This window comes from Mustela erminea, chromosome 6 (assembly GCF_009829155.1).
Source record: "Mustela erminea isolate mMusErm1 chromosome 6, mMusErm1.Pri, whole genome shotgun sequence".
Classification (NCBI taxonomy): Eukaryota; Metazoa; Chordata; class Mammalia; order Carnivora; family Mustelidae; genus Mustela; species Mustela erminea.
In genome coordinates, this window is record NC_045619.1 from 91,830,510 (window position 1) to 91,902,598 (window position 72,089).

Here is a 72,089-nt window from a genome sequence, read left to right on the forward strand (position 1 = left end):
TCCCTGGTCTCCAGGTGTGCTCCGAGATCACCCAGCCAAAGTATTCTATCACCAGTATTTTGATCACCAAGTATTTCTATCTCTGGCACATGGCTGGGTTTGGAGTCTCCGTTGCCAGCAGATACCTGCAATGTGCTCCCATGCCACTCCTCCCAGAGCAGGAAGGAGGAGGTTTCTCGGATCTCTTTAGTTGCAGTTGCCCTACTGTGCTTTGGATCATGGTTTAAGGTAACCCCAAGTTGAGACCACACTCTTCAGCTCTGTCTCTGCAGTTGGCTTCCCTGCTCCAATACCTGGTAGTTCTGCCACACTCAGACATCTAGTCTTTTTATGTCTCTGTGGGTTCTGAGACTACATTGTCCCCATGAAGGCTCCACCCCCTACTTAGCCTCTGGAGCAACATCCCTCAGTGGAGCAGACTTATAAAAATTCTGATTTTGTGTTCCACTGCTCTCTCACTTGCTGGGTGCTGACCCCTCCTACTTGTTCTATCTTTCTGTCTCTTCAGATTCACTTCTCCACATGTCCTACTTTCCTGAAAGTGGTCAATTTCCTGTTCCTAGAATTGCTGTTCTCCCCCTCTTCAACCTCCTGTTGAATTTGTAGATGTTCAGAATGGTTTGATAACTATCCAGCTGAACTCCCGGGACCTCATGATATTTGAGTCTCCTACTCATGCACCATCTTGTTCCTGCCCCATGTTAAGTAGTTTTTAAATGGAGCCAGGAGGCCATTAAGGAGATGGGTCTTATGCAAGTCTTCACTGGTGGAACCATGAACTTTTGAATGGGGCCAAACCGAAAATATTTCAAGGACTCAGCCTGAACAGCTGCCTTCACTGTAGTAAGAGACAGTTTAGTGATAGATTTAGCAGCCAATTATATTCAGTCAAGATTAGTTTTCTGTTGTCAACACTAATAGAAAATTCTTTGTCAACAACTAATACAAGTATTCCCTATTTGCTTAAAACAAAACAAAACAAAACCCCTGGCTTTTGCTCCCTAGTAAGACACTAGTTTCTCCCATGTCTGTGTACCCTGAATTGCAATTCTTTGATTCCAAATAAGTACTCTTGTTTAATTCTTGCTTCCTGACAATTTTAGGTTGACATGACTGGTGTCAGAAGCTAGACTGGAAGCAACCCCACTGCTGCAGGCCATGGTATTCACTCAAGCCTTTGTGCTCATCACTTCCCTGGACAGCTGTCTCCTTCAACTGTGAGTCCTTTCAGGTTCCAACCTCCCTCCTTCTGGTTGAGATTATAGCCTTTATCTGGGGCCAAGTTGGAGATACCAAGGGGGATGATTATGGTGCTAGCTCACAACTGTGCTGTGGTGGTGGTGTGGTGGTGGTGGGTCTTCCTACTGGTGAATACACTTTTCTTTCACAAGGGGAGGAAATGAGCAATTCCTGGTGTCTTAAAATAGCTGTTGGATAATTTAAAATTGCATTGGCCATTCTGGGGAGGCTTTGTTTTAAATGAGTCCACCCTAACAGATACTCTTTAAAGAGAAGATTCCAAACCACTTGAAGACCATGGAATGCATTCTTTGATTGTTATACAGAAGCTTCTAAAGACAAAATAGCTCCCATACAGCATGCAAGTGGTAATAATAATAATAATTTTTAAAGTCTTTGGTTAAAGACTTTGGGAATTTGAGCTGGTAATTTTAACTTGGTCCATCTACCAGAAACACAACTTGGATTCAGCTATTCTTTTGAGTTTCATATCTGAGGCATATGACAATATGAGGAATATTTAAGGAAGAAACACCAAAATCTGTATGATCTCTTTGTCTGTCTATATACACATTAAGGACATAGTATTTTTCAACCTCTGGATGGCATTACCAAAATAAATTTTTAAGAGCTCTATTTAATTGTCTTAACAAAAATCAAGTGCTTATAAATTAAGTATTCCTAAAGTTCTCAGAAATATAACCAAACCAACACAGATGTTTTTTTCAGGTTCATATGATCTAGGATGATCTTTGATATATAAAAGCTAATTCAAGTTTTTTGGTTTAAAAAAACTCAGGAATGTCATCAGCATTAGATATAATGTGGGTAAACAAATTTTTCTACATTTGTTTACAATCAAATAAGCTCATGTTATCTCAATGTTCTAAAATTTGTCAACAAGACAAATAACAAAATGGTGTTTAGCTGTTTAGTGTTTAATCCAAATATAATTGTTATGTTAAACAAGTGATTTAAATTAATATGAATAAGATCAAAGTTTATATTAAGTTAAACTAAATAATAGGTATTTGTTAAATATTTAAATTACTTACAAATCAGAGAATCATTAACTGTTAAACATAAAATTAATTTTGTATTTTAATATTTACAAAAAAATGTATTATGAGGAAGAATATATTTCTGAAAATTTCAGATGTTTTTAAAAGTTTACTAATATACTACAGGATGCTAATTTATTATGGTCCCCAATTGCTGGTTTCCTAGTTTTCACTGAAAAGGAAAGATTACAAATAGTTAAAAAGGTTGGAAGAAGAGCTAACATTACAAAATGAACCAGAGAAAATGTTAAAACAGAGTAATAAGCATAAATTAACTCTGTGTAAACTGTGTGCTTTGATGCTGAGAGAATGCAGACCAAGGCCACAGGTGCCCCTTTAGAAGATAAGGTGCATTGAACCCCACAGAGTTTTCTAACCCTGGGGAAGGATTTGCTGTAACTTCTCATTTTTCAAACTGAGGTCACAGACCATTGATGAGTTATGATTAACATTTACTTAATTGAAAAATACACAATACCTATCAATGTAGATGGATAGATGATATATGTGTCTTTAATTTTACCTATAATTTACAGATATGATTATAGATTTATTTATTAACTTTATATAAATAAAAAAGCATAATTTAATAGAATGGAAAATATAGTATGCATGGTGTATCCTGAAAATATATACATGTCAGGTAATACTTCCTGAAAATATTTCCATGTCAAGGAAATACATGTCCATTTATTGAACTTTTATTTCTGTTACTTATATGGTTTTAATGTGTATGTATGTCCTGGGACATAAATATACACTATTTCTTGCTGTGAAATGATCCAGCATGTTTGAAAGCTACTGGTTTTATACCACAGTTAACTGAGCAACAAAAGGGTCTGTGCAGCTGGCTGAAAAAGTCAGTATAAGAACAATCACTCTTCTGCCCTGTACACACACAGTCATAACTTCTCGAGGCCAAGCTGTAATCACTCTTTGATTGCCTCATAAATAGATTGTCTTTTCAGACTTACAGCCAGGCAACAATCTTTGTTCCAAAGAACTTCCTTCATTTTTTCCCAGTTACTTGCAAGGCTGGGAATTCTGGTCATGGCATCACAGATATTGATAGTTCTGTCATCAGTTCTGAAGTTGGCATCCCATCTTTCAAGTCTTTACTCTCTGAGAACCTTCCTCAACAGTGATACAGGGATCCTGTTGCCTCTGCTTATTGTATCATTTCTAGTCTAGCTGAACAATATCAGGATAAAAGTTAATATTCTTTCATCTGCTAAAAGGACAAAGTTTTCCTGTACTATTGGTCTGCTTCTGATAAGAGATTATGAAAGAAAAGCAAAGATTTTGTGTTTTATTGAAGTAATTTTCTGTGCTTTATTAGGTCTTTGATAGGTTTTCTCACAAGTCTGTAACCTTCTGGTATTTGTCTGTAAAATCTTTTGTTGTCTCTGGTCAAATACACAGTTAAGTATCTTTCCTAATAATCTGTGAGAGTATTTATTCAAATGTTTAAAACCTTTTGATATTTTTGACAAAATTCTGTCTGCATTGGCCATTATCAAGACTTTTGGACATTCAAAATTAGATTTGTTGCTTTTAGTTTCTTCTAATTTTGAATGTCCAGAAGTCAATTGTGCCATTCTGGCAGCCCTAGAAATATCTCCCACCAGTATTGCTTCATGACATTTACAAGCTGATCAGCTGCCCAGTAAGCCATCTGATGAGTCATTTCCATCAGAGGTCACCCAATTATCCCATTCCCCCACTACCGTCCCCTCCAGCAACTTTCAATTTGTTTCCTATAGTTCAAAGTCACTTGTGAGTGATTTTCTGAGTCTGATTACAATAATCTGAGTCTGTTTTCTGAGTCTGACTGTTTTCTGAGTCTGACTTATAATAATCAAACTCATTACTGCTTCATGTATATAGAAAAATAAGATGCTCTAATATTCAGTCACACAATTCCAGTAAATCAGATTATCATGTACTCTGTAAAGATGATTACATTTTGATCATGAGATTTCTTTCTTTGAAACTGAGAAAAAAGTCCAAAGAGACCCACTTATGCTGTGTCCCTGGAAGGTTCTGGATTTTTGTGTGTCTGTGGCATCACTATTTACCTCGCTCTTCTTATTAAATGGAAAGGGCATTCTGGGGTTATTGATTTAGCCTATGTTGCTATCTTTAGACTTGTTCCTCCACTCCTCCTTTAAGGAAATCTGGGAACCTTCTCATATCAATTAAAAGGAGCTTGGGAAGGTTATAATTTTGAATATGTGCCCATTAATAACCCAAACGAAGATAGAAAGGGGCTTGCTTATACTTTTGCCCAAGCCTTTTTTCCCCCTTGGACTGGAATAATAGACTTAGAAAAGGCAATATACACATTATCCATAGTCATCACCAGCACCTTTAAAACTTTAAAAAATTTTGTTTAGTTAGCCACTATATAGTACAACATTAATTTTTGATGAAGTGTTCAGTGGTTCATTAGTTGCATATAACACCCGGTGATTATCACTAATGTATTGTTTTACTGATGTGGAACAGGGTTGGCTCTAAGGACCAAAACCAGTTAAGGCCACAGGATGATGGTACCAAACAGAAGAAAGAACTGAACTAAGCTCATGGTTGGTCTGACAGAACACTCTAAGGAAATCAAGAGATACATTCAACTACTGTAGTAAATCAAATTGATATGTGGGAGAAGTATTTCTGCTGCCCATCTCCTACCCTCCTCCAACCCAGTTTCTAATTTCTCAGCAATGCATACATCATGGTATTGACTGAACATACTCAGTCCTATCTCCATAGGATATTATTCTATGCTCTAAAAAGTTTTTTTCCATCTAAGGTGTCATAAGTATGATACAAGATTTAAAAAAGACTCAGTGAAATGTGACTAATTGGTTTTTGTTTATTCCACTTTCAAAACATATATTTGACATGGGTTTAAGGATCTTTAATGATGATGAAACTTTAGTTTATGTGTCATTCTTCTGAGAGAGTAAGGGTATGTTTATACAATTATGTAAATATATATCTTATTTTTTGGTGAGATTGATGATACAGGTAATATATTTCTGGATAGCTATCAAATTTTAATCCTTTCAAATGTCAGTATATTCTCATACATAAAAGTCTCTCAGAATATTACATTTATGTATCACTCTCATTTCTAATTTTTAACAGATAGGTAAAACAGATTTTTTAGAGCATAATAAAACTCAAATGACATGAAAGTAAATATAATTAAAATGACAGTTTTTCTCACTTACTATGTGACTGTGAATCATACTTTCTGCTGGTGGTTGAAACACATGAAGCTTTAAAACTCCTAAAGTGAAGATGGTAGTTGAGGTGAAGATTTTTATCTGAACTTCTGGCCACTTTTGTTTATGAATCCACTGTCACATTCACAACTCCAAGATGCACCATAGTATCCTTCTTCAACCAGTCACATGGAATTCCTTGTTTGCTATTAAAACCCCCCTCAGATAAAAATAAAAATAATAATAATAATATAGTACAAGGCTGTGGAAAGTCAGTAACCTTCTCCAGTTTCAGCAAAGTTGCAATTTTGAACTCTCAGGGCTGTGAGCACAATTCCTATATCTAACTTGACATTTGCTTTATTTGATAAGTGAATCAACTAAATGAATAAACAAAGCATCCCTGATGACTGAAGAACAGAGTTGTTAATAAATCTTCTGAGAAATAAAATCAAGGTTAAAAAAAAAAGTACACTAACTATGGCTTCTTTGGAGACAGTGTTCTTGGAGACAGGAAGGTGCAGTAGCAGATAATAGGCATAGGACAATAGAAAAATCTGGTTATAAAACAACTTTAGCTCCTTTTGCTGTTATATCACATAAACTGAGAGACAGTACAGGGAGAGTCATAAAGAAACCATATTCTTCATTTACTGATTGGTTACATAAATTGCTTATTGTATTGAAAAATTATACTTGGACAAGGAAAAGGAAAAATATGTAAAACCATATAACCCAAAGTGCTTAATTATAGCATCAAAACTCCAATCTTTCCCCCCAAAATATATCAATATACTTATAGGTATGATTTTAAAATAAACATTAGTAACATAATTGGTATATTTGGACATATACAGCAGTGTTCTTCTAAACATGTTCTAGAATTATATACATATAATTGTATTTGAATCATGTACTGTTATTAACTTTTGTTCAATACCTTGTTCCTTCAGCTCTTGAAAATGAATTACTATAGATCCATGTCCTTAAAAATTTTCAATGCTGCCATGGCCTATTAATTTATGACAAAAGAACCAAGAACATACACTAGGAAAAGAATAGACTGTTCAATAAATGCTACTGGGAAAACTAGACAGCTACATATAAATGAATGCAACCATACATGAAAATCAACTTCAAATGGGCTACAGACTTGAATATAAGACCTAGAACCATAAAACTCCTAGAAGAACACATAGGAGATATTAGTTTTGATATCATTGATATCAGTGTTGGCAGTGGTTTTGGATTTGACACTAAAAGTGAAGGCAACAAAGAAAAATAAACAAGTGGGGCTACATCAAACTAAAGAACTTTTACCCAGCATAGTAAACCATCAACAAAGTGCAAAGGCAACCTACTGAAAGGGAGAAAATATTTGGAAATCAAATATCTGATAAGAGATTAGTATCCGAAAAAATATAAAGAACTCATACAACTCAATAGAAAAAAAGAAAATAAATAAACCAAAACAAATAAAATTTAAAAATGGACAATGGGTGGAGGATCAGAATAGATATTTTCCCAAAGACATACAAATAGCCAGAGGTACACAAAAAGGTGTTCAACATCACTAATCATCATGGAAATGCAAATAAAAAACACAGTGGTATATTACTTGACACCTGTTACAAGACAGTTATCAAAACAATAAGAGAAGAGAGAAGAACCACATGGTCCTCTCAATAGATGCAGAAAAAGCATTTGACAAAATCCAGCATCCATTCCTGATTAAAATGCCTCAAAGTATAGGGATAGAGGGAACTTTCCTGAACTTCATCAAATCTATCTATGAAAGACCCACAGCAAATATCATCCTCAATCAGAAAAAGCTCATAGCCTTCTCGTTGAGATCAGTAACATGACAAGGATGCCCACTCTCACCACTCTTGTTCAACATAGTATTAGAAGTCCTAGCAACAGCAATCAGAAAACAAAGAGAAATAAAAGGTATCCAAACTGGTAATGAAGAAGTCAAACTCTCTCTCTCTTCACAGATGACATGATTCTTTATATGGAAAACCCAAAAGACTTCACCCCCAAACTACTAGAACTCATACAGCAATTCAGCAATGTTGCAGGATACAAAGTCAATGTGCAGAAATCAGTGGCTTTCTTATACACTAACAATGAAAACACAGAAAGTGAAATTAGAGAATCGATTCCAATTACTATAGCACCAAGAACCATAAGATACCTGGGAATCAACCTAACCAAAGAGGTAAATGATCTGTACTCGAGGAACTACAGAACACTCATGAAAGAAATGGAAGAAGACACAAAAAGATGGAAGACCATTCCATGCTCTTGGACGGGAAGAATAAACATTGTTAAAATGTCTATGATACCTAGAGCAATCTATACTTTTAATGCCATTCCAATCAAAATTCCACCGATATTTTTCAAAGAGCTGGAGCAAATAATCCAAAAATTTGTATGGAATCAGAAGAGACCCCTAATCGCTAAGGAAATGTTGAAAAACAAAAATAAAACGGGGGGCATGAGGGTACCTGATTTCAAGCTTTACTACAAAGCTGTGATCACCAAGACAGAATGGTACTGGCATAAGAACAAATACATAGACCAGTGGAACAGAGTAGAGAGACCAGATATGGACCCTTTACTCTATGGTCAAATAATTTGACAAAGCAGGAAAAAATATACAATGAAAAAGTTCTCTTCAATAAATGGTGCTGGTAAAATTGGACAACTATATGTAGAAGAATGAAACTCAACCATTCTCTTACACCATACACAAAGATAAATTTGAAATGGATAAAAGACCTCAATGTGAGACAGGAATCCATCAGAATCCTAGAGAACATAGGCAGTAACCTCTTTGATATCAGCCACAGCAACTTCCTTCAAGACATGTCTCCAAAGGCAAAGAAAACAAAAGTGAAAATGAACTTTTGGGACTTCATCAAGATCAAAAGCTTCTGCACAGCAAAGGAAACAGCCAACCAAACAAAGAGGCAACCCACGGAATGGGAGAAGAAATTTGCAAATGACAGTACAGACAAAAGGCTGATATCCAGGATCTATAAAGAACTTCTCAAACTCAACACACACAGATAACCATGTCAAAAAACGGGCACAAGACATGAGCAGACACTTCTCCAATGAAGGCATACAAATGGCTATCAGACACATGAAAGTGTCATCACTAGCCATCAAGGAGATTCAAATTAAAACCACATTGAGATACCATATTACACCCGTTAGAATGGCCAAAATTAGCAAGATAGGAAAAAACATGTGTTGGAGAGGATGTGGAGAAAGGGGAACCCTCTTACACTGTTGGTGGGAATGCAAGTTGGTGCAGCCTCTTTGGAGAACAGTGTGGAGATTCCTCAAGAAATTAAAAACAGAACTTCCCTATGACTCTGCCATTGCACTCCTCGGTATTTACCCCAAAGATACAGATGTCGTGAAAAGAAGGGCCATCTGTACCCCAATGTTTATAGCAGCAATGGCCACGGTTGCCAAACTTTGGAAAGAACCAAAATGCCCTTCAGTGGACGAATGGATAAGGAAGATGTGGTCCATATACACTATGGAGTATTATGCCTCCATCAGAAAGGACGAATACCCAACTTTTGTTTCAACATGGCCGGGACTGGAAGAGATGATGCTGAGTGAAATAAGTCAAGCCGAGTGAGTCAATTATCATATGGTTTCACTTATTTGTGGAGCATAGCAAATAACATGGAGGAGAAGGGGAGATGGAGAGGAGAGGGGTGTTGAGGGAAATTGGAAGGGGAAGTGAACCATGAGAAACTATGGACTCTCAAAAACAACCTGAGGGTTTTGAAGGGGCAGGTGGTAGGAGGTTGGGTGAGCCTGGTGGTGGGTATTAAGGAGGGCATGTATTGCATGGAGCACTGGGTGTGGTGCATAAACAATGAATTCTGTTACAGTGACAATAAATTAAATTAAAAAATAGCACATTTAAAAAAAAATACAGGAGGGGGGACAAGATGGTGGGGGAGTAGGAGGAGGTGCCTTTTTCAGCCTGTACCCCAAAGTGAGCTGATTACCTACCAAAGAACTCCATTCACCCATGAAATCAGCCTGAGATCAGAATCATACAAGTCTGGATCTCTACAGGGGCAGAAGACGCCAGTCGGCAGGTAAAGTGGAGTGGGAACAGCGGACTGATATCAGAAGATACACAAAAGGGGGAGGGAGCCACCAGAGGCAACCGGTTGGAAAGTAATACCCCAATACGAGCAAGAGTGTCCTGGGTCTGGGGACCAGCATTAACTTGGAGACTGGTTGAAAGCACTCCAAAAAAGCAAAGGATCGCGGGGGGAAATTGTGGGAATCTGGGCAGCTAGGGACAAGGGCTTAAGTCCCCGGTCCCAGGACAGCCTCCCCGGCGCTGAGGCAGAGACAGTGCAGCGGAGAAACCAGGTCTTGGTCCCTAAGCCGCCAGCCTGCCTGAGAATGGGTAGGTTCTAGCTCCTGTGAGGGGATGGGAGCCACGCCGGTCAGCAGAACTCGCGAGCCCTACTACAAAGCCTGAGATACGCGAGCACATCCCTCATGCTCCCCTGAGAGAGTCACAAAGGCCCAGCCAGCACTCTTTGACCCGCGCCATTGTTTCAGAGCCTAAGCCGCGTGCCCCAAACTCTCTCCCCTGACAGAGGTGCGCAAAAACCCAGCCTGCTGCTTTCAGACCTGTGCCCCATTAGTGCTTGAGATGTGCGCGCGTGACCCATAGCCTCCCCTGAAAGAGGTGCACGTAAAATGGGCACTCTTAGACCCAGCAAGACCAGGCACTCCCAGCCTGGGCCAGCAGCAAAATCTCAGTGTGCGATTGCTGCTTGGAACCTCTCTGACAGTCGGCAGCTCCCAGACAGCCGCCACTGCCTGGGCTTTAGATACAAGCAAAAGATCCTGCATCCCCAGGGACTGTGACTTGGAACCTGCTCTGCCAGCTGCCAAGGGGGAACTTATTTAGGCTCTGCAGCCAGACTGAGGCCTCTCTCTGAGAGGGAGATCAGGGTGCGGTTTGTTTTCCTCTAAAACTACAAAAACCATCAAAAGCGGTCAAGGTGAGAGAAAAAAAAAGTGAACAAACATAAAAACCGCCAGAGAAAAAAAAGCCTGAAAAAAAACAGTTTCCTCAGAGCCCACCCCCTTGAGGGGGGGCGGAAGGACTTAACTAAGGAAACATCATTTACTGACAACCCACAAGGCAGGCCCCTCCCCCAGAAAACAAACCTAGAAAGAAAAAAAAAAAAAAGGACTACAAGAGAACAACCACTACTTCATAGGAAAACTTTTATTGTTCACTCGTTCCCACTATTCTGATTCATTTTTTTTCTTTTACACAAAGGTAGTTTTTTTTTAACCTATTTACCATCACAGAGAGCTGTACAGTACATCAAATTCCATAATACCCTTCTAACCTGAACTTTTTGATACATACACCTATGTTTTTCTTTTGCATTTTTATTTTTTGAATTCCTTTTTTTTAATTTTAGTTTAGTTTAATCTAGTTTATTCCTTTTTTATTTTTATCCTCTAATATTCATATAGAGTTAAACTTCAAAGTAATCCCCCTTCCCCAATCAATACTACCCCTATAGGTAAACCAATTTTTAATCCCCTGTATCTTAGGAAAGTTCAGTCCTTTAACAAAGATATCAAGATACATCCAGGCAGAATCAAAACAACCTTCCTTGCACACACTGAGAATTTATAAGAACTCTCCCATCTTCTTCTTTTACCAGTGTTTCTGTGTTTTTGTGTTTGTCCTGATAGCATATAAATCTTACACTTGGGGTTCTTTTTGACGAGGTTCTTCCTTTATTTGCATATATATATTTTTTTCTTTTGTCATATACTTGTATCAGTCTTTTTGTTTGTCTCTTTTTGTTTGTCTACTTCATAAATCTTACCTTGGGGCCCATCTGGGCTGAACCTTCTCTTTCATCTTCCCTTTCTTTCCTGTCTCTCTTTCTCTCTCTTTATTTTTTCTTTTCTTTTTTTTCTTTTGCTTTTCTTTTGTCTCTCCTTTGGGTGGGGAATCCTGATTGCTCAGAAGTGTTCCAGGGTGCACCTTGACTGCACCACGGTTGATACATCCAGCTACATCTGTTCAGTCATCTCCCACCAAAATGACTAGGAGGAGGAATGCCCAACAGAAGAAAAATACCAGAGGATGGACCTTCTGCAACAGAGCTAACGGCTGTCAACATAGACAATATGTCGGAAAGAGAATTCATGCTAACAATTATCCAGGCAATAGCTAGGTTAGAGAAAGCCATGCATGACCAAATGAAATTGATTAGGGCTGAACTGAAAGCTACCAGACAGGATGTTCACAATGTTAGGGCAGAGCTTAAAGCTACCAGGAGGAGGTTCACAATGCTCTCAATGAGTTCCAATCTAATCTAAACTCTCTCAAAGCTAGGGTAACTGAGACAGAAGATAGAATTAGTGATATGGAAGACAAACAGATAGAGAGAAAGGATCAGGAGGAAGCCTGGAACAAACAGCTTAGAAACCACGAAAACAGAATCAGGGAAATAAATGATGCCATGAAGCGTTCCAAAGTCAGAATTATTGGAATCCCTGAAGGGGAGGATCCAGAAAGAAGTCTAGAAGATATAGTGGAACAAGTCCTTCATGAAAATTTTCCCAATCTCGCAAATGGAACCAGCATTCATGTACTAGAGGCTGAACGGTCTCCACCCAAGATTATACACGATACCTGATAGTCAAATTGAGGAATTATAATTGTAGGTATAATCTCTTGAAAGCTGCCAAGGCAAAGAGGCTCCTTACTTACAGAGGGAAGCTTATCAGAATAACGTCAGACCTGTCCACAGAGACCTGGCAAGCCAGAAAAGGCTGGCAAGATATATACAGGACACTAAATGAGAAGAACATGAAGCCAAGAATACTTTATCCAGCAAGACTGACATTCAAAATAGATGGAGAGATAAAGAGTTTCCAATACTGGCAAGGCTTAAAAGAGTATGCAACCACCAAGCCAACACTGCAGGAAATATTAAGGGGGGTTCTGTAAAAGAGGAAAAGTCCTAAGAATAGCATTGAACAGAAATATAGAGACAGTCTACAGAAAGAAAGACTTCAAAGGTAACTCCATGTCAATAAAAACATATCTATCAATAATCACTCTCAATGTGAATGGCCTAAATGTGCCCATAAAACGGCACAGGGTGCAGATTGGATAAAACTACAGGACCCATCCATATGTTGTCTACAAGAGACCCATTTTGAACCTAAAGATACACCCAGACTGAAAGTGAAGGGATGGAGAAGCATCTTTCATGCCAATGGGCCTCAAAAGAAGGCTGGGGTAGCGATTCTCATATCAGATAAATTAGACTTAAACTAAAGACTGTAGTCAGAGATACAGAAGCACACTACATAATCCTTAAAGGGACTATCCACCAGATGATCTAACAATTGTAAATATCTATGCTCCCAATATGGGAGCAGCCAATTACATAAGAAAACTGTTAATCAAGATAAAGAGTCATATTGATATGAATACATTAATCGTAGGAGATATTAACACACCTCTCTCAGAAATAGACAGATCATCGAAGCAGAAAATCAATAAAGAAACAAGAGCATTGAATGACACATTGAACCAGATGGACCTCATAGATATGTACAGAACATTCCACCCTAAAACAACAGAATACTCATCCTTCTCAAGTGCACACAGAACCTTCTCCAGAATAGACCACATACTGGGTCACAAATCAGGACTCAACCGATACCAAAAGACTGAGATTATTCCCTGCATATTCTCAGATCACAATGCTTTGAAACTGGAGCTCAATCACAAGGAAAAGTTCAGAAGGAACTCAAACACCTGGAAGCTAAAGACCACCTTGCTTAAGAATTCTTGGATCAACCAGGAGATCAAAGAAGAACTGAAACAATTCATGGAAACCAATGAAAATGAAGACACTTCAGTCCAAAACCTATGGGATACAGCAAAGGCAGTCCTAAGGGGGAAATACATAGCCATCCAAGCCTCTCTCAAAAAAATTGAAAAATCCAGAATACACCAGCTGTCTCTACACCTTAAAGAACTGCAGAATCAACAACAAATCAAACCAACTCCACACATAAGAAGGGAAATCATCAAGATTAGAGCTGAGATCAATGAGGTAGAAACCAGAGATACGGTAGAACGTATCAATAAAACTAGAAGCTGGTTGTTTGAAAGAATCAATAAGATCGATAAACCACTGCCCACACTAATCCAAAAGAAAATAGAGAAAGCTCAAATTCATAAAATTATGAATGAAAAGGGAGAGATCACAACTAACACCAAGGAAGTAGAAACAATCATTCAGAAGTTATTATCAACAGTTATATGCCAATAAGCTTAGCAACCTGGATGAAATGGATGCATTCCTGGAAAAATATAAACTCCCAAAATTGAACCAGGAAGAAATCGACAACCTGAATAGACCGATATCTAGTAACGAGATTAAGCGGTGATCAAAAACCTCCCAAAAAACAAGAGCCCATGTCCTGACGGATTCCTGGGGGAATCCTACCAAACTTTACAAGAAGAAATAACACCTATTCTCCTAAAGCTGTTTCAAAAAATTGAAGCAGAAGGAAAACTTCCAGACTCTTTCTATGAAGCCAGCATTACCCTGATCCCCAAACCAGGCAAAGGCCCTACCAAAAAGGAGAATTTCAGACCAATATCACTGATGAATATGGATGCTAAGATTCTCAACAAGATCCTAGCAAACAGGATCCAACAGCACATTAAAAAGATTATCCACCATGACCAGGTGAGATTCATCCCTGGGCTACAAGGATGGTTCAACATTCGCAAATCAATCAATGTGACAGAACAAATTAATATGAGAAGAGAGAAGAACCACATGGTCCTCTCAATTGATGCAGAAAAAGCATTTGACAAAATCCAGCATCTGTTCCTGATTAAAACGCTTCAGAGTACAGGGATAGAGGGAACATTCCTGAACTTCATCAAATCTATCTATGAAAGACCCACAGCAAATATCATCCTCAATGGGAAAAAGCTTGCAGCCTTCCCGTTGAAATCAGGAAAAAGACAAGGATGCCCACTTTCACCACTCTTGTTCAACATAGTATTAGAAGTCCTAGCAACAGCAATCAGACAACAAAGAGAACTAAAAGGTATCCAAATTGGCAATGAAGAAGTCAAACTCTCTCTATTCGCAGATGACATGATTCTGTATATGGAAAACCCAAAAGACTCCACACCCATACTACTAGAACTCATACAGCAATTCAGCAACGTGGTAGGATACAAAGTCAATGTGCAGAAATCAGTGGCTTTCTTATACACTAACAATGAAAATACAGAAAGGGAAATTAGAGAATCAATTCCATTTACTATAGCACCAAGAACCATAAGATACCTGGGAATCAACCTAACCAAAGAGGTAAAGGATCTGTACTTGAGGAACTACAGAACACTCATGAAGGAAATTGAAGAAGACACAAAAAGATGGAAGATCATTCCATGCTCTTGGATCAGAAGAATAAACATTGTTAAAATGTCTATACTGCCTAGAGCAATCTATAGTTTTAATGCCATTTCGATCAAAATTCCACTGGTATTCTTCAAAGACCTGGAGCAAATAATCCAAAAATTTGTATGGAATCAGAAGAGACCCCGAATCGCTAAGGAAATGTTGAAAAACAAAACTAAAGCTGGGGGCATCACGTTACCTGATTTCAAGCTTTATTACAAAGCTGTGATCACCAAGACAGCATGGTACTGGCATAAAAACAGACACATAGACCAGTGGAACAGAGTAGAGAGCCCAGATATGGCACCTCAACTCTATGGTCAATTAATCTTCGACAAAACAGGAAAAAATATACAGTGGAAAAAAGACAGTCTCTTCAATAAATGGTGCTGGGAAAACTGGGCAGCGATATGTAGAAGAATGAAATTCGACCATTCTCTTACACCGTACACAAATATAAACTCAAAATGGATAAAAGACCTCAATGTGAGACAGGAATCCATCAGAATCCTAGAGGAAAACATAGACAGTAATCTCTTTGATATCAGCCACAGCAACTTCTTTCAAGATATGTCTCCAAAGGCAAAGGAAACAAAGCGAAAATAAACTTTTGGGACTTCATCAAAATCAAAAGCTTCTGCACAGCAAAGGAAACAGTCAACAAAACAAAGAGGCAACCCACAGAATGGGAGAAGATATTTGCAAATGACAGTACAGACAAAAGGTTGATATCCAGGATCTATAAAGAACTCCTCAAACTCAACACACATGAAACAGGCAAACATATCAAACAATGGCAGAAGATATGAACCAACACTTCTCCAATGAAGATATACAAATGGCTATCAGACACATGAAAACATGTTCATCATCACTAGCCCTCAGGGAGATTCAAATTAAAACCACATTGAGATATCACCTTACACCAGTTAGAATGGCCAAAATTAACAAAACAGGAAACAACGTGTGTTGGAGAGGATGTGGAGAAAGGGGAACCCTCTTCCACTGTTGGTGGGGATGCAAGTTGGTGCAGCCTCTTTGGAGAACAGTGTGGAGATTCCTCAAGAAATTAAAAACAGAACTTCCTTATGATTCTGCCATTGCACTACTGGGTATTTACCGCAAAGATACAGATGTAGTGAAAAGAAGGGCCATCTGTACCCCCAATGTTTATAGCAGCAATGGCCACGGTCGCCAAACTGTGGAAAGAACCAAGATGCCTTTCAATGGACAAATGGATAAGGAAGATGTGGTCCATATACACTATGGAGTATTATGCCTCCATCAGAAAGGATGAATACCCAACTTTTGTAGCAACATGGACGGGACTGGAAGAGATGATGCTGAGTGAAATAAGTCAATCAGAGAGAGTCAATTATCATATGGTTTCACTTATTTGTGGAGCATAACAAATATCATGGAGGACAAGGGGTGTTAGAGAGGAGAAAGGAGTTGGGGTAAATTGGAAAGGGAGGTGAATCATGAGAGACTATGGACTCTGAAAAACAACCTGAGGGGTTTGAAGTAGTGGGGAGGTGGGAGGTTGGGGTACCAGGTGGTGGGTATTATAGAGGGCACGGATTGCATGGAGCACTGGGTGTGGTGAAAAAATTATGAATACTGTTTTTCTGAAAATAAATTAATTTTTAAAAATACAGGAGATAACAACTGTGGTAAAATATAGAGGAAAGGGAATCCTTGTCCACTGTTGAGAATGCAAATTGTTGCTGCCACTGTAGAGATAGTGTGGAGGTTCCTGAAGAATTTAAAAATAGTACTATCATAGGATCCAGCAATCCTGATTCAAGGTATATATCCAAAGGAAATGAAAACAGGGATTGAAGAGATACATGCAGTTGCATTTTTGTTGCAGCATTATCCATAATAGCTGGGATATGGAAACAACCTATAAGGTTATCAATATATGAGTAGATAAAATGTAGTGTGTACAACAGAATATTATTCAACCACAGGGAAAAAGGAAATCCTGCCTTTTGTGACAACATGGATGGTACTTGGGGCCATTATGCTATGTAAGATAAGTTAGACAAAGAAAGATAAATACTGCATGATATCACTTATATGTGCAATCTAAAAACATAAAAGAAATCAGTAACTGTGTAGGAATGTTGTTGCTGGGACTGGGAGATTAGGAAAATAGGGAGAGGTTGGTAAAAGCATAGGAACTATAAAGTGAATAAAGTCTGAAGATCAAATGTATGACATGGTGACTACATTTGATAAGACTGTATTGCATAACTAAAATTTGCTGAGAGTAGAACTTAAATGTTCTCACCAAAAAACCAAATAAGCCCCAAAAGCCTTGAAACCAAAACCAAAAATCCAAACCAAAACATTTGATGATACCTAAACTGTGATGATTTGATATAGGCAGATAGCCCATTGTTCCCATGGAGGGAGCCATTTTCGAAGACACAGTCTTGAGAGAGCAGTGTGTTGTTGAAATCAGCTAGACACTATATGTGATTAAACCCAGCTAAAGCTTCTACATAAATTTTTACATTCATGAGGATGGATATAGAGATTTAATCAACTTGCAGCCACTGATGACAAGCCTCATATATAATAATTTTCTCCTGCTTGTTGAAACTACAGTTTATCAGTCTGGAGTGGCCTGCATCTTTTGGTCCCTCCTTGCCCTTTGTGTAATGGGACCAGTTTCAGATTTCACCTGGAAAGCTTCTGATTGTGAATCAACAACTTTTTTAAATAAAAAAATATATATATAAAAGGGAATTGGTTTCCACAGTGGTACATTTAGATAATTTCAAGGTATATTAAGAAAATCAGATTACTTTATCTATATGGCACTCTAATGACAAATTATGATTCATTTATTCCCAAGTTATGTTTTATTTTTATCTGCACATTGGGTTAGAATTACTTGTATTTATATTTTACTGCTGACTAAGGATATATCCTAAAGTTAAACTTAAAATTCTAAAGACTTTATTTTTCTTTGTAGTTTGGTTACTGATAAAATGCAAATATATGCAAATGGGCTTTCTGTATCCATTACTTAAGATTTTGAGATACAGCATTATTCTAATTTTTGAACTCATATTTTCCTCTCTAAACAACTTTTTCCTGACTCATTTCTTTTCCTCTCTCTCCCTCATGAAATTTGTGTCTAAACTTTATGGTCACTGTCTATTGCTATTGGTAAGAATTTGTTGTTTGGAATGTTAATATATGTTTGGTTTGGCAGTCACAGGATTGTATGAAATCATTATGATTTTTCTTTTACTTTCAATTTGTTTGGCTAAGATTTAAACATTCCAGAAACTTGCTTCCAATTTCATTAAGTCAAAAAAACATCATATTTAAAATATTAATCACATTCCCTAAGCACTATTTACTTTCACTATTATTCAGTCTTGTCATCTGTGAAGTGGAAATAATAGTAGTGTCTTTTTTATATGCCATTTAAAAAAACTAAATTCTACATATCTGAAACTTAGAAAGTGCCTAGCTTGTTATAATTGTATGCTCCCTATTTCAGTGTTCTTGTTCACAGTAATTTTCCTTTTGTTATTCACCTTCCATTATTCTTTACTACATTATAATCATACTTTTGACCCCATTGTTCTTTTTATAAAATTTTCTATTTATTTATTTCAGTGGGGAAGGCAAAGGGAGAGGGGGAGGGAAAGAACCTCAAGCAGACTCCCTCCTGAGTGCAAAGTCTAACATAGGGCTTGATTTCATGACCCTGAGATCATGACCTGCACTGAAACCAAGAGTGAGTTGCTCAAACAACCAAACCATCCACATGCCCCACCCCTGTTGTTCTAATAAAACCATGTTTACCAAAGTTTATTAAAGACCCCCCTTTTGATATAAAATAGTAGAAAACATCTATGCAGAATGGAACCCAATGAAATTATGATATATGGATTGGATGTCATTCAGTGTAATCAGTTCTTTCTCCTATTCCAGTACCACCCTGAAAATGTACATTATTTTGAGGCTAATGTGGTGTTTTTTTTTAATCTAGAATAACCTCTATAAGTAACACAGTTCCATATTTATTCAACACCTAAAAATTTACTGGAAAAATTTTTTTTAAGATTTATTTATTTATTTAAGAGATAAACAAAGATAGAGGGAGAGAGAGGAGGAAGAAAGGGAGAAGGACGAGCAAACACTGTGCTGAGTGAGGAGCTCCATCTCATGATTCTGAGATCATGACCTGAGCCAAAATCAAGTCCTTATTGGTAAAAAATTTAAGTCAAATTTTCCACCTAAAGCTATATTATTCTTATTTGGGATATAGCTAAAACTGCTGGGATATTGAATTTACTTATTTAATTTGCTATATTTTGAGTCTAACATTTTTACTTTTGTTTTTGAATATTTTCTTTTCTGGCTAGTGTAGTAAGTCTTATCATGAAGAAGCACTACTCTGAATATATTCATTATATTCACTCCTGAAAAAAGTAGTAATTGCCTTCTCTTTGCATTACCTGTCAATCAAAGGAATAGTAGTAGGTTCATGAGGAATAACTGTATGTTCATTGATATTGGTTTTGCTTTCTTGATGAATCTCTCAGTGGGATATTAAACCCAGAAGCCAGAGACTTTGAAATTTGAAATTTAGGACATTATGTTTAGATTTTTTCCCTCTCAACTAATACACACTAAATATTATGTTGGCTTTTTTTTTTTAATTTCTTTTCAGCGTAACAGTATTCACGGTTTTTGCACCACACCCAGTGCTCCGTGCAATACATGCCCTCCTTAATACCCACCACCAGGCTCACCCAACCTCCCACCTCCTGCCACTTCAAAACCCTCAGGTTGTTTTTCTGAGTCCATAGTCTCTCATGGTTCACCTCCCCTTCCAATTTCCCTCAACTCCCTTCTCCTCTCCATCTCCCCTTGTCCTCCATGTTATTTGTTATCCTCCACAAATAAGTGAAACCATATGATAATTGACTCTCTCTGCTTGACTTATTTCACTCAGCGTAATCTCTTCCAGTCCCATCCATGTTGCTACAAAAGTAGGGTATTCACCCTTTCTGATGGAGGCATAATACTCCATAGTGTATAATGACCACATCTTCCTTATCCATTCATCTGTTGAAGGGCATCTTGGTTCTTTCCACAGTTTGGTGACAGTAGCCATTGCTGCTATGAACACTGGGGTACATATGGCCCTTTTTTCACTGCATCTTTATCTTTAGGGTAAATACCCAAGCTTTACTACAAAGCTGTGATCACCAAGATAGCATGGTACTGGCATAAAAACAGACACAACAGGAATCCATCAGAATCTAGATAAGAACATAGGCAGTAACCTCTTCGATATCGCCACAGCAACTTCTTTCAAGATATGTCTCCAAAGGCAAAGGAAACAAAAGCGAAAATGAACTTTTGGGACTTCATCAAGATCAAAAGCTTCTGCACAGCAAAGGAAACAGTCAAGAAAACAAAGAGGCAACCCACGGAATGGGAGAAGATCTTTGCAAATGACAGTATAGATAAAAGGTTGATATCCAGGATCTTTAAAGAACAAACTCAACACACACAAAACAGATAATCATATCAAAAAATGGGCAGAAGATATGAACAGACACTTCTCCAATGAAGACATATAAATGGCTAACAGACATATGAAAAAATGTTCATCATCACCAGCCATCAGGGAGATTCAAATTAAAACCACATTGGGGGGGGGGAGTACAAGATGGCGGGGAAGTAGGAGGAGGCACCCTTTCAACCTGTACCCTAAAGTGAGCTGATTACCTTCCAAAGAACTCTGATCACCCACGAAATCAGCCTGAGATCAGAATTATACACGTCTGTGTCTCTACTGGAGCAGAAGACGCCAGTGAGTAGGTAAAACAGAGTGGGAAAGTCGGACTGATATTGGAAGATAAACAAAAGGGGGAGCGAGCCACCAGAGGTGACCCATTGGAAAGTAATATCCCAATACGAGAGTGTCCTGCATCTGGGGACCAGCATTAACTCGGGAGTCTGGTAGAAAGCACTCAAAAAGAGCAAAGGATCACCGGGGGGAAATTGTGGGAATCAGGGTGTTAGGGACAGGGGCTTAAGTCCCCAGACCCAGGACAGTCACCCCTGGCACAGAGCCAGAGAGAGTGCGGCAGAGAAACCAGGTCTTGGTCCCTGAACCACCAGCACACCTGAGCGCGCATGGGACCCAGCTCCCATGAGCCTTTTTGCAGTCCCCACGTGAGTGCCCTGCAATGCCATCAGAGTCCAAGTCGTGCCCTGCGGCCTCCCCTGAGAGAGGTGCGCACAGGTGCCAGCCCAGTTCTCTCGGACCCGGAAAGACCAGGCATGCTCAGCCTGGGCTGGCGGGAAAATCTCAGTGTGCAATTGCTGCTTGGAACTTCTCTGGCAGTCTGGAGCTGCCCAGACAGCCACCGCTGCAATAGTTTTGGGTACAAGTAAAAAATCCTGAGTCCCCAGGGACCGCGACTGGGAACCTGCTCTGCCAGTGGCCAAGGGGGGATTTATTTGGGCTCTGCAGCCAGACTGAGACTTCTCTCTGAGAGGGAGGTCAGGGTGACGTTTGCTTTCCTCTAAACCTACAAAAACCATCAAAAGCGGTCAAGGAGAGAGAGAAAAACAAAAGTGAACAAATATAAAAACCTCCAGAGAACAAAAGCCTGAAAAAAATAGTTTCCTCAGAGCCCACCCCCTTGAGGGGGGCAGAAGTACTTAACTCAGAGAACATCATTGACTGGAAACCCACCTGGCAGGCCCCTCCCCCAGAAAACCAACCAGGAAAGGAAAAAAAAAAAAAAAGACAACAAGAGAACAACCACCACTGCTTCATAGGACAATTTTTATTATTAATTCGTTCTCACTATTCTGGCTCATTTTTTTATATAGATAATTTTTTATTATTATATAGATAATTTTTAATGTATTTACCGTCACAATAAGATGTCCAGTACATCAAATTCCATAATAACCTTCTAACCTGAACTTTTTGATACATACACCTGTGTTTTCATTTTGCATTTCTATTTATTAAATTTCTTTTTTTTTATTTTAGTTTAGTTTAGTCTAGTTTATTCCTTTTGTAAATTTTTATTTTCTAATATTCATATAAAGTTAAATTTCAAGGTAATCCCCTTTCCCCAATCAATGCCACCCCTATAGGTAAACCAATTCCTAATCCCCCTTTGTCTTAGGAAAGTTGAATCCTTTAACAAAGATATCAAGATACATCCAGGAAGAATCAAACAACCTTCCTCACCCACACTGAGAATTTACAACCACTCTCCCATCTTTTTCTTCCACCAGTATTTCCGTGTTTTTGTGTTTGTCCGGGTAGTATATAAATCTTACACTTGGGTTCTTTTTGACGAGGATCTTCCTTTATTTGCATATATATATATGCAAATATATATATAATTTTTTTTCTCTTGTCATATACCTTTATCAGTCTTTTTGTTTGTCTGTTTTTGTTTGTATACTTCATAAATCTTACCTTGGGGCCCATTTGAGCTGAACTTTCTCTTTTATCTCACCTTTCATTCCTGTCTCTCTCTCTCTCTCTTTTTTCTTTTCCTTTTCTTTTTCCACTCATTTGGGTGGGGAACCCTGATTGCTCAGAAGCGTTCCAGGGTGCACCTTGACTGCACCACGGTCGATACATCCAGCTACACCTGTTCAGCCATCTCTCAACAAAATGACTAGGAGGAGGAAAGCCCAACAGAAGAAAAATACAGAGGATGGGCCTTCTGCAACAGAACTAATGGCTATCAACATAGACAATATGTTGGAAAGAGAATTCACGCTAACAATTCTGCAAGCAATAGCTAGGTTGGAGAAAGCTATGGATGACCAAACAGAATTGATTAGGGCCGAACTGAAAATGACCAGAAATCATGTTTCCAATGTTAGGGAAGAGCTGAAAGCTACCAGGGATGAGCTTCACAATGCGCTCAATGAGTTTCAATCTAATCTAAATTCTCTCAAAGCCAGAGTCACTGAGACAGAAGATAGAATTAGTGATCTGGAGGACAAACAGATAGAGAGAAAGGATCAGGAGGAAGCCTGGAACAAATTGCTTAGAAGCCATGAAAACAGAATCAGGGAAATAAATGATGCCATGAAACGTTCCAACATCAGAATATTGGAATCCCTGAAGGGGAGGAAAAAGAAAGAAGTCTAGAAGATATAGTGGAACAAGTTCTTCATGAAAATTTTCCGAATCTCGTGAATGGAACCAGCCTTCATGTACTAGAGGCTGAACGGTTTCCAACCAGATTACAGATTCTCAAAAATCCTCGAGACACCTAATAGTAAGAATGAAGAATTATAATTGTAGGCAGAACCTCTTGAAGGCAGCTAGGACAAAGACGCTCCTTACGTACAGAGGGAAGCCCATCAGAATAATGTCAGACCCATCCACAGAGACCTGGAAAGCCAGAAAGGGCTGGCAAGATATATTCAGGGCACTGAATGAGAAGAACATGCAGCCAAGAATACTTTATCCAGCAAGACTGACATTCAAAACTTCTTTCAAGATATGTCTCCAAAGGCAAAGGAAAGAAAAGTGAAAATAAATTTTTGGGACTTCATCAAAATCAAAAGCTTCTGCACAGCAAAGGAAACAGTCAAAAAAACAAAGAGGCAACCCACAGAATGGGAGAAGATATTTGCAAATGACAGTATAAACAAAAGGTTGATATCCAGGATCTATAAAGAACTCCTCAAACTCAACACACATGAAACAGGCAGACATATCAAACAATGGCAGAAGATATGAACCAACACTTCTCCAATGAAGATATACAAATGGCTATCAGACACATGAAAACATGTTCATCATCACTAGCCCTCAGGGAGATTCAAATTAAAACCACATTGAGATACCATCTTACACCAGTTAGAATGGCCAAAATTAACAAAACAGGAAACAACGTGTGTTGGAGAGGATGTGGAGAAAGGGGAACCCTCTTCCACTGTTGGTGGGAATGCAAGTTGGTGCAGCCTCTTTGGAGAACAGTGTGGAGATTCCTCAAGAAATTAAAAACAGAACTTCCTTATGACTCTGCCATTGCACTACTGGGTATTTACCACAAAGATACAGATGTAGTGAAAAGAAGGGCCATCTATACCCCCATGTTTATAGCAGCAATGGCCACAGTCGCCAAACTGTGGAAAGAACCAAGATGCCCTTCAACGGACGAATGGATAAGGAAGATGTGGTCCATATACATTATGGAGTATTATGCCTCCATCAGAAAGGATGAATTCCCAACTTTTGTAGCAACATGGATGGGACTGGAAGAGATGATGCTGAGTGAAATAAGTCAAGCAGAGTGAGTCAATTATCATATAGTTTCACTTATTTGTGGAGCATAACAAATATCATGGAGGACATGGAGAGTTAGAGAGGAGAAGGGAGTTGGGGTAAATTGGAAAGGGAGGTGAATCATGAGAGACTATGGACTCTGAAAAACAATCTGAGGGATTTGAAGTGGCGGGGGGGTGGGAGATTGGGGTACCAGGTGGTGGGTATTATAGAGGGCACAGATTGCATGGAGCACTGGGTGTGGTGAAAAAATAATGAATACTGTTTTTCTGAAAATAAATAAATCAATTTAAAAAAAAAAAGAACGGCTCAGGTTAACATCCAATCACTGAATTTCAAAGACCATGCCATTTCATGAATTCTCCTAGTCAACATATATACATACATATATATTTTCATCTCATCCCTTCTCTTTTCTTTGCTTTCTTCTTTTCTTTGCTTTCTTCTTTTCTTTTCTTTTGTATCATGTTAGTCGCCATACAATATGTCTTTGGTTTTTGACGTGCATATAACATCCAGTGCTCCATGCAATAGGTGCCCTCCTTAATGCCCACCACAAGACTCACCCATCCCCCCATCCTCCCCTCTAAAACCCCCAGTTTGTTTATCAGAGTTTATCCATATTCTCTCATGGTTCATCTCCCCCTATGATTTTCCCCCCACTTCACTTTTCCCTTCCTTCTCCTAATGTCCTCCATGTTATTCCTTATATTCCACAAGTAAGTGAAACCAAATGATAATTGACACTGTCTGCTTGGCTTTATTTCACTCAGCATAATCTCCTCCAGTTCCATCCATGTTGACACAAAAGTTGGGTATTCATCCTTTCTGTTGGAGGCATGATATTCCATTGTATTTATGGACCATATCTTCTTTTTCAATTCATCTGTTGAAGGGCAACTTGACTCTTTCCACAGTTGGGCTCTTATGGACATTGCTGCTACAAACATAGCGGTACAGATGGCCCTTCTTTTCACTACATCTGGATCTTTGGGGTAAATACACAGTAGTGTAATTGCCAGGTCACAGGGTAACTGTATTTTTAATTGTTTGAGGACTCTCTATACTGTTTTCCAAAGTGGCTGCACCAATTTGCATTCCCAACAACAGTGTTAGGGGGGTTCCCTTTCTCTGTATCCTCTCCAACATTTGTTGTTTCCTGCCTTGTTAATTTTTGCCATTCTAACTGGAGTAAGATGGTATCTCAGTGTGGTTTTGCTTTGAATTTCCCTGATGGCTAATGATGATGAACATTTTTTCATGTGTCTGTTAGCTATTTGTATGTCTTCTTTGGAGAAGTGTCTGCTCATATCTTCTGCCCATCTTTTGACCTGATTATCTGCTTTTTGTCTACCCCTCTATCTTTCATTCATTACTCAGGCTACTGAAAGCTGGCATTTTTATCCACTAATCTATCACTGCTCTTATTTAATTCATTGTTATTACTCTTCTTTTAGAAGGCCTCTTTCCAACCTATTGCCCACATCTGGATAAGGCCAATCTGTTTAGACTCTACTTTTTTTATTTTATTTTTTTAATTTAATTTTAAAAAATTTTTTATAAACATATAATGTACTATCAGCCCCAGGTGTACAGGTCTGTGAATCGCCAGGTTTACTCACTTCACAGCACTCACCATAGCACACACACTCCCCTAGACTCTACATTTTTAATGTATTACAAAATAGTCTATGTTTTCCTTCCATCTGCTTCTACCATACTTCAGATCACTTTGATCTCACTCTCAATATGAAAACTTCATACTCTCACTGGAGTTCCTGTCTCCTGTTTTGATCATTTTAATACATTTTCCTCACTGTATATAGAATAAGTTCTGAGATGCCATTTCAATTCCTGTAGACTAGGCTGGCTACATCTCCACTGTGTTCCTATATCCATCATTCCTACATCACAGCTGCTTTGAATTGCTTCTTTACTGTTTGTCACCCAATTAGACTGTGACAATCTTGAGAGCAGAGGCCATCTTATTCTCAGTAGTAGACTCAGATCATATCAACTCAGATCTTATTGCATTTTTGGAATGTGATAGTTTTTCAGTATAGTAATTAAACACACAGATATTTTAAAAGACCAGAATATAGTCTTTACTTCTCTTTCAAATTTCTTCTTAACAAAGGTCCTGTTATTCCTATGGTTCATTTAGAAGATACTACACCAATGATAAAGGTTCTTACTTTAATATAAGAATTTGTGTCATGCTCCCTTGACTGTTTGGTGGCCTAATCTTTGAGTATTAAAGTATAGTCCCTCAGTCTGGGTGTTTAATCCTCTCTAGTGATCACAACTCCACAGAACTTTTCATTTAAAATCTAATATAGACCATATGAAAAAACAGATATCATAACAAATAATTATAAATTTATGAAGTCTTTAAAAAGTTCTAGAGGAGGGGAGGAGTCACGATGGCAGAGAAGTAGCAGGCTGAGACTACTTCAGCTAGCAGGAGATCAGCTAGATAGCTTATCTAAAGATTGCAAACACCTGCAAATCAATCGGCAGATTGAAGAGAAGAAGAACAGCAATTCTGGAAACAGAAAAATAACCACTTCCTGAAAGGTAGGACTGGCGGAGAAGTGAATCCAAAGCGACAGGAAGATAGACCCCGGGGGGAGGGGCCGACTCCCGGCAAGCGGCTGAGCAATGGAGCACAAAATCAGGACTTTTAAAAGTCTGTTCCACTGAGGGACATCCCAGAGGCTAAACCGGGGCGAAGCCCACGCGGGGTCAGCGTGGCCTCAGGTCCCGCAGGGTCACAGAAGGATCGGGGGTGTCTGAGTGTCACAGAGCTTGCGGGTATTGGAACGGGAAAACCGGCTACAGAGACAGAGCGGACAGTAAGCTCGCAGCTCAGGGTTACCTTGAACCAGCCACAGGCTCGGTGAGCTCGGAGCGCGGCCGAAGGTCAGGCAGACGGGAATAACTGGGCGCTCTTCTCTGAGAGCACACTGAGGAGTGGGGCCCCGGGCTCTCAGCTCCTCTGGGCCAGAAACCAGGAGGCCACCATTTGTATTCCTGTCCTCCAGAACTCTACGGAAATCCCTCGGGAACAAAAGCTTCTGAAAGCAAACCCAAGCGGATTACTCAGCCCGGCCCCCTGGTAAAGGTGGTGCAATTCCGCCTGGGGCAAAGACACTTGAGAATCACTACACCAGGCCCGTCCCCCAGAAGATCAACAAGAAATCCAGCCAAGACCAAGTTCACCTACCAAGGAGTGCAGTTTCAATACCAAGGAGAGCAGCAGAATTCCAGAGGAGGAGAAAGCAAAGCACGGAACTCATGGCTTTCTCCCTGTGATTTTTTTAGTCTTGCAGTTAATTTAATATTTTTCTTTTTCATTTTTTTTCTCTTCTTCAGCTAAAATTTTTTTTAACTTTTACCCTTTTCTTTTTTAACGTTTTTTAACTAGTTTATCTAATATATATATTTTTTCTTTTTTATACTTTTCTTTATTCATTTTCTTTTTTTTAATTCTTTTCTTTTTTTTTTTCTTTCTTTCTTTTTGAACCTCTTTTTATCCCCTTTCTCCCCGCTCACGATTTGGGATCTCTTCTGATTTAGTTAAAGCATATATTCCTGGGTATTTGCCACCCTTTTAGTATTTTACTTACTCCTTCATATACTCTTATCTGGACAAAATGACAAGGCGGAAAAATTCACCACAAAAAAAAGAACAAGAGGCAGTACCAAAGGCTAGGGACCTAATTAATACAGACATTGGTAATATGTCTGAACTAGAGTTCAGAATGACAGTTCTCAAGGTTCTAGCCGGGCTCGAAAAAGGCATGGAAGATATTAAAGATAGCCTCTCGGGAGATATAAAAGCCCTTTCTGGAGAAATAAAAGAACTAAAATCTAACCAAGTTGAAATCAAAAAAGCTATTAATGAGGTGCATCAAAAATGGAGGCTCTCACTGCTAGGATAAATGAAGCAGAAGAAAGAATTAGTGATATTCTAATTGATCTGATAGATCAATGACAGAGAATAAAGACAGAGAATAAAGAAGCTGAGCAAAAGAGGGACAAGCAACTACTGGACCACGAGGGGAGAATTTGAGAGATAAGTGACACCATAAGATGAAACAACATTAGAATAATTGGGATTCCAGAAGAAGAAGAAAGAGAGAGGGGAGCAGAAGATATACTGGAGAGAATTATTGGGGAAAATTTCCCCAATATGGCAAAGGGAATGACCATCAAAATTCAGGAGGTGCAGAGAACGCCCCTCAAAATCAATAAGAATAGACCCACACCCCGTCACCTAATAGTAAAATTTACAAGTCTCAGTGACAAAGAGAAAATCCTGAAAGCAGCCCGGAAAAAGAAGTCTGTAACATACAATGGTAAAAATATTAGATTGGCAGCTGACTTATCCACAGAGACCTGGCAGGCCAGAAAGAGCTGGCATGATATTTCAGAGCACTAAATGAGAAAACCATGCAGCCAAGAATACTATATCCAACTAGGTTATCATTTAAAATAGAAGGAGAGATTAAAAGCTTCCAGGACAAACAAAAACTGAAAGAATTTGCAAACACCAAACCAGCTCTACAGGAAATATTGAAAGGGGTCCTCTAAGCAAAGAGAGAGCCTACAAGTGGTAGATCAGAAAGGAACAGAGACCATATACGTTAACAGTCACCTTACAGGCAATACAATGGCACTAAATTCATATCTCTCAATAGTTACCCTGAATGTTAATGGGCTAAATGCCCCTGTCAAAAGACACAGGGTATCAGAATGGATAAAAAAACAAAACCCATCTATGTTGCCTCCAAGAAACTCATTTTAAGCCCAAAGACACCTCCAGATTTAAAGTGAGGGGGTGGAAAAGAATTTACCATGCTGATGGACATCAGAAGAAAGCAGGAGTGGCAATCCTTATATCAGATCAATTAGATTTTAAGCCAAAGACTATAATAAAAGATGAGGAAGGACACTATATCATACTCAAAGGGTCTGTCCAACAAGAAGATCTAACAATTTTAAATATCTATGCCCCCAACGTGGGAGCAGCCAACTATATAAACCAATTAATAACAAAATCAAAGAAACACATCAACAATAATACAATAATAGTAGGGGACTTTAACGCTCCCCTCACTGAAATGGACAGATAATCCAAGCAAAAGATCAGCAAGGAAAAAAAGGCCTTAAACGACACACTGGATCAGATGGATATCACAGATATATTCAGAACATTTCATTCCAAAGCAACAGAATACACACTCTTCTCTAGTGCACATGGAACATTCTCTAGAATAGATCACATCCTTGGTCCTAAATCAGGACACAACCGGTATCAAAACATTGGGATCATTCCCTGCATATTTTCAGACCACAATGCTCTGAGGCTAGAACTCAACCACAAGAGGAAGTTTGGAAAGAACCCAAATACATGGAGACTAAACAGCATCCTTCTAAAGAATGAATGGGTCAACCGGGAAATTAAAGAAGAATTGAAAAAAATCATGGAAACAAATGATAATGAAAATACAATGGTTCAAAATCTGTGGGACACAGCAAAGGCAGTCCTGAGAGGAAAATATATAGTGGTACAAGCCTTTCTCAAGAAACAAGAAAGGTCTCAGGTACCCAACCTAACCCTACACCTAAAGGAACTGGAGAAAGAACAAGAAAGAACCCCTAAGCCCAGCAGGAGAAGAGAAATCATAAAGATCAGAGCAGAAATCAATGAAATAGAAACCAAAAAAACAATAGAACAAATCAATGAAACTAGGAGCTGGTTCTTTGAAAGAATTAATAAAATTGATAAACCCCTGGCCAGACTTATCAAAAAGAAAAGAGAAAGGACCCAAATAAATAAAATCATGAATGAAAGAGGAGAGATCATAACTAACACCAAAGAAATACAAACTATTATAAGAACATACTATGAGCAACTCTATGCCAACAAACTTGACAATCTGGAAGAAATGGATGCATTCCTAGAAACATATAAACTACCACAACTGAACCAGGAAGAAATAGAAAGCCTGAACAGACCCATAACCAGTAAGGAGATTGAAACAGTCATTAAAAATCTCAAAACAAACAAAAGCCCAGGGCCAGACGGCTTCCTGGGGGAATTCTACCAAACATTTAAAGAAGAACTAATTCCTATTCTCCTGAAACTGTTCCAAAAAATAGAAATGGAAGGAAACTTCTAAACTCATTTTATGAGGCCAGCATAACCTTGATCCCAAAACCAGACAAGGATCCCATCAAAAAAGAGAGCTATAGACCAATATCCTTGATGAACACAGATGCGAAAATACTCAACAAAATACTAGCCAATAGGATTCAACAGTACATTAAAAGGATTATTCACCACGACCAAGTGGGATTTATTCCAGGGCTGTAAGGTTGGTTCAACATCCGCTAATCAGTCAATGTTATACAACACATCAATAAACGAAAGAACAAGAACCATATGATACTCTCAATAGATGCTGAAAAAGCATTTGACAAAGTACAGCATCCCTTACTGATCAAAACTCTTCAAAGTGTAGGGATAGAGGGCACATACCTCAATATCATCAAAGCCATCTATGAAAAACCCACCGCAAATATCATTCTCAATGGAGAAAAACTAAAGCTTTTCCGCTAAGGTCAGGAACACGGCAGGGATGTCCATTATCACCACTGCTATTCAACATAGTACTAGAAGTCCTAGCCTCAGCAATCAGACAACAAAAGGAAATTAAAGGCATCCAAATCAGGAAAGGAGAAGTCAAATTATCACTCTTCGCAGATGATATGATACTATATGTGGAAAACCCAAAAGACTCCACTCCAAAACTGCTAGAACTGGTACAGGAATTCAGTAAAGTGTCAGGATATAAAATCAATGCACAGAAATCAGTTGCATTTCTCTACACCAACAACAAGACAGAAGAAAGAGAAATTAAGGAGTCCATCCCATTTACAATTGCACCCAAAACCATAAGATACCTAGGAATAAACCTAACCAGAACCAAAAACAGATTCTGTACTGAGTATAGTACAGAATCTATACTCAGAAAACTATAAAGTACTCATGAAAGTAATTGAGGAAGACACAAAGAAATGGAAAAATGTTCCATGCTCATGGATTGGAAGAACAAATATTGTGAAAATGTCTATGCTACCTAAAGCAATCTACACATTTAATGCAATTCCTATCAAAGTACCATCCATCTTTTTCAAAGAAACGGAACAAATAATTCTAAAATATATATGGAACCAGAAAAGACCTCGATATCCAAAGAAATATTGAAAAAGAAAGCCAAAGTTGGTGGCATCACGATTCCGGATTTCAAGCTCTATTACAAAGCTGTCGTCATCAAGACAGCATGGTACTGGCACAAAAACAGACACATAGATCAATGGAACAGAATAGAGAGCCCAGAAATAGACCCTCAACTTTATGGTCAACTAATCTTCGACAAAGCAGGAAAGAATGTCCAATGGAAAAAAGATGGCCTCTTCAATAAATGGTGTTGGGAAAATTGGACAGCCACATGCAGAAAAATGAAATTGGACCATTTCCTTACACCACACACGAAAATAGACTCAAAATGGATGAAGGACCTCAATGTGAGAAAGGAATCCATCAAAACCCTTGAGGAGAACACAGGCACCAACCTCTTTGATCTTAGCCGCAACAACTTCTTCCTAGGAACATTGCCAAAGGCAAGGGAAGCAAGGGCAAAAATGAACTATTGGGATTTCATCAAGATCAAAAGCTTTTGCACAGCAATGGAAACAGTCAACAAAAGTAAAAGACAACTGACAGAATGGGAGAAGATATTTGCAAACGACATATCAGATAAAGGACTAGTGTCCAAGATCTATAAAGAACTTAGCAAACTCAACACCCAAAGAACAAATAATCCAATTAAGAAATGGGCAGAGGACATGAACAGACATTTCTGCAAAGAAGACATCCAGATGGCCAACAGACACATGAAAAAGTGCTCCATATCACTCGGCATCAGAGAAATACAAATCAAAACCACAATGAGATATCACCTCACAGCAGTCAGAATGGCTAAAATCAACAAGTCAGGAAATGACAGATGCTGGCGAGGATGCGGAGAAAGGGGAACCCTCCTACACTGTTGGTGGGAATGCTAGCTGGTGCAACCACTCTGGAAAACAGCATGGACGTTCCTCAAAATGTTGAAAATAGAACTGCTCTATGACCCAGCAATTGCACTACTGGGTATTTACCCTAAAGATACAAACGTAGTGAGACAAAGGGGCACGTGCACCCGAATGTTTATAGCAGCAATGTCCACAATAGCCAAACTATGGAAAGAACCTAGATGTCCATCAACAGATGAAGGGATAAAGAAGATGTGGTATATATACACAATGGAATACTATGCAGCCATCAAAAGAAATGAAATCTTGCCATTTGCGACGACATGGATGGAACTAGAGCGTATCATGCTTAGCAAAATAAGTCAAGCAGAGAAAGACAACTATCATACGATCTCCCTGATATGAGGAAGTGGTGATGCAACATGGAGGCTTAAGTAGGCAGAAGAATCAATGAAACAAGATGGGATTGGGAGGGAGACAAACCATAAGTGACTCTTAATCTCAGAAAACAAACTGAGGGTTGCTGGGGGAGGGGAGTTGGAGAAGGGGGTGGGGTATGGACATTGGGGAGGGTATGTGTTTGGTGAGTGCTGTGAAGTGTGTAAACCTGGCGATTCACAGACCTGTACCCCTGGGGATAAAAATATATGTTTATAAAAAATTAAAAAATTTTTAAAAAAGTTCTAGATATGAGGTATTGATAATTTTCTGTTGTATTATATTTACCTGAAACTGTTAGTAGAAAGTCTCTTAATTATGTGGGGGATACTCTTTGATTTTACTGACAGCATATAGGGCAAACTTGTTAGACTGAAGTCCAGGTAGACTGGAATTAGCATTTCTGTTGGATGGTGTGGTATTAGATGGCTAGTTTCAACCAAAGCCTGTTCTTGGATTCCTTTTTGACAGAATGGTCTCAGATGGAAACTTTGTTTCAAAAAGTAGCCTTCTGAATTTTAGGCATTATCAGAGAGGACAAACACTAAATGCACTCATGGGCAAAAAACTTTTTAAATGTTCTGCAGCTGCACACTTGAAATATCTGCAGTAGCCTACATGAGAAACATTGAACTATTACCCAGAGCCCACCCTCCTTTCTTCTTACAGTCATCTTCCTTTCATTCCCTATTGTAACCTCCAACAAAAGTTCCTGCTGATCTTGGGCGTTATCTCAGGATGCAAAGCAACCTTTTGTCCTTCTAGTTACTTTCTTCAGTAACATGCCTCAGAAACATTGTGACAAATAAATTATATTGCAGTTGTAATTTACTAATTTTTGTTTAATATAACTAGACAGTATAAAGTATTTGTTTAAAAAAAAGGTTTTCTTAGGTGAAATGTCAGCCAAGATTTATTAAGTGAAAAGATGTAATTGTACAATTTAGATTACATGTGTGAGTGTGTGTGTGCACATATGTTGGCTATTAGGCCAATAGATAACTGCGTTATATGCCTATCAAGTCTAACCATTTTATTGCTCACATATGTAACCAATTCATAAAGCAAGCTTAGAAACTTCTTCTTTTGATTCCATGATTAATATTCTTGGAAAAGAAATGGGATTCTAGAAATGAAGTTAATTTCTCATATCCTTATGAACTCTCTAGAATTTTTAAAGTACTCATGCATATATACATGTGCTTATATATAAATGTTGAGAGATAGATGATAGATAAGTGGATAGATAGATAGATGATACACACACTTAGGAAAGTGACAGGAAATATTTTAATTATTTTTCCAAATTTCATGAAAGAAAATAATTGATTTGAAAAATATGAACATACTTACACTTTGGTGTCTTGTTCATGCTCCAGTTTTTATCCACACAGATCCTTAGTAGAACTCACAGTTAAATAAGAACTATCAGGAGTGACATGGATATAATGTAGCCTCACTTTCTCACTTTCACTAAAAAGTAGCAGTGGATATGCATACATAAGCTATATAAATTTGTTTATCTCTAGGGCTATTTATCATGAATTATGATATCTATCTAAATTGAAAAAGGAACCATTTCTGCATAATCTGATTGGCTATATAGAATGAAAGAAGAGTAAATGGCAAAAGAAAATTAGAAACTCTCTTTGATTTTTGAAAAGTTGATGGTTTGACCAAACAATTTTAGCATGGAGAGGGTTTCTTAAAGTTTCATCAAGATAGGATTGAGGATGCTTTACATATTCAACCTGTTATATAGGTAAGATGAACTAAGTTAAAAAGAAAAGTGTCATTGGTGACCCTACTTTAAAGACACTCAAGGATGTAAAATGTAACTAATATATAAAAATAAAACAAAACAAAAACTAGCTGATGCATGTGGGAATTGGGATAGTGTCCTTGGAGATTAGAAGATTCATTAATAATACAAGATGCATTATCAATGTATTATCTTTGCCAATATGATTATCCAAGTAATATTTTGTTATTTTGTTCACTTCAATTCACATTTTTATTGCTAATGATATACAGTAATTTTTGGTATGTTTATTGGCAATTTGTGCTTTATTTATGAACATACTATTACTCTCCTTTCATTATTTTTGAATAAAAGTGATTCCTTATCCTTTTCTAAAATATTCACATATATTCAGGATGTTAAGTCTGTGCAAGTCTTTTATATTACAAATCCTATTTAATGATTTGTTGTTTGACATTTAATATAATTTAGGGTGGTGGTATGCAGAAAATTTGGTTACTATGTGGTAAAATATAATTCTTTTGTCTTATTATTTCTGAATCTGTTGCCATTTCTTGAGAGGGTTTGCTTATTCTGATTTTTCTTGTTTCTGATTTGCTTATTCTGATCTTGTCATATATTTTGTATTTTCTTCCAATAACTTCATAACTTACTCATATTAGTATCTATACTGTTGGATTATAGTTGGTATAAGGTATGAGCATATAGAATTTTCCCCAAAATGATTATACAGTTGTTTTAAATGCCATTTTTGGGACTGAGAGAGAAATATACAATCTGGGCAGAAAAAAACCTGTGGTTTTATGTTTGCACCTATTACATAAAATGTTAATTTTTATCAAAATGTTTATAATCTATTAAATAAAGTTGAAAATTTTGAAAAAAAAAAACCCAGCATTACATGGGCTGATGTTATAATTTCCCATATGGTAGGCATTTAATCTCAACTGTTTGCCTACTAAAATAGTAAAATGTCAAAAATAATGGTGATTTAAGCATAAAAGTGGTCAGGGAAATAGTGAGATGTGGTTAAATTCCAGCAAAACGTTTTAAAAGATGAGAATGAGTAAGAGGACTTTGGGAATAAACAGAAGAAGAAGAGAGAACAGATCCAAAGACTGAAACTTGAACCATTCTAGTATGCAAAAGTCAGAAAAATAAGGTGGAATCGGTAGAAAATTTTGGCTCCTCTGTTATTTTGGAATGTTCCCCTTGATTTTAGGCACGGTAATACTGTCAAAAGCTTTCTAGGATATTTTGAAGAACAAAGATAGGAGAAAAAATCATTAAGAAATCATTAGTTGGGGACTTCATCAAAATCAAAAGCTTCTGCACAGCAAAGGAAACAGTCAAAAAAACAAAGAGGCAAACCACGGGATGGGAGAAGACAGTACAGACAAATGACAGTACAGACAAAAGGCTGATATCCAGGATCTATAAAGAATTCCTCAAACTCAACACACATGAAACAATCATATCCAAAAATGGGCAGATGATATGAACAGACACTTCTCCAATGAAGATATACAAATGACTATCAGACACATGAAAAAATGTTCATCATCACTAGCCATCAGGGAGATTCAAATTAAAACCACATTGAGATACCATCTTACACCAGTTAGAATGGCCAAAATTAGCAAGACAGGAAACAACATGTGTTGGAGGATGTGGAGAAAGGGGAACCTTCTTACACTGTAGGTGGGAATGCAAGTTGGTGCAGCCTCTTTGGAGAACAGTGTGGAGATTCCTCAAGAAATTAAAAATACAAAAGACTCCACTCCAAAACTGCTAGAACTTATACAGGAATTCAGTAAAGTGTCAGGATATAAAATCAATGCACAGAAATCAGTTGCATTTCTCTACACCAACAATAAGACAGAAGAAAGAGAAAGTAAGGAGTCAATCCCATTTACAATTGCACCCAAAACCATAAGATACCTAGGAATAAACCTAACCAAAGAGGCACAGAATCTGTACTCAGAAAACTATAAAGTACTCATGAAAGAAATTGAGGAAGACACAGATAAATGGAAAAATGTTCCATGCTCCTGGATTGGAAGAATAAATATTGTGAAAATGTCTAGGCTACCTAAAGCAATCTACACATTTAATGCAATTCCTATCAAAGTACCATCCATCTTTTTCAAAGAAATGGAACAAATAATGCTAAAATTTATATGGAACCAGAAAAGACCTCGAATAGCCAAAGGGATATTGAAAAAGAAAGCCAAAGTTGGTGGCATCACAATTCCGGATTTCAAGCTCTATTACAAAGCTGTCATCATCAAGACAGCATGGTACTGGCACAAAAACAGACACATAGATCAATGGAACAGAATAGAGAGCCCAGAAATAGACCCTCAACTCTACAGTCAACTAATCTTCGACAAAGCAGGAAAGAATGTCCAAGGGAAAAAAGACAGCCTCTTCAATAAATGGTGCTGGGAAAATTGGACAGCCACATGCAGAAAAATGAAATTGGACCATTTCCTTACACCACACACAAAAATAGACTCAAAATGGATGAAGGACCTCAATGTGAGAAAGGAATCCATCAAAATCCTTGAGGAGAACACGGGCAGCAACCTCTTCGACCTCAGCCGCAGCAACATCTTCCTAGGAACAACACCAAAGGCAAGGGAAGCAAGGGCAAAAATGAACTATTGGGATTTCATCAAGATCAAAAGCTTTTGCACAGCAAAGGAAACAGTTAACAAAATCAAAAGACAACTGACAGAATGGGAGAAGATATTTGCAAACGACATATCAGATAAAGGACTAATGTCCAGAATCTATAAAGAACTTAGCAAACTCAACACCCAAAGAACAAATAATCCAATCAAGAAATGGGCAGAGGACATGAACAGACATTTCTGCAAAGAAGACATCCAGATGGCCAACAGACACATGAAAAAGTGCTCCATATCACTCGGCATCAGGGAAATACAAATCAAAACCACAATGAGATATCACCTCACCAGTCAGAATGGCTAAAATCAACAAGTCAGGAAATGACAGATGCTGGCGAGGATGCGGAGAAAGGGGAACCCTCCTACACTGTTGGTGGGAATGCAAGCTGGTGCAGCCACTCTGGAAAACAGCATGGAGGTTCCTCAAAATGTTGAAAATAGAACTGCCCTATGACCCAGCAATTGCACTATTGGGTATTTACCCTAAAGATACAAACGTAGTGATCCAAAGGGGCACGTGCACCCGAATGTTTATAGCAGCAATGTCCACAATAGCCAAACTATGGAAAGAACCTAGATGTCCATCAACAGATGAATGGATCAAGAAGATGTGGTCTATATACACAATGGAATACTATGCAGCCATCAAAAGAAATGAAATCTTGCCATTTGCGACGACGTGGATGGAACTAGAGCATATCATGCTTAGTGAAATAAGTCAAGCGGAAAAAGGCAACTATCATATGATCTCCCTGATATGAGGAAGTGGTGATGCATCATGGGGGCTTAAGTGGGTAGAAGAATAATCAATGAAACAAGATGGGATTGGGAGGGAGACAAACCATAAGTGACTCTTAATCTCACAAAACAAACTGAGGGTTGCTGGGGGAGGGGAGTTGGAGAAGGGGGTGGGGTTATGGACCTTGGGGAGGGTATGTGCTTTGGTGAGTGCTGTGAAGTGTGTAAACCTGGCGATTCACAGACCTGTACCCCTGGGGATAAAAATATATGTTTATAAAAAATAAAAAATTTAAAAAAAAAAGAAATTAAAAATAGAACTTCCATATGATCCTGCAATTGCACTACTGGGTATTTACCCCAGAGATACACATGTAGTGAAAAGAAGGGCCACCTGTGCCCCAGTGTTTGTAGCAGCAATGGCATGGTCGCCAAACTGTGGAAGGAACCAAGATGCCCTTCAATGGATGAATGGATAAAGAAGATGTGGTCCATATACACTATGGAGTATTATGCCTCCATCAGAAAGGATGAATACCCAACTTTTGTAGCAACATGGACGGGACTGGAAAAGATTATGCTGAGTGAAATAAGTCAAACAGAGAGAGTCAATTATCATATGGTTTCACTTATTTGTGGAGCATAACCAAAAGCATGGAGGACATGGGGAGTTAGAGAGAAGGGGGTTGGGGTAAATTGGAAGGGGAGGTGAATCATGAGAGAGTGTGGACTCTGAAAAACAATCTGAGGGGTTTTAAGTGGCGGGGGGGTGGGAGGTCGGGGTACCAGGTGGTGGGTATTATAGAGGGCATGGATTGCATACAGCACTGGGTGTGGTGAAAAAATGATGATACTGTTATGCTGAAAATAAATAAATTTTTAAAAATTTTTTAAAATTTTTAAAAATTATATTTTATATTAAAAAAATAAAAAAATAAAAGAATATATCTCATGGACAGTCAGTGATCAGAACATGGCAGTTTAAAGAGTCACACACTAATTATTTCTGTATCTTAGATTATTACCCTTGTGGTTTGTTCAGTGTGAATTACTGTTGCCTCCTTTATTTCTATTTATGCTCAATTGTAGGTGTTTTCCCCCAGTAATATGGTCCTTTAAACTTTAAAATACATAAAATTTGGTTGAAAAATCAAAATTTTATTTTAAAGGTATATTCAAAAAGCTTCATGAGTTCATTTCTTGAAAAAGCTTTTGCATTTATGAAATAAGAATGTTAAATTTTCAATCATATATTTATTTATTCATTCAAAATAAACGTTCAGCACTTATATCCTAAATGTGGCATCAGGCATTAGATTGTTGATTATTTTCTAAATTAAATAGCTCTTTTGTCTGTGTATCATCTATCTATCATCTATCTGTCATGTATCACCATCTCTTTCATCTTTCTAATTATCATCATCTGGCTGCCACCAACTATGCATTTACTTAATTAGAAATATTTCATAATGGTTTAACAAACTGCACTTTGGAATTAAAGATCTAATTGCAATTGTGTCTCTATATAATTTCTTTTTTAAAAAAATATTTTATTTATTTATTTGACAGAGAGAGATCACAAGTAGCCAGAGAGGCAGGCAGAGAGAGAGAGGGGAAAGCAGACTCCCTGCTGAGCAGAGAGCCCCATGTGGGACTCTATCCCAGGACCCTAAGATCATGACCCGAGCTGAAGGCAGTGGCTTAACCCACTGAGCCACCCAGGCGCCCCTCTATATAATTTCTAAACTTCGTCATAAGTGTGAGCATGTAAACTGATTTCCCTAATTCTTGTTTTTTTCAACAGCCAAAAAAGTTAATAATCATGTGTACTTTGCCTATTATGATGATCAATTGAATAATGTATGATGTCAGTCATCATAGTAGTTCATGCATAGTACATATTCAATAAATGATAGCTGCTATAATGATTAGTACTATTTCAAAAAGGAACTTAGGTGTACATTCTCAAATCACTGAAGAAAATATTCATTCTCTAAGCACAATATTAAGCAGAAGTTCTATTTCTTTTCTTAATATTGAACACAGCTGCTTGTAAAAAAAAAAAAAAAAGTAGGAAAAGAATTTGAGTTAGGTACCCAGATGCTATTCTCCCAGTGATAGCTTCACATGTTGCAAAAACCCCCAACCAAACCTCAAAAGGAACTATCTTGGCACATATTATTGGTATCTTGGCACGTATTATTATGTATGATCCAAAATATTCTGCTTATTGACAGTACGACTTGCTGATTGTCTACATGATTGTCATGAAATGGGCAGTTTTTAATGTGACAACTCTAACAATTGTTTATCATCATGCTTGAAACAATAAGCTTACATTTAATGAAGGAACAAAGACAAGGTCAACTGGTGTTTTGTAGGTTCTTTGGAATGTTTTTCATCTTTCTTATTTCTCCCTAGGGACATCCTCCCCTTAGATTTCCTGTGGAGATGCCTTAATTCCTTTTAGATAATTGGAAACTAATATATATTTCCCAAGTTTCAATCTAATCAGCTCTGCTATGATAATCTTCATGAATGTTTGTGAGGTAGGATTAGTTGGACACACATTTTATAAATTATAGAGTATTAAACAAAGGAATTTATGAGAAATCTTTATTACCCAAGCCATAGATACTACCATATATTGATACATGTGATAATGCAGATAAATCACATTATTAAAGTATTCACACTTTATCTCTTTGGTTTGAATTAACATGAGATTATTTTATATTAATCTTTCTGCCTACAAAATTAAGTATTATTTTCTAGTGAGTATGTTTGCCTTTCATTATCTTTGATCTTTGCTCATGTAAACTACAGAAAAAAATTACCAACATAAACTGCTCGTGGTAAGTAAAATAGTGGTGTTTTCTTTCAAAAATGTAAGAATAATTATAAATATCATGTAAAATATATACAAATAAATAGAAGGGATAAAGTGATATTTTATTATTACTTCTTATATAAAGCATTAGTTATTGCTAATTTTCTATTTTCTAATTCCATAAACAGAAGAGCTTGAAGTTTGATTTACACATTTCCACCTGCATTTCTAATACTTAAGTGGTTTAAACCAGACACTACACTGCAAAATAGTTGAGGGAATGAGGATTATCCTAGTGCTTTCTGGATAAACAAATTGCATCAACAACTGAAGAAAAGATGGATAATTTAGAACAATAGACTGTGTTTGTACACACTAAGTGCTCATAAGCTCAGGAAAAGGGATTGACAGGAGGTTAGGTGGGCTATTGAGATAATCCTTCAGTGTGTCTTAATTTGATCTATTTAGTTTTATCCCATGTATGCGTGCAATCTCATGGCTCCTCAGAAAGTTCATCATCATGGTGACTCTATACTTTGAGGCTTTATAGGAGCTAGACACTTCTGGTATCCAACCCTGCTCCCAATTCTAAAAGAAGGAAAGATTTTAAAGAAAGGAAAACTATTCACATTGTAATCTAATCAGAGCCTCCAGGGAAAACTCTTTTCCATTCATTGATATAAACTAATTTCAAACCCTATAAGCACTGATTCAGGAATTAAAATACCTGAGATTATAATGTAGTTAATTACTAATCACTGAGAATGAATTATGAAAGATCATTGACACAAACTCAGAACACAAAGTCCTTAAGCATGTTAATATGTTACTGAAAGATGAACTGAAGGGGTATAAACTGCAATAATGAGGGTAAAATTACATATTTGCCTAAGATAGGAACAAGAGCCCAAGGATCATTTTGTTCTTTGGTTTTGGTGTTATGATTAAGGTATTAAAAAGATTGTAATATTTTAAGGTAATTAACATATGATAGATTATGTATTTAATTGTATAAGTCTTATGTTTAACATTCATATTTCTGTTATTTACAATATATAAGTCTACTTGTAGAAGGAAAATCTAAAAGCATATGTTCCAAAATATTTGCTCTCTCTGTTACAATAGTTCACATTCTTTTCCCCTTTTTACATATTAGACAAATTTTTTCTAGTTTATAAGTTATTCATATAATAAAAATGGATAAAGAATAAATGAGAGATCTTATAATTTTCAACCATCTTAGAATGTATGAAAATAAATAAACATAAGTTAGACTGATATTTTAAATTATGTTCTGGCAATCTGTAGCAGATGTTATTGACACTCTTTTCTCTGAGGACATTGTCATTATTAATTATTGTTAGGCGTTTTTTGTTTTTACCACTTCAGTACACAGAAAATGCATTAGTACTTTTTGAATGTATGTTATAAAAGACCTTCTGATCTTTCAACTTAATTATAAATCACAAGTGTCGTATTGGTAGTGTAAAAACCTCTCAGCCCAAGGAATTTCAAGCATTAGATGTTCCTCCCAAAGACATTATTCCTAACGTTACTCACTTGGAAAAGCTTTTTTTTCCAAAAATGACGAATATTGGAAAATAATCAAGAAAATATTGTCCAGAAAATACTGCCCATACAGAAAAACCATTAAGGGTGTGCTTTTGCACTACATTGTAGACAGAAAACACCATAAATTCACAGGGCTACCATGTGCTTAGCATGAGTGACCATAAGTTACATTGTAGATAGAAAACACCATAAATTCCCAGGGCTACCATGTGCTTAGCACGAGTGACCATAAGTTCATACACAAGTCAAATGCACATTCATTTTCAATTTTCTATCTTTAAAATTTTTTGGTGGTTTCATAGTGAACAGAAGCAAAGAGTAACTTTTAAAGCATGAAAGTACTACTACTGGATACATGAATGTCATTAATAGCAGCAACTAAGAAAGGTCATCAAAATGTCATATTACTGATTGTCATGCAATAGCATCATGTGCTATTTATTTGATGCCTCAAACTAAAGAGAATCTCAGGTGATACATTTTATTTGTGAAGCAAATAAATAATAAATAATAATAATAAATAAATAAGCATTACAAAATGTAAAATATTTGAAAGATAAAATAAAATGTATCAATCACACTTTGGAGATAATTTTATCAAAACTTCATTCTCACTTATAGGATAGATGGGTTTTCCATGGAACCATGCTATTTATAATTGCAGGAAAATAATCATATTCAGAGTCTCCACTTCTTAAGGGCTGCATGGCATAACTCAATGCCATAATGAAGCATTTGGTGTCTGTGATTTGAAGAAATGGGATTCAAATTGGGTAGGTGGGTTCTTCACTGTATCTTAATGTGATCCACAGAGGTCATTCCCTGAGTGAACCTACTACCTTTCAGAGTTCCAGTTCTCAAGAAAATCTAGAACCTGGCTGATGACATTTCTCTGATATAGTGGCATAATTGTGATAATGGGACACATAGATGGAGTTGACCCTGTACCCACCCTGGTAAGAACAGAATATTATAATCAATGCATTGAATCCATTCTTGTAACTTTTGGAGTCTCCTGGGAAAATCCATTTTCATTATTGATACAGGAAAAACAGCAAGCCCTAAAGACACTGAAAATATTTAATTGGTTGTTATTATAATTAATGTGTGATAACAGGGAAAAAGCTATTGACTCAAACTTAGTATTACAAAATCAACCTACTATTTGATTATCCCAATGACAGATATCTCAAGGAAGCAAAATGGAATTTCAAAAACTCATTTGTAAGAGAAGGCAATAAGGAAAAACCAATTTGTTCTTTAGTAATAAATATTAACAGAGAATGTGGAAGCTTTGTGGTTTGACTTAATTCAGTAACTAACACTTCACTTCAATGCAAATAAATAAATAAATAAATCCCACAAAGAAATAAAATACAAAATATGAGAGCCATGGACATAAAAATTCTTTAAAAAGTAAATTCAGTGAGGGGGAGGAGTCAAGATGGCGGAGAAGTAGCAGGCTGATATTACATCAGGTAGCAGAAGATCAGCTAGATAGCTTATCAATCCATTGTGAACATCTGCAAATCCAACAGGAGACCAAAGAAAAGAACAGCAAGAATTCTAGAAACAGAAAATCGACCACTTTCTGAAAGGTAGGACTGGCAGAGAAGTGAATCCAAAGCGATGGGAAGATATACCACGTGGGGAGGGGCCGGCTCCCGGCAAGCAGCAGAGCAATGGAGCACAAAATCAGGACTTTTAAATATCTGTTCCATTAAGGGACATCACTCCAGAGACCAAACTGGGGTGAAGCCCAGCAGGGTCAGCGTGGCCCCAGGTCCCACAGGGTCACAGAAAGATGGAGGGTGTCTGAGTGTCCCAGAGCTCACAGATATTAGAGTGGAGAAGCCAGCTACAGAGACAGAGCCAAGGAGTGAGCTCTAAGCTCAGGGTTACCTTGAACAGGTCACAGGGTGGGTGATCTCGGAGTGCAGCCAGAGGCCAGGGTCACGAGAGTAATTGAGTGCTTGTCTCTAAGGGCAGACTGAGGAGTGGGGCCCTGAGCTCTCGGCTCCTCCAGGCCAGAGATTGGGAGGCAGCTATTTTCATTCCCATCCTCTGGAACTCTACAAAAAGCATTCAGGGAACAAAAGCTCCAGAAAGCGAACTCAAGCAGACTACATAGCCTGGCCACTGGGAAGGGCAGTGCAATTTTGCCTGAGGCAAAGACCCTTGAGAATCACTACAACAGGTCCCTCCCCCAGAAGATCAACAAGAAATCCAGCCAAGACCAAGTTCACGTACCAAGAACAGCAGAATCCCAGAGAAGGAAAAAGCAAAGCATGGAATTCATGGTTTTCTCCCCATGACCCTTAGTCTTGCAGTTAATTTAATTTTTTTTAATTTTATTTTTTTTCTTCTTCTAAATTTTTTTTACCCTTTCCTCTTGTAACATTTTTTAACTATTTTATTTTAATAATACCTTTCATTAAAAATAATAATAATAATCATTTTTGAACCTTCATTATTATAGACATATTTTATCCATCATTGTATCTAACTTTATTTTTGTATACCCATGTAGTTTTTGCTTCTAAAAAATTTGGGGTAAAACTTCTTCTAATAGATCAAAATATGCCCTAAATATAGCTTCTGGCTTGTTCTAGCCTCCAGTCTGAGCAAAATCTCTCCACTTTCTTTTTCTTTATTCTCCCAACCAGTTTACTTCATCAACTCCTTTTTTAGAAATTTTTAAAAAAAAATTTCATCTTTATAGGCATATTCCATCCCTTCATTGTGTTTACCCTTAAATATGTTTTTCATTCTTTAAAATTTTGGGAGGTAGCTTCTTCTAAGAGACCAAAACACTCCCACAATTAAGTGGGTGATCCTGCTCTAATCACCAGTCTAATATATGTATTTTTTTCTTTTTTATATTTTTTAAGTTTGTTTTCTTTTTTCTTAATTTTTTTTTCTGAACTTCTTTTTATCCCCTTTCTCACCCCCATGATTAGGGGTCTCTTCTGATTTGGCTAAGGAACATTTTCCTGGGGTATTTGCCACCCTTTTAGTATTTTATTTGCTCCTCATATATTCTTATCTGGACAAAATGACAAGGCAGAAAAACTACCACAAAAAAAAAAAAAAAAAACAAGAGGCAATACCAAAGGCTAGGGACCTAATCAATACGGACATTGCTAATATGTCAGATCTAGAGTTCAGAATGACGATTCTCAAGGTGCTAGCTGGGCTTAAAAAAGGCATGGAAGATATTAAAGAAACCCTCTCGAGAGATATAAAAGCCCTTTCTGGAGAAATAAAAGAACTAAATCTAACCAAGTTGAAATCAAAAAAGCTATTAATGAAGTGCAATCAAAAATGGAGGCTCTTACTGCTAGGATATATGAGACAGAAGAATCAGTGATATAGAAGACCAAATGACAGAGAATAAAGAAGCTGGGCAAAAGAGGGACCAACAGCTACTGGACCATGAGGGTAGAATTCGAGATATAAGTGACACCATAAGACGAAACAGCATTAGAATAATTGGGATTCCAGAAGAGGAAGAAAGAGAGAGGGGAGCAGAAGGTATACTGGAGAGAATTATTGGAGAGAATTTCCCCAATATGGCAAAGGGAACAAGCATCAAAATTCAGGAGGTGCAGAGAATGCCCCTCAAAATCAATAAGAATAGGTTCACACCATGTCACCTAATAGTAAAATGTACAAGTCTTAGCAACAAAGAGAAAATCCTGAAAGCAGCCTGAGCAAATAAGTCTGTAACATACAATGGTAAAAATATTAGATTGGCAGCAGACTTATCCACAGAGACCTGGCAGGCCAGAAAGAACTGACATGATATATTCAGAGCACTAAACGAGAAAAACATGCTGCCAAGAATATTATATCGAGCTAGGCTATCATTGAAAATAGTAGGAGAGATAAAAAGCTTCTAGGACAAACAAAAACTGAAAGAATTTGCAAACACCAAACCAGCTCTACAGGAAATATTGAAATGGGTCCTCTAAGCAAAGAGAGAGCCTACAAGTGGCAGATCAGAAAGAAACAGATTCAATATACAGTAACAGTCACCTTACAGGCAATACAATGGCACTAAATTCATATGTCTCAATAGTTACCCTGAATATTAATGGGCTAAATGCCCCAATCAAAGGACGCAGGGTATCAGAATGTATAAAAAAACAAAACCCATCTATGTTGCCTCCAAGAAACTCATTTTAAGCCCGAAGACACCTCCAGATTTAAAGTGAGGGGGTGGAAAAGAATTTACCATGCTAATGGACATCAGAAGAAAGCAGGAGTGGCAATCCTTATATCAGATCAATTAGATTTTAAGCCAAAGACTATAATAAGAGATGAGGAAGGACACTATATCATACTCAAAGGGTCTGTCCAACAAGAAGATCTAACAATTTTAAATATATATTCCCCCAACGTGGGAGCAGTCAACTATATAAACCAATTAATAACAAAATCAAAGAAACACATCAACAGCAATACAATAATAGTAGGGGACTTTAACACTCCCCTCACTGAAATGGACAGATCATCCAAGCAAAAGATCAGCAAGGAAATAAAGGCCTTAAATGACACACTGGACCAGATGGACATCACAGATATATTCAGAACATTTCACCCCAAAGCAACAGAATACACATTCTTCTCTAGTGCACATGAAACATTCTCCAGAATAGATCACATCCTGGGTCATAAATCAGGTCTAAACCAGTATCAAAAGATTGGGATCATTCCCTGCATATTTTCAGACCACAATGCTCTGAAGCTAGAACTCAACCACAAGAGGAAGTTTGGAAAGAACCCAAATACATGGAGACTAAACAGCATCCTTCTAAAGAATGAATGGGTCAACCAGGAAATTAAAGAAGAATTGAAAAAAAACATGGAAACAAATGAGAATGAAAACACAATGGTTCAAAATCTGTGAAACACAACAAAGGCAGTCCTGAGAGGAAAATATATAGCGGTACAAGCCTCTCTTGAGAAACAAGAAAGGTCTCAGGTACACAACCTAACCCTACACCTAAAGGAACTGGAGAAAGAACAAGAAAGGAACCCTAAACCCAGCAGGAGAAGAGAAATCATAAAGATCAGAGCAGAAATCAATGAAATAGAAACCAAAAAAACAATAGAACAAATCAATGAAACTAGGAGCTGGTTCTTTGAAAGAATTAATAAGATTGATAAACCCCTGACCAGACTTACCAAAAAGAAAAGAGAACGGATCCAAATAAATAAAATCATGAATGAAAGAGGAGAGATCACAACTAACACCAAAGAAATACAAACAATTATAACATACTATGAGCAACTCTACACCAACAAATTTGACAATCTGGAAGATATGGATGCATTCCTAGACATATAAACTACCACTACTGAACCAGGAAGAAATAGAAAGCCAGAACAGAACCATAACCAGTAAGGAGATTGAAACAGTCATTAAAAATCTCCAAACAGGGTGCCTGGGTGGCTCAGTGGGTTAGGCCGCTGCCTTCGGCTCAGGTCATGATCTCAGGGTCCTGGGATCGAGTCCCGCATTGGGCTCTCTGCTCAGCGGGGAGCCTGCTTCCTCCTCTCTCTCTCTGCCTGCCCCTCTGCCTGCCTCTCTGCCTGCTTGTGATCCCTCTCTGTCAAATAAATAAAATAAAATAAAAATCTCCAAACAAACAAAAGCCCAGGGCCAGACGGCTTCCCAGGGGAATTCTACCAAACATTTAAAGAAGAACTAATTCCTATTTTCCTGAAACTGTTCCAAAAAAAGAAATGGAAAGAAAACTTCCAAACTCATTTTATGAGGCCAGAATCACCTTAATCCCAAAACCAGACAAGGATCCCATCAAAAAAGAGAGCTATAGACCAATATCCTTGATGAACACAGATGCGAAAATTCTCACCAAAATACTAGCCAATAGGATTTAACAGTACATTAAAAGGATTATTCACCACGACCAAGTGGGATTTATTCCAGGGCTGCAAGGTTGGTTCAACATCTGCAAATCAATCAATGTGATAGAATACATCAATAAAAGAAAGAACAAGAACCATATGATACTCTCAATAGATGCTGAAAAAGCATTTGACAAAATACAGCATCTCTACTGATCAAAACTCTTCAAAGTGTAGGGATAGAGGGCACATACCTCAATATTATCAAAGCCATCTATGAAAAACCCACCGCAAATATCATTCTTAATGGAGAAAAACTAAAAGCTTTTCCCCTAAGGTCAGGATCACGGTAGGGATGTCCATTATCACCACTGCTATTCAACATAGTACTAGAAGTCCTAGCCTCAGCAATCAGACAACAAAAAGAAATTAAAGGCATCCAAATTGGCAAAGGAGAAGTCAAACTATCACTCTTCGCAGATGATATGATACTATATGTGGAAAACCCAAAAGACTCCACTCCAAAACTGCTAGAACTTGTATAGGAATTCAGTAAAGTGTCAGGATATAAAATCAATGCACAGAAATCAGTTGCATTTCTCTACACCAACAAGAAGACAGGAGAAAGAGAAATTAAGGAGTCAATCCCATTTACAGTTGCACCCAAAACCATAAGATACCTTGAAATAAACCTAACCAAAGAGGCACAGAATCTATACTCAAAAAATTATAAAGTACTCATGAAAGAAATTGAGGAAGACACAAAGAAATGGAAAAATGTTCCATGCTCCTGGATTGGAAGAATATTGTGAAAATGTCTATGCTACCTAAAGCAATCTAAATTTTTAATGCCATCCTATCAAAATCCCATCCATTTTTTTCAAAGAAATGGAACAAATAATCCTAAAATTTATATGGAACCAGAAAAGACCTCGAATAGCCAAAGGAATATTGGAAAAGAAAGCCAAAGTTGGTGGCATCACAATTCCGGACTTCAGGCTCTATTACAAAGCTGTCATCATCAATACAGCATGGTATTGGCACAAAAATAGAAACATAGATCAATGGAACAGAAGAGACACTCCAGAAATAGACCCTCAACTCTATGGTCAACTAATCTTCGACAAAGCAGGAAAGAATGTCCAATGGAAAAAAGACAGTATCTTTAACACACGGTGTTGGAACAATTGGACAGCCACATGCAGAAAAATGAAATTGGACCATTTCCTTACACCACACATGAAAATAGACTCAAAATGGATGAAGGACCTCAATGTGAGAAAGGAATCCATCAAAATCCTTGAGGAGAACACAGGCAGCAACCTCTTTGACCTCAGCTGCAGCAACTTCTTTTTGGGAACACCGCCAAAGGCAAGGGAAGCAAGGGCAAAAATGAACTATTGGGATTTCATCAAGATCAAAAGCTTTTGCGCAGCAAAGGAAACAGTTAACAAAACCAAAAGACAACTGACAGAATGGGAGAAGATATTTGCAAACGACATATCAGATAAAGGACTAGTGTCCAAAATCTATAAAGAGCTTATCAAACTCAACACCCAAAGAACAAATAATCCAATCAAGGAATGGGCAGAGGACATGAACCGACATTTCTGCAAAGAAGACATGCAGATGGCCAACAGACACATGAAAAAGTGCTCCATATCACTCGGCAACAGAGAAATACAAATCAAAACCACAATGAGATACACCTCACACCAGTCAGAATGGCTAAAATCAACAAGTCAAGAAATGACAGATGCTGGTGAGGATGTGGAGAAAGGGGAACCCTCCTACACTGTTGTTTGGAATGCAAGCTGGTGCAACCACTCTGGAAACAGCATGGAAGTTCCTCAAAAAGTTGAAAATGGAGCTACCCTATGACCCAGCAATTGCACTACTGGGTATTTACCCTAAAGATACAAACATAGTGATCTGAAGGGGCATGTGCACCCGAATGTTTATAGCAGCAATGTCCACAATAGCCAAACTATGGAAAGAACCTAGATATCCATCAACAGATGAATGGATAAAGAAGAGGTGATATATATACACAATGGAATACTATGCAGCCATCAAAAGAAATGAAATCTTGCCATTTGCGACAACATGGATGGAACTAGAGCGTATCATGCTTAGCGAAATAAGTCAAGCGAGAAAGACAACTATCATATGATCTCCCTGATATGAGGAAGTGGAGATGCAACATGGGGGGTTAAGGGAGTAGAAGAATAAATGAAACAAGATGGGATTGGGAGGAATACAAACCATAAGTGACTCTAAATCTCTCAAAACAAAATGAGGTTTGCTGGGGGGAGGGGGGTCGGTAGAGGGGGGTAGGTTATGGACATTGGGGAAGGTATGTGCTATGGTGAGTGCTGTGAAGTGTGTAAACCTGGCGATTCACAGACCTATACCCCGGGATAAAAATACATTATATGTTTATTAAAAAATTAATTAAAAAAAGTAAATTCAGTGATAGAACAATATCAAGAAGAAGTCCAATTAGAAAAGAAGAAAATTTTGTATGTATCTGGAAAAAATATTGATGTTGGTATTCAACCAATAACCATTTGTTAGGAATTGGTTACATGCCTTGGCTGTGTTGGTTTCCTTGGTTATCCCAGTTAAAGAAAAAACAAAAAACAAACAAACAAAAAGCACAGTTTCTAATCTCAACAGACTTGCCTTCTCAGGGTAAGTACTATAATAGTAATAAACATTGTTTAGCAATGGCGTGTAAATGGGGACTGGGAGATCCAACACAGCTACCAGGTTTCTAAAGACTTCCCAAAAGATATAATGTGTAGGCTGAGAATCAAAGAGAAATCAGTGTCCTCAAAATGAATGTTCCTCAAGAAATGTTAAAGAAATATAAAGTAGAAGAAGGGAAAGGACTGAAGGTCCAGTTGGTCCAGACAGGTGTTTCCTTTGAAGTTATTACATAACACATGGCATACCAAGTGAATTCAATCACTGTAACCAATTAGCTTTATTTGAGGAATCATACTGGATGAAAAGGATAGGGATGCAGAGTCCACGAAACCAACTTTCATGTGCTCAATATGAGGTATATGTGGTTACATTTACCTGGATTTCAGAAATCACTACTGGATATACAGAGAGAAGAATTATTTCATATAGGTTCTATTCAAAATCAGAGGACTTGATGCATATACTTCCCAAAGTGTACATATACTTTATACACAATGCAACAAAACCATTATTTTGTTTTAGGGGTTTAACATTAAATTATAGTTGATGAATGATTTTGGAGAGTCGCTATAGCAGTCCAAATTATTTGTTATGTAAATGTGCTTTATCAAGAACCAACCTACAAGCAAAGAAATGATACTGATAGTGACCTTTAAGATTTTAGCTTCAAAACAATTAATGGTTGTTGTAATATTCCATAGAAATATATTTACATGCACACACAAACTACATTTTCTTTATCCATTCATCTATCAATGGACACTTAGATTGCTTCCATATCTTAGCTATTGTAAATAAAACTGTAATAAACATAGACATGCATACAGCTTTTTGAATTAGGGCTTTTATTTCCTTTGAGTAAATACCCAGTAGTGGGATTATTGAGTCAACTATACTCAAATGTTTTTAATTACTTAAAAACATAGAGAAGACTATATGGGAGTAAAAGAAAATTTTAACACTGATGACATCACAAGGCACTATCATTAACACCAATCCAGAATATAGACAAAATTTTTTAAATAAATTTGGGAAAATGCAATGGAAAATGTCTATAAATTACTGGATTGTGGTCCAAGTAAGTTGGTCTATAAGAAATTTCATATGGGCTACCTGGGTGGCTAGTGGGTTAAGCCTCTGCCTTCAGCTCGGGTCATGATCTCAGGGTCCTGGGATCGAGTCCCACATCGGGCTCTCTGCTAAGCAGGGAGCCTGCTTCCTCCTCTCTCTCTCTCTCTACTTGTGATCTCTCTCTGTCAAATAAATAAAATCTTTTTTAAAAAAAGAAAAAAAGAAATTTCATTTATTATGGTAAGCAAAATAAGTCAGTCAGAGAAAGAAAGATACCACATAATTTCACTCATGTGGAATTTAAGAAAAACAGATGAACATAGGGGAAAGAAAAAAAAGAGAGGGAGGGAAATCATAAGTATCTATTAACTATAGAGAAGAAACTGAGGATTGCAGGAGGTAGTGAGTAGGGGGAATGAGCTAAATGGGAGATGGGTATTAAGGAGGGCACCCGTGATGAGCACCGGGTTTTATATGTAAATAATGAATCACTAAATTCTACTTCTGAAATTAATATTACAATATATGTTAACTAACTAGAATTTAAATTAAAACTTGAAAAAAAAAACTTTAAGAAGGATATTTACAAACAAAGTCCACTGGTATATTAACAATATTATTAAAAAATGTTTCATGTGAACTAGTTACCTCCTTGACTTTGTCATTGTTTGTCACTAATAAACTTTGACATCCCTGTATTCTAATAAAATAACTTATCTTTTTCTTGCAGATTGGGCAAAAATCAGAAGTCATAGATGAAAAACCATACAAAGACAACATTTATTCTTCTGAGACTAATAGATGACCCACAACTTCAAGGTTTACTTTTAATTTTTCAATTTTTTACCTAATTATTAAGTGTAACTGGGAACCTGGCTATTATTTCACTTACACTAGTGGATTCTCACCTTAAAACACCAATGTACATTTTCCTACAAAATGTTTCCTTCTTAGAGGTTTTATTCACATCAGCTTGTATTCCTAGATACTTATATAACCTAGCAACAGGTGACAAGACTATCACCTACTGTACTTGTGCCATTCAAGCATTTTTTACAGACCTTTTTGGAGTAATGGAATTTTTTCTTCTGAATACCACATCCTATGAATGCTACGTGGCCATCTGTAAACCCCTGCATTACACCAACATCATGAGCAACAGAGTCTGTAAAAGACTCATCCTTTGTTGTTGGATAGCTGGCTTGTTAATTATACTCTCACCATTTAGCCTAGCCAAAATCTGGAATTCTGTGGCACAAATGTCATTGATAGCTTTCTCTGTGATGTATCCCCCTTCCTGAAGATTTCATGCTCAGACACATGAGTCATTGAGCAAATGGTTATAGTTTGTGCTCTGTTGACCTTCATCACAACACTTCTTTGTGTGGTTCTTACTTACATATACATAATCAAGACTATTTTAAGATTCCCTCTGCCCAGCAAAGGAAAAAAGCCTTTTCTACCTGTTCTTCCCATATGATTATAGTTTATATCGCTTATGGCACCTGTATCTTCATCTATGTCAAACTTTCAGCAAAGGAATCAGTGGCCATTAATAACGGTGTAATAATACTAACTACTTCCATCGCTCCTATGTTGAACTCCTTCATTTATACTTTGAGAAACAAGCAAGTAAAAAAAGCCTTCAGTGACTCAATCAAAACAATTGCCTTATCTTCCAAGAAATAAAGGAACACTAAAGTTGATGATTTAAGTTTTAATAAGAGATTGGCTGCCCAAAGCAAGTATCATTGAGTTCCTAAAACATTTGCTCCTTTCTAATCACAAGTCCATTCAAATTAAATTTCTAAAAATATTTCTTGTCTCCTTACTTAGTAAGGTCACTTTTTGCAAATGTCTTTAATTAATGTTATATTAACAGTTTTCTATGAGGGACAAAAATACCACATCGCATCCAGCCTTACAATATACAAATAAAATATAAGACAATAGTTTCTGGGAAAGAGTTTAGAAATTTCTCCAAGATAAACTCTTAGAGGGCAATCGCATTCCTGCTCAAATTAATATGCAAATGATATAAATTAAAAGCCAATGGAATTTCTGTAAGAGTTTCATTATAGCTCACATTATCTGTCTTGAATATACAGCTATACATTTTCAGAAGATTTGTACTTTAGGTGAGGCCCATAAGAGATGCTGCAGTACCCCATCCATATCCCATCTCATACCCACTCCATCTCAGTCTTCCTGCTGTGACATGCACCAGCCTTACTTCCTGACTTCCAACTACCAGAAGGGACATAGGGCCACAGAGGTCTATTGTGCCCATCTTTGGGGCAGGCTAGAAGCGTATGAAACCAAAACTCCTCAAGAGGAGTACTCATTCAATGACTGAGATGAATTTACGTATAAATCTCCCTTAACCCCCAAGTGGAAAAATTCTGAAGCATGTGTTTTATCCTTGTCCTCAGTTTGCACAGTAGGATGAAGATATCAGAGTAACTGTTCTTGAGAATCTTGAACCCCCAGATTCTCCTGCACTCTCTGATTTGAAGTGATCCATTCTTCCTTGCTAGAAAATAATGGCCTCCTCCTACTTGGAAAATACACAGTCCTCATCTGAACCAAATGCACTGGAAGACAGCACTTATTTTTCCTCAAATCTGCCCTCACCTCATGGCTCCAAAACAATGTCTAGGATCAAGTTTCAACATGGCATTCCTAAAGAAGTACTTTCCCTCCTACAGAAGGAAAATATTCATCAAAATAGCTAATGTAATTGCAGGAATCAAGATAACAGTCCTAAGAATGGACAACGATGGTACTATACTTGAGTAAGGATTAAATAAAATGCTAAATAAGGGAGAGATTGCTGATATAGGGCCACTCTTCAGTGGCTCATAATTTGACATCCTGGCAAAAACACCTGGAGCCAGTCCTAATGTACTGTTAGTTTGACTCCTTGAAGCTTGGACACATTGGAGCCTACAATAAATGAGGTAGAGATGCCAGAACATCTTCACACAGTGTTTATAAATGATGGAAATTGGAAGGGGAGGTGAATCATGAGAGACTATGGACTCTGAAAAACAATCTGAGGGGTCTGAAGGGGCAGGGGGGTGGGAGGTTGGGGTACCAGGTGGTAACCAGGGAGGTTGGTGGGTATTATAGAGGGCACGGATTGCATGGAGCACTGGGTGTGGTGCAAAAATAATGAATACTGTTATGCTGAAAATAAATTAAAAATAAATAAATAAATCATGCAAAAGTCTCAAAAGTTAGGAATGCTGGATTGGATTTATCAACTAAAACTAGAGTGCACTTAAACTGTAAGAAACCAAAGGAAATTCTCTTCACAAAACAAAGAAGCAACATTCTAGTAGAGGCAACACCAGCATCACTGGAACCTTATGATGACTGTTCTTTGTAAATCAATGATTGGCTGCTATTTGTCAATGACAAGATTCAGAGTATCAAACACCAGGCAGCAACAACCTACAGTTAAGGGCAAGGTAGACTAATTTTCATTTACCTGGAAATGGAAACACACAGTAACTGACCTGTAGAGATCTGTAACAATATCTAGCAGAATAGGACTGAGATGGGCAGCAAAACAGAGTATTATTTGAGCTATATAATCAAGAAGTTTCAAAAAGGTTGAGGGAAGCCAACCCAATGGAAATTCTCTTACCCAATTGACATACATGAGCCAGTTTCCAACTGTCAAACCCATCTTTGAAGGAGAGGCCATGTCTTCTTGTGGAAGGATGCTGTAATGCCAGAAAAATTACAGAGAGAAGGCATTCCTGGGTGGCTCAGTGGGTAAAAGGCTCTGCCTTCAGCCCAGGTCATGATTCCAGGGTCCTGGGATCGAGCCCTGCATTGGGCTCTCTGCTCAGTGGGGAGCCTGCTTCCCCCCCTCTCTCTCTGCCTGCCTCTCTGCCTACTTGTGATCTCTCTCTCTCTCTCTCTCTGTCAAATAAACAAATAAAACATTTTTTTTTAAATGCAGACAGAACTTTTTCAGTCAGTCCTTCACCAAGAAGAGGTCTGGTCACTTATCAGAGTAATTCTAGACCTGGGGAAAAAGGGTCTTCAAATTTTTTCAACATCTGTTAAAACTGACCTTTCAGCTTCTGTTGGAACTGACTCTGACACCACAGGACACAAATACAAATAAAGCTTTGTGTTTCAAGGCCAGGTGATGGAATCCTATATAACTATTTTGCAGTGGATCCAATGGATCTACAATCCCACCTAGTAATCATTTCTCTGGATCCAGAGTGTCTAAAAATCAGGATAGACAAATTGGTAACTATCAGATCCCTTTCATTCCTCATTGATCTATGCATATAAGCCTGGCTAAAATAGGCAAAATTAACCATTATTCACCCATGTGGTTCATAACTTGCAGTCAGAGAGAAAACCAGTACAACCACTATAGTAAACATTCACTGTATATTAAAGTGTAGGGACTAAACTTCATTCATTCTTTCCATATGAATATCCACTTGACATGGCATTATTTATTGAATCTTTCCTTTCTCCTTCCAGCTGTGAATTTGCTGTAATTCAGGTGATCGAATAAGTCTGGATCTGTTACTAGAATTTTTATTTCATTTTGCTGGCCAATTTCATTTTTTAGTTTTTCTTGTACCGATAACACAACATCTTAATTACTGTAGCTTTATAATAAGTATTGACATTTTCAGTAAGCCTTCCAACTTTGTTGTACTTCAAGATTGTCTAGCTATGTTTTGTCCTTTGCATTTCCATCTAAATTTAGAATCAGCTTTCGAAATTTTTTGAAATTAAAATTCTACAGTTCTAGGGCATCTTGGTAGCTCAGTTGGTTAAGCCACTGCCTTCAGCTCAGGTCATGATCCTGGAATCTGAGGATTGAGTCCTGGATTGGGCTCCCTGCTCAGCGGGGAGTCTGCTTCTCCCTCTGACCCTCTCTGCTCTCATGCTCTCTCTCTCTAACTCTCTCTCAAGTAAATAAATATTATCTTTAAAAGAATGTTACAGTTTTATGGAATTGCATTGCCTCAATAGATAATTTAGAGAGAAATGACATTGTTACAATATTGAACTTTCTAATGCATGACCACGGGATAGCCCTCCACTTTTTTTTTCAGCAAAGGAGGCTTCTATTTATTCTCAGTTTTACCTTTACAAGAATTGGCTTCTACAAGATTATAGTTAAAACTCTTTGGTGTAGGATATTAATTTTATACATAAGGGCTAGATTAAAAAAATCAGTTTGGGGGGCGCCTGGGTGGCTCAGTGGGTTAAGCCGCTGCCTTCGGCTCAGGTCATGATCTCAGGGTCCTGGGATCGAGTCCCGCATCGGGTTCTCTGCTCCGCGGGGAGCCTGCTTCCTCCTCTCTCTCTCTCTGCCTGCCTCTCTGCCTACTTGTGATCTCTCTGTGTCAAATGAATAAATAAAATCTTTAACTATAATAAGAGATGAGGAAGGACACTATATCATACTCAAAGGGTCTGTCCAACAAGAAGATTTAACAATTTTAAATATCTATGCCCCCAACGTGGGAGCAGCCAACTATATAAACCAATTAATAACAAAATCAAAGAAACACATCAACAATAATACAATAATAGTAGGGGACTTTAACACTCCCCTCACTGAAATGGACAGGTCATCCAAGCAAAAGATCAGCAAGGAAATAAAGGCCTTAAACGACACACTGGACCAGATGGACATCACAGATATATTCAGATATTTCATCCCAAAGCAACAGAATACACATTCTTCTCTAGTGCACATGGAACATTCTCCAGAATAGATCACATCCTCGGTCCTAAATCAGGACTCAACCGGTATCAAAAGATTGGGATCATTCCCTGCATATTTTCAGACCACAATGCTCTAAAGCTAGAACTCAACCACAAAAGGAAGCTTGGAAAGAACCCAAATACATGGAGACTAAACAGAATCCTTCTAAAGAATGAATGGGTCAACCGGGAAATTAAAGAAGAATTGAAAAAAATCATGGAAACAAATGATAATGAAAATACAACGGTTCAAAATCTGTGGGACACAACAAAGGCAGTCCTGAGAGGAAAATATATAGCGGTACAAGCCTTTCTCAAGAAACAAGAAAGGTCTCAGGTACACAACCTAACCCTACACCTAAAGGAGCTGGAGAAAGAACAAGAAAGAAACCCTAAGCCCAGCAGGAGAAGAGAAATCATAAAGATCAGAGCAGAAATCAATGAAATAGAAACCAAAAAAACAATAGAACAAATCAACGAAACTAGGAGCTGGTTCTTTGAAAGAATTAATAAAATTGATAAACCCCTGGCCCGACTTATCAAAAAGAAAAGAGAAAGGACCCAAATAAATAAAATCATAAATGAAAGAGGAGAGATCACAACTAACACCAAAGAAATACAAACTATTATAAGAACATACTATGAGCAACTCTACGCCAATAAATTTGACAATCTGGAAGAAATGGATGCATTCCTAGAAACATATAAACTACCACAACTGAACCAGGAAGAAATAGAAAGCCTGAACAGACCCATAACCAGTAAGGAGATTGAAACAGTCATTAAAAATCTCCAAACAAACAAAAGCCCAGGGCCAGACGGCTTCCCGGGGGAATTCTACCAAACATTTAAAGAAGAACTAATTCCTATTCTCCTGAAACTGTTCCAAAAAATAGAAATGGAAGGAAAACTTCCAAACTCATTTTATGAGGCCAGCATCACCTTGATCCTAAAACCAGACAAGGATCCCACCAAAAAAGAGAGCTATAGACCGATATCCTTGATGAACACAGATGCGAAAATACTCAACAAAATACTAGCCAATAGGATTCAACAGTACATTAAAAAGATTATTCACCACGACCAAGTGGGATTTATTCCAGGGCTGCAAGGTTGGTTCAACATCCGCAAATCAGTCAATGTGATACAACACATCAATAAAAGAAAGAACAAGAACCATATGATACTCTCAATAGATGCTGAAAAAGCATTTGACAAAGTACAGCATCCCTTCCTGATCAAAACTCTTCAAAGTGTAGGGATAGAGGGCGCATACCTCAATATCATCAAAGCCATCTATGAAAAACCCACCGCAAATATCATTCTCAATGGAGAAAAACTGAAAGCTTTTCCGCTAAGGTCAGGAACACGGCAGGGATGTCCATTATCACCACTGCTATTCAACATAGTACTAGAGGTCCTAGCCTCAGCAATCAGACAACAAAAGGAAATTAAAGGCATCCAAATCGGCAAAGAAGAAGTCAAATTATCACTCTTCGCAGATGATATGATACTATATGTGGAAAACCCAAAAGACTCCACTCCAAAACTGCTAGAACTTATACAGGAATTCAGTAAAGTGTCAGGATATAAAATCAATGCACAGAAATCAGTTGCATTTCTCTACACCAACAGCAAGACAGAAGAAAGAGAAATTAAGGAGTCAATCCCATTTACAATTGCACCCAAAACCATAAGATACCTAGGAATAAACCTAACCAAAGAGACACAGAATCTATACTCAGAAAACTATAAAGTACTCATGAAAGAAATTGAGGAAGACACAAAGAAATGGAAAAATGTTCCATGCTCCTGGATTGGAAGAATAAATATTGTGAAAATGTCTATGCTACCTAAAGCAATCTACACATTTAATGCAATTCCTATCAAAGTACCATCCATCTTTTTCAAAGAAATGGAACAAATAATGCTAAAATTTATATGGAACCAGAAAAGACCTCGAATAGCCAAAGGGATATTGAAAAAGAAAGCCAACGTTGGTGGCATCACAATTCCGGACTTCAAGCTCTATTACAAAGCTGTCGTCATCAAGACAGCATGGTACTGGCACAAAAACAGACACATAGATCCATGGAACAGAATAGAGAGCCCAGAAATAGACCCTCAACTCTATGGTCAACTAATCTTCGACAAAGCAGGAAAGAATGTCCAATGGCAAAAAGACAGCCTCTTCAATAAATGGTGCTGGGAAAATTGGACAGCCACATGCAGAAAAATGAAATTGGACCATTTCCTTACACCACACACAAAAATAGACTCAAAATGGATGAAGGACCTCAATGTGCGAAAGGAATCCATCAAAATCCTTGAGGAGAACACAGGCAGCAACCTCTTTGACCTCAACCGCAGCAACATCTTCCTAGGAACAACGCCAAAGGCAAGGGAAGCAAGGGCAAAAATGAACTATTGGGATTTCATCAAGATCAAAAGCTTTTGCACAGCAAAGGAAACAGTTAACAAAATCAAAAGACAACTGACAGAATGGGAGAAGATATTTGCAAACGACATATCAGATAAAGGACTAGTGTCCAGAATCTATAAAGAACTTAGCAAACTCAACACCCAAAGAACAAATAATCCAATCAAGAAATGGGCAGAGGACATGAACAGACATTTCTGCAAAGAAGACATCCAGATGGCCAACAGACACATGAAAAAGTGCTCCATATCACTCGGCATCAGGGAAATACAAATCAAAACCACAATGAGATATCACCTCACACCAGTCAGAATGGCTAAAATAAACAAGTCAGGAAATGACAGATGCTGGCGAGGATGCGGAGAAAGGGGAACCCTCCTACACTGTTGGTGGGAATGCAAGCTGGTGCAGCCACTCTGGAAAACAGCATGGAGGTTCCTCAAAATGTTGAAAATAGAACTGCCCTATGACCCAGCAATTGCACTATTGGGTATTTACCCTAAGTATACAAACGTAGTGATCCGAAGGGGCACATGCACCCGAATGTTTATAGCAGCAATGTCCACAATAGCCAAACTATGGAAAGAACCTAGATGTCCATCAACAGATGAATGGATCAAGAAGATGTGGTCTATATACACAATGGAATACTATGCAGCCATCAAAAGAAATGAAATCTTGCCATTTGCGACAACATGGATGGAACTAGAGCGTATCATGCTTAGCGAAATAAGTCAAGCAGAGAAAGACAACTATCATATGATCTCCCTGATATGAGGAAGTGGTGATGCAACATGGGGGCTTAAGTGGGTAGGAGAAGAATCAATGAAACAAGATGGGATGGAGGGAGACAAACCATAAGTGACTTTTAATCTCACAAAACAAACTGAGGGTTGCTGGGGGGAGGGGGTTAGGGAGAAGGGGGTGGGATTATGGACATTGGGGAGGGTATGTGCTTTGGTGAGTGCTGTGAAGTGTGTAAACCTGGTGATTCACAGACCTGTACCCCTGGGGATAGAGTATTATGCCTCCATCAGAAAGGATGAATACCCAACTTTTGTAGCAACATGGACGGGACTGGAAGAGATTATGCTGAGTGAAATAAGTCAAGCAGAGAGAGTCAATTATCATATGGTTTCACTTATTTGTGGAGCATAACAAATAGCATGGAGGACATGGGGACTTAGAGTGGAGAAGGGAGTTGGGGGAAATTGGAAGGGGAGGTGAACCATGAGAGACTATGGACTCTGAAAAACAATCTGAGGGTTTTGAAGGGACGGGGGGTGGGAGGTTGGGGTACCAGGTGGTGGGTATTATAGAGGGCACGGATTGCATGGAGCACGGGGTGTGGTGCAAAAATAATAAATACTGTTATGCTGGAAATAAAAAATTAATAAAAAAAAATCCACATTAAAAAAAAAGAATAAATAAAATCTTTAAAAAAAAATTAAAAAAATCAGTTTAGGGGTCTTTGATATAGTTTGAAATTTAGAAAAAAGGAAACCTAAATGATAAAAAGTTAAGATACAGAAGTATTCAATACGTTGTATCCTTTATCATAAACAACATATAATTAAGAATTCAACCATTTTTAAGTCTGAAAGTCAGATACTATCAAGCAAACTGCCATGTACAACCCATAATCCTTTTAAATTTTCAACTCAAAGACAACAGTAAACTTTAATTTTCCAAATATTCTTAGGAAGAGTTATGAGAGGGGTACCTGGATGACTCAGTTGATTAATCAGCTGTCTTTGGCTGGGGTCATGATCTCAGGGTCCTGAGATGGAGCCCCACATCAGGCTCCCTGCTCAGTGGGGAGTTTGCTTTTCCTTCCCCCTCTGCTACTACCCCTGCTACTACCTCTCTCACTTGTTCTCCCCCTCTCTCAAATAAATAAATTCTTTAAAAAGAAAAAGAAAGAAAGAAAAAAGAATTATGAGAAACATCTGCCATTTACAAAATACAGCTTTCTTCAGCTTCATTTTCCTCAAATGAACCATGTGTGTTGTGAGGTAGCAATGACAGACTATGATCTTCTGTGGAGAGGATACCATCTATGCATAAATATTCCTTCTTCCCAGGAAGAATGTGAATAACAAGAAGGAAAAGAGTCACCCTTCATGTTTCTTCAACTACTGGTGTTTTCATAGTGTTTTAAATGCCTGATTTCAGTTTTAGCCCTCCATTTATTTAAGTCATTTTAGTTTCTTATAATAGAGTGGTTTTTGTTTCCAGGACAGCAGTTTTGCACATATTTTAATAGTTTTCTTCCTTGGTATTAAATATTTTTATATCACTATAAAAGTCTTAGTATTTTAATTTATTTTATTTTATTTCCTGATTCTTTGCTGTAAGAATAAATATATAATTTACATTATGTGGCTATCAGACACATGAAAGTGTCATCATCATTAGCCATCAGGGAGACTCAAATTAAAACCACATTGAGATACCATCTTACACCAGTTAGAATGGCCAAAATTAGCAAGACAGGAAACAACATGTGTTGGAGAGGATGTGGAGAAAGGGGTGGGAATGCAAGTTGGTGCAGCCTCTTTGGAGAACAGTGTGGAGATTCCTCAAGAAATTAAAATTAGAACTTCCCTATGGCTCTGCCATTACACTACTGGGTATTTACCCCAAAGATACAGATGTAGTAAAAGAAGGGCCATCTGTACCCCAATGTTTATAGCAGCAATGGCCATGGTCACCGAACTGTGGAAAGAACCAAGATGCCCTTCAACGGACGAATGGATAAGGAAGATGTGGTTCATATACACTATGGCGTATTATGCCTCCATCAGAAAGGATGAATACCCAACTTTTGTCGCAACATGGACGGGACTGGAAGAGATGATGCTGAATGAAATAAGTCAAGCAGAGAGAGTCAATTATCATATGGTTTCACTTATTTGTGGAGCATAACAAATAACATGGAGGACAAGGGGAGATGGAGAGGAGAAGGGAGTTGAGGGAAATTGAAAGGGGAGGTGAACTATGAGAGACTATGGACTCTGAAAAACAACCTGAAGTTTTTGAAGGGGCGCGGGGGGGAGGTAGGAGGTTGGGGGGACCAGGTGGTAGGTATTAGGGAAGGCACGTATTGCATGGAGCCCTGGGTGTGGTGCAAAAACAATGAATACGGTTATGTACGTGATCTGAGTGACTTTGCTAAAGCCAGTGTTTAATTTTAATGTTTTCCGTAGATTCATTTGGATTTCCTATATACATAACCTGTTATCTATGATCAATAAAACTTTTCATTTTTCATCAACTTTCCTTTCTTCTTTCTTCATTTGGCCTCTTTAAGGTGGTCAAAAATATGGATACAATGTTAAATATAAATAATGAGAGTAGTTTTCTCTTGTCTCAGAGGGATAACTTTTAATATTTTACCACTAAATATGGTATCTCCTAAAGAGTTTTTTTTTTTTAGGTTTTCTGCATCAAATTAAAGAAATTCCCTCTACTCCAAGTTTGTCAAGAATTTAATAAGTGAGTACTGAATTTTGTCAAATACTGCTTTTAATCTATTGAGATTAACATATGATTTTCATCTATTTCTGTAATGAATCATTAATTTGTTTCCTAATACCAATCAATCTCACATACCTGGAATTAATTCAAATTGTCTTAATGTGGCACCAATTTTATATATCACTGGATTTAATTTGTTAATGCTTTTTGTTTTAATTTTTCATATGCCAAAGAAAGATTAGTCTATAAGTTTAACTTATTTTCTTTAACTTGACAGACACTAATGTCAATGTTATGCTGGTTCCATAAAACCAGAAAGGGATTTTTACTCTTTATCTATGCTCTGGAAATTTTTTTAAAAAGTTTATTAATTTATTTGAGAGAGAAAGAGAGAGCAGGAGGAAGAGCAGAGGCAGAGGGAAAAACAGACTCCCCACTGAGCAGGGTGCCAGACATGGGCTCCATCACAGGACCCCAAGATCATGATCTTAGCCAAAGGCAGATGCTTAACCAACTTAGCTACCCAGGTGCCCCTATGCTCCAGAAATTTTTTTGTAAAATGGTAAACATGAGTAACTTTGCAACTATTTTTACAAGAACTTTATGAATGAAAGATTTTGTTAAATGTGATAAATCTAAGGGGATTATATACTTCTAATCTGAAATATTAAAAATAATTGTTAAATAATAAAATGAATGTGATCATGACCCATTAATTGCTCATTAGCTTTGTCACAGATTTCCTTTAACCTCAGTTCTCCTTAGGTACATTGACCCTTCACATTCTATTATAATATGCTATACAAGTTATTTTTATCATATATCATTAGTGTCTTCTGATCAATCCCAGGGGAATGTTTTCTTTGTATTGTTTTGCTTCTTTTCCCTTCTCAATAGAATCCCTTGGGTATGTAATTAAAGGATATAAGAACACTCATATTTTTAGCATGTAAAATTAACAATGAATTATTCCCTGCCTGGTGGATATAAGAACACTTGTATCAGATTTTCCTGGATTTTTTCCATTTCCAGTTGTAAGGAATAAAGAAATAACTTTCACTTGTATTAATAATAGATATGATATAATTTGGACATATTCACAGCAGCAAAGGCAAGAGAATTTATCTTGTCTAAAATAATATTAAATACAGTACTACCCAAGTCCAGAACTGATCTAAGTTCAAACTTACATACAAGAGTGAGGTAGACACAGAAAATTTACAAAAGCACAGCATATATTCCATCTTTCTGCATTAAGTTGCAACTTAAAAGCTATTTTTCTTTCAATTTCCTACTGAAATAATATTGTCTAAGCTTTGAGTACATTTATAATCCATTACTAGCTCTCTTTTTTTTATATCCTAGAAGAAAATATGGGAAAACACAGGAATTAAGGTAAACATTTTAGAGTTGGATCTATTATTTTTAATTGTAAACTAAGATAATTTTGTGGAAATCAAAAGCAGATATGTATAAGTAGCTTGATTTTTTTTTCTTTTTGGTTAATCATTTTACATCTTTTTTGGTATAGAAATACAAAATGTATAAACAGTATCTATTTACAAAATGCACTTAAATCTGTCCATTGATTTTTTTATTAATTATATAAGCTTTAAATAGCAATGCATAAACTGAGAAAAAAAGACTAATGAAACAATCTCTAGAAAGAGAAATCTTCACTCTATGGTCATCATTTTGTCACATTTTACTTATCAACTTATTTTTGTCCGATTATACCTTCCTAGAGAGCTACTTTTCCACTTATTAATATGAAAAATAGGAGTTATGATGATGGTGATTACAAGACAATAGATGTGATAAGGACTACATTACTTCCATTTATCAGCCAATAAAAACAAAGCAGCTTTAGACAGAAGATACCATGAACTACTTTAAATACTTTCTCTGGAAAAAGATTCTGGAAATTGATTCTGGAAATCACCATGATATTCAGACAACCCTCTGCACTAGATCAAATTTTATTTTTTTAAATCAAAGCAGGAAAAAACTATTAAAGAAGCAATACATAATTTTTCTGGGCAGGCATGAATTTTGACATGAAAGCTGCAAAAAAGAAATAAACATAAAATGGTGAAAATTTTAGATATATGTAGATTTTAAAAGACAGCTGAATAGTTGACCATATTAGGAAAGAAAGTTATTTCTTTTGCCTGGGTGGTTCAGAGGGTTAAAGCCTCTGCCTTCAGCTCAGGTCATGATCCCGGGGTCCTGGGATTGAGCCCTGCCTGCACAGGGTCCTGGGATCAAGTCCGGCATCGGGCTCTCTGCTTAGCAGGGAACATGTTTCCTCCTCTCTGCCTGCCTCTCTGCCTACTTGTGATCTCTGTCTGTCAAATAAATAAAAATCTTTAAAAAAAAAAAAAAAAGTTTCACAGGTAAAAATGATTCTAAAGAAAAAAAAATTTACTTTGTTTTTGCTTATTTTTTTTTGTTTTTTGCTTTTAAGAATCATGTTAACGGTAAATTTCATAAAGAAATAATGCAACAGATCTACAAAACATTCTGAAGAAGGAGGAGGAGGTAGACAACTCTCAATACAGGTCTTACAAACAATACAGCTATGTTTTAGGGTGTTGAAAACCACTAACTAAATTGTGCTTGCAAGAGTTTGTACGTTTTTGAATTTACAGGACAATTTCTCCTTTTGTTTATATTTATTTACTTTTCATTGTGTTATGTTAGTCATCATAAAATACATCATTAGTTTTTTTGTTTGTTTGTTTCTTGAGGTTTTTTATTTTTTAATTTATTTTTTATTTTCAGCATAACAAATTCATTATTTTTGTCCCACACCCAGTTCTCCATGCAATCCGTGCCCTCTATAATACCCACCACCTGGTACCCCAACCTCCTACCCCCCCACTCCTTCAAAACCCTCAGATTGTTTTTCAGAGTCCATAGTCTCTCATGGTTCACCTCCCCTTCCCATTTCCCCCAACTCCCTTCTCCTCTCTAACTCCCCATGTCCTCCATGCTATTTGTTATGCTCCACAAATAAGTGAAACCATATGATAATTGACTCTCTCTGCTTGACTTATTTCACTCAGCATCATCTCTTCCAGTCCCGTCCATGTTGCGACAAAAGTTGGGTATTCGTCCTTTCTGATGGAGGCATAATACTCCATAGTGTATATGGACCACATCTTCCTTATCCATTCATCCAGATGTGTTTTTTGCAAAATTTTTTCTCCCAGTCTGTGGCTTTTTTATTCTTTTGGGTCTGACAGATGACCCTGAATTGCAGGTTGTGATTTTCCTCTTTCTATTTTTTACCTACTTGTTGAGTGCAACAGGAAACTTAACCATCTTCATTCTCACTCTGCTGGATTCCCACCTGAAGACACCTATGTATTTCTTCTTAAGGAATTTCTCCTTTTTAGAAATCTCGTTCACAAACTGTTTGTATTCCATGGCTCCTGGTGAGCCTTGTGACAAAGGATAGAACTATTTCCTATATAAGGTGTATGACTCAGTTGTGTTTTGTTTTTTTTTTTATCTTTTTGGGAGTAACTGAATTTTATCTTCTGGCGGCTATGTCCTATGACTGTTATGTGGCTATATGTAGACCTCTCCACTATACCACCATCATGAGCAACAAAGTTTGCTACCAACTTGTACTCAGCTCTTGGGTAACTGGATTCCTGATCATCTTTCCTCCAATCATCTTGGGACTCAAGCTGGAATTCTGTGCTTCCAATGTCATTTATCATTTTGTTTGTGATTCTTCTCCCATCCTGCAGATCTCAGATACACATTTCCTAGAGCTAATGTCCTTTTTCTTGGCTGTGCTAACACTAGTGGTCACATTGATGTTAGTGCTTCTCTCCCATGGCTAAATTACCAAGACAATTCTCAAATTCCCTTCTGCTCAGCAAAGGACTAAAGCCTTTTCTACCTGTTCTTCCCACATGATTGTAGTTTCCATCTCTTATGGTAGCTGCATCTTCATGTATAGAAAACCATCAGCAAATAACAGAGTGACCTCAAGCAAAGGAGTAGCTGTGCTCAATACCTCAGTTGCCCTCTTATTGAATCCCTTCATTTATACACTAAGGAACCAGCAAGTGAAACAGGCCTTTAAGGACAGGGTTCAAAAAGTTTTATTTGCTTCAAACAAATGAGAAAATTCTAAAAAGTATGAAGGGGTAAAATGAATTAAAACATTGCCCTTTTTAAAAAATATTTATTTATTGGGACACCCTGGTGGTTCAGTTGATTAAGTGGCTGCCTTTTGCTCAGGTCATGATCTCAGGGTTCTGGGATCAAGCCCTGTATCTGGCTCCCTGCTCATCAGGAAGTCTGGTTCTCCCTCCCCCGTGCTCGTGTGCTCTCTCTCTCACTTGCTTGCTCTCTCTCAAATAAATAAAAGAATGAGAATGGCTTAAGTACCTAGATTATTAGATCATTTTCTACAAAATTTATCTGCTTGTTGAGATTGGGATAAAAATCATGCCATGTCTGACACTGTGAATAGACCTTGATGCTTGATGCTTTTATGCTAAAAAATATAAGTCAGATAGATAAAGACAAATACTGCACGGTATCACCTATATGTAGAATCTAAAAGAAAATCAAACTCATATAAAAATAGAGTAGAAAGTGGTTGTGCGGGGCTGGAGGTGAAGGAATTAGGGAGAGGTCTGAGGATCTATTGTATAACATGATGACTATAGTTGATAACACTTTATAACTGAATTTTGCTTAGAGAGTTGAATTTAAATGTTCTCACACACACAAGTAAATATGTAAAGTGATAAGTGTTTAAATTAACTAGATGAGAAGAATTCTCTTCTAATGTACATGTATATAATATAATCACAATGACATTTTAAATATTTTACAATTTTATATGTTAATTATACCTCAATAAAGTTGAAAAGTAATCTCAAAAATATCATTGTTCATGACTGGCTATTTATAAGGCAAGCATGCTGCCCTATTTCTCCATTTGCCACTGAGTTAGCTCACTGGGGTAGCATGTCCTCACCTAGTGATTTCAGAAAAGTTGAGGTTCAAATTTAGCAGGTGCATCAAGCCAATTTAAGGAAACTCATCTTAGCCACATTCTTTATCTACCTTTATCATGAATGAAAAAAATATTTACACTCATCTTATGTCTGTGTTTATTTCTCAATTTGTTTGGAACACATATTAAGGAAATGTCTGATTAAATAATATGGTCTTGAAAACTAATATCATGGGATACCATTACCTATGTGACCAAGCTCTGAGCCCAGAAGATAAACCAGACGTGTATAGAAAATGATTTTTCACCTCTGGTTAAAGAAGTCAGAAATCATGGTGTGATAGCAGTTATATAAACTTGAGATCACTGAGCACTTGATAATCACAAGTTAAATTCTATTCCCCCATCTTAGTGCTGTAGGTAGACTAAGAAATTCCCACATGGAGAAAAAAGCAAAGATAAATCTTAACCAAAGTACATACGTCTCCTAGATTTAAACTGATGAATTAGTAGCATAGGTTATGGCAGAATCCAAAAATCAGAGAAGCTAAATATTTTAGAAATCTGAAGTTAAACCATAACTATAGGGTAAGGATTGCTGCCCAAATGCTTTTGCCTGGTTGAAATTTGGAAGACCACTAAACATTTTTGGTCCATATGGGGACTGAACTTAGAGAATTTCTCTTTTAGCACTCTAAGATCTTGAGATACCCATGTAGGGCCTTTGAGTTCCTTTCATGGACTCACAGTAAAAGGTTCTGTAATGGAACAGATGATTAACACCAAGAAAAATGCCTAGAACCAGGCTTTCTCCAACAAAGCTGAAGACCAAGATAATAAGGCCATTTTTCCTTTTTCCCTCTTTTCTTGCTTTTACTTTTTCTCCCCATTCCCACTTGTTCTTCATTTTATATATGGTAATCTGACTTTTTAAATTTAATCTGATCACTTTATAGTATATTATTCAATTAAAATAATATCATTTATTGTTAACAGTATTAATAAAGTGTGTATATATACAAAATATATCACATGTTACTTTTATCTTTATACATTATTTATGATGTACATCTTTCTCAATTTTAGTATTGGAAGGTATTTCTTGGGATATTCCTTGAAATCATCTTGCTGTCTCTGGAGAAGCAGATGCATTTACTTGAACAAAAAGAGTCTTTCAGAAATCAATAAAACTACCTTTGAAGGCTAGTTCTATCACTTGCTAGCAATAATTCATTTTTCTAAACTTTGATTTGTCTACACTTCTCCAGTGTAAATTATGACAATAAATATAAGTTGTAGGGATATGTTGAGGTTTATCAGTATTATAAATTCTCAATAAATTTTGGCTTTCATTCTATTTCGTTCAGAAATTTAAAAATAAACATTTTAACAGGATAGCCATGACTTTCTTTCATCCTTTGTTCACAGATTCATGCCAAATGTTACCTTTGTATTTTTTTATCTTCACATAAAAATTCTCTTTTTGCATTGTCAGAAGTACCAAATCACTGTATTGGGAGATTATCTATCATGTTAACTGATATTTGTCCATGTGCCAGGAGTAAAGCATTCTAGAATTTGGCATACAGAGAGACGTTCTCTAAGGCATTTAACATTTAGAGTAGAATAAAGACAAGTAAAGTTGACATTGTAGTTTGATAAGAGTTCTGAGTGCAGGAACTTAGTGGTGATAGAAATCTAATGGGTAAGACCGACCAGGCATGGTGTTGTCGTGCTGTTGGAACAGTAAGACAAAGTAAGCAAATGATTCCTTGTGGAAATGGCATTTCAACTAGAGGACTCTGGGGACTGGGTAGTTGAAAAGGCGGGGCGGGGAGGTGGGGGGAATTCCTGCTTATAGACACTGCAATATGAGCAATAACCTGAAGTAAAAGAAAAAGTATCTAAGGAAGTTTTAATATGTTGAACTGCAGAAGTGGAAAGTTGATGAATAATGTAAGGAGTAATTAAATGCTGATCGTTCTTTGAGAGTTATCATTAGGTATATATTTTGGACTCTAGAAATATCTAAAGATTTCATTTTTTAAAAGCAAATCATTTCATTGATATTAATATTCACATTGTAGTCTGTTTCTCTTTTCTCTATTCCTAGTATATTTGGCTTGCTGGTTATTTACTATCAATTTTCTAGCCCAATTAGTTCTCTTCCACCTCCTGCCATCTGCTTGCTTAATTTAAATACCTACATTCAAAATTTAACATTTCATTTAGTACATCAGTATCAATCTGTTTTATGTAGTTTCAATGTCGGTTTTAATTCTTTAATAGGGAGTACCAGTACATTTCTCCCTTCATCTTAATTTAATTCATGCCCGTTTTGGCAATTTTTAAATAACTTTGATATTGGATTGGATTCATTCAATAAAATATGTGAATCTTGTGGTTTTAAAGCTTTATCAGTAAATGCTTTTTTGAAATTTTAAATCTTTATGCTTATTCCTTGTTTTAAAATTCATTTTGAGTTTTTGAAATTTTTTTTTTTTGGCTGTTACACTTAGAAAAAGCATTGATTCTTTTTAACATTATTTTTCTCTTCTAGAGTATTTTTTTGTGGAGGAATAATGTACACTATTGCACCAGTATTTTATGAATAGTTTCCCAATCCTTTCAGCATTGGTAAGGGAAGGTTGAGAGTGAAATCACGCTTAGATTTCCTGAAACAACTATTCTCATTTTTTTCTTAATAAAGATTATCATTCTCAAAAAAGTTGACTTATGAGGTGTAAAGGGTGACTTGATCAGTGGCAGTACTGAATGGAAACCCAAATCTACATCAAGACAAAATAGGATAAAAACTAAAGAAAACATGCTTAGGGATCAACATTCCCCTAGTTCTTTGAGAGCAATAGAAATCTTTTGACTAAGTCATTAAAGGCTTGTTTCACTTGTTTGTTCCTCAGAGTATAAATAAATGGATTTAACATGGGTGAAATGGAAGTAGTGAGCATAAATACGCCCTTATTAACGGCCATTTCATCTTTTGCCGAAGGTTTGATATAGACAAAGATACAGCTTCCATAGGTGATAGAAACTACAATCATGTGGGAAGAACAGGTAGAAAAAGCTTTAGTCCTTTGCTGGGCAGAGGGGAATCTTAGAATTGTTCTGATGATATACAGGTAGGACAAAATCACACACACAAGAGTCATAATAAAGATTAACACAGAGCATACAATAATCATCTGCTCAATGAACCATGTATCTGAGCATGAGATCTTCAGGA

At 37.3% G+C, this 72,089-nt stretch overlaps 1 protein-coding gene and 2 pseudogenes across 1 annotated transcript in view; 2 read left to right on the forward strand and 1 right to left on the reverse strand.

Moving 5' to 3' along the window:
* The first annotated feature begins 1,166 nt into the window (after positions 1-1,166).
* LOC116592487 lies at positions 1,167-53,870 on the forward strand (annotated as a pseudogene).
* Positions 53,871-67,087: 13,217 nt separating this feature from the next.
* LOC116593587 lies at positions 67,088-70,033 on the forward strand (annotated as a pseudogene).
* A 1,661-nt stretch (positions 70,034-71,694) lies between these two features.
* The window catches only part of LOC116592488 (olfactory receptor 6C2-like), a 939-nt gene continuing 544 nt past the window's right edge, over positions 71,695-72,089 (reverse strand). Inside the window, exon 1 of the mRNA XM_032345676.1 lies at positions 71,695-72,089. This exon is cut by the window's right edge and continues 544 nt beyond it. Within this exon, the coding sequence (XP_032201567.1) occupies positions 71,695-72,089 (395 nt within the window).